This window comes from Lichenostomus cassidix, chromosome 3 (assembly GCF_008360975.1).
Source record: "Lichenostomus cassidix isolate B80296 chromosome 3, HeHo_3.0, whole genome shotgun sequence".
NCBI classification, from domain to species: domain Eukaryota; kingdom Metazoa; phylum Chordata; class Aves; order Passeriformes; family Meliphagidae; genus Lichenostomus; species Lichenostomus cassidix.
This window is the reverse complement of record NC_139483.1, coordinates 14,384,308-14,445,255: the sequence shown is the minus strand read 5'-3', so window position 1 is coordinate 14,445,255 and position 60,948 is coordinate 14,384,308. Positions and strand designations below refer to the sequence as shown.

Sequence of the window (60,948 nt, the reverse complement as noted above, 5' to 3'; positions counted from 1 at the left end):
TGCAGAGAAAACAAGTTGTGTGTGTTTTGGCAGGCAGGGGCTGTCACACCAGCCCTCTCAGGTTTTGTGTCTGGCTGGACACTGCAGCTGCAGGTGCTATCCAGAGCCTGTGCCCAGCACCAGCTCTTACCGGAGCTTTTTTTATTTAGCTGAGGAGATGAGGACAGCAATAGGAGCTTTGTCTGGGTTTATGAACCAGAAAGGTTTGCACTTCAGCACCATGTTTTCTAGCAAGCTTAGCAAGCTTCCTCGCTTGCTGCAGTGACATTTCTCTGTTCACAGTGTGATTGATCTTTTAAGTGCCTTTCTAGTCAATATCAAAATTCCCAAGATTTATCTTAATACCATGGACAGATGGCTTCTATTGATTTGAGTGGAAATTGTGGAGAGGGGATATGGGAGTTCCTTGTAACTGTTTACAGAGCAAACAGTTTCCACCTGCTCCCTGTTTTATTGCAAAGCCAAGGATCACTCAGCTGCAGAATTTAACAGATGACCATTGGGTACACTGGGAGCACATCACACCAATTGTTATCCCACCTGGCTCTGCTCACCATACACAGTTTACTCAGCATCTGGGGAGTTGTGGGGTCTCCCCATATGGCTCTGAGGTCTCCAAGCCATACATTTCCCAGGGGGACTCTCAGCTGGGAGGTGGTTCTGCCTCACCTCCCACTCTCCATGCTCAAAAGAAAAAAGAGCACTCGAATACACATCCCAGGCAACATTTTTTCTTCTGTTTATTTCAAAAGTCTTTGTAATAGCTTAATTGCAACATTCCAAACGTCACCTGGAATTTGACATCCTCCCAGACGTACAGAATTCATACTGGATCATGTTTCACGGCATTAAAAACACACTGGAATGTTCCCTGGACACCATCAGTGGTTCTTCCACAGTCTCATTAAACAACAGCTCTACACATTGTCTGCCAACGTTTCTGCACTGCTCTGCAAAGCAGCTGCACATCAGCTGTCTCTGCCTCCTGGATCCATAACCATGTTTCTGTGAATGAAGGGGTGCCAAGCCCAAAATACCCATTTTTGTTTGCAAACTGTATATGTAACCTACCAGAAGAAATGTGATCTGTGTTTGATTGGCTTTGTATATGGCTTTTAGTCCTCTTCATTCAAAGATCTTACAGTGGAAAAGTCCTGAGCTGGCATCAAAAATGGGACTGATTCTATTAGAGCACTCACAATTATGGTATGAGTTGGAGGCTAAGTTCCTGTCAACCCAGAATTAAAGCAGTTTTAAAACTGCCACTTGTTTAAACAGATTTCTTTATTGAAATTTATTCCAGTTTAATGTTTTGCCAGGAAGCATCATCTGAAAGAGAGTAAAAATCTATGTTTTCCCATCAATGATTTACAGGACTTACATTTCTTCATTTCACCTCTTACCTTGGTAAACACAACCAAAATTGTGTGGAAAAATACATGCATCTCCTTTTGACTTGCAGCAGGCATTTAAGTCATTACATCTATTTAATTAGGCTATTTACTACCTGCAATTCAAGTAAGTTACTCCAGATTCAAGCCACAGGAACACTTGCTTCTTAGACCCTAGTATGTCTTTTGGCTTATTTAGGTAATCTCTGTGTGGTTCAACTCTTTGGGAGTATGTTGAGTGATGTCAAGCACTGAGACCTGCTGCAGCTGTTTCTGGATGGCAAAAAGCCTTTTTTTCTGACCAACACTCAGCTGAAATTACTCTTGGTTGCTAAAAATGTCCCTGGCTAATACTCATATACACCAGTGACAGGAAATTGCTTGTGTAACATTTGCTGCCATCCTCTGATTTCAGTACCAGGGAGGAGAAATGTCCCTAACAGGGTAGAAACAGCTGCAGAAACTTGTTCAGAAAGTGCCATTTTGGTGCTGCAGCTGTTTGCAGGGCAATGTCCAGCATCCCAAACATCCAGCTGATGCTCTCCTGAACCCAAACTTTTCCCACTGCCAAGGAAGCATCTGGCTGCTGTGGACAGAGGCAGCTCTGCTCACAACTTTTGCATGTGAGATCCTTACCACCTCATTTATGATTATTTTGCTTTTCTGATATGCTGATAATAGATGTTTGGGTTTTCTGTTTGGGTTTTTTCCATCCATTTTTTTGTAAAACCATGACCACTTGAAGGTCAGCTGTCAAATACACTGAATGATCAGTGCAGGAAAATTGAAAATCATAACACCTTGGTTGTCGGCTGCGAATAATGGGCAACACCCTTTTGATTGTTAAAATAGAAAATGATCTGTCTGTTTTCCAATGTTTTTAGCCCATTAAGAAGGCAGGGATAGGAGCACATTGCTGCTGATTTGCACCACTCTGCTGGCAGTACAATCCCTGGCTGCAGACCAGGGCCTGGCAGTGGGATGGATCCCACCCCGGGGGGAGCTTGGCTGGAGGAGGCAGCTGTGGTTTGCCATGACATTCAACTGCTCTCCAAAAACCACAGACACCCCAAGGCAGGCCATTTTGTCCACTTTCTGCTGGGGACTGGACCAGTATTCATGGTCTCTGGACCATGGAGATGCTTAAATTTGAGGATGGAGGCAAGTCCATTCCTGAGTGCAATGCAGACCAAGGCATGTCCTCAAATACATTTTGTTTTCATACAGATCAAGAAAATATAAGCCTTGCATGTTCTGGTGCTGGCAGAAACCAAGGCTTTTTCCCAAAAGACACAGGTGCATGGTGCATTGGAAAAGAATGATAATTGTGTGACACATGCCTGAGCTTTGGGGTCCAATTGTATATTTTAGCACCTTACTTTCTGTTCAGAACACTGCTTACTTGTTGTTGATTCACTGTACTGGTATGACAATTTTTCTTGTTTTTACTGATAAAGATCTCTTAGCAAATATAGCTAGACTTGGTATCTTGGTAACCTTTCTACCCATTTTATGAAGAAGGATCACAGTAGGATTACTGCTTTGCCAGGGCAGAGGCACTGCAAAGAGTAAAACGAGTTGACAGCTGTACCTGTGTCCCAAACACTCCAGTTTCAGGAACAACCCAGGGTTCAGAGGTGGCCAGAAACAATCTAGCACAGGTTACAGCACTTTGCTGTGCTTCTCAAGAGAGGCTCAATGCATATGAATTTTCTTTTTCACAATTTTACTCCTGGCAAACATCTCCTGAGGCTCAGCAAGGGAACTGCCCAGTTCCACCCAGCCAAGCTGCTTTACCCACCCCAGTGCCAACTCCCAGCCACCAAACCAACCTACAAAACAACATCTTTGTGCATCAAGAGTCAGCACATCACTCTTGGCACTGGAGCTGTGTGGCCTTTTTGATATGAGTGGTTAGCAGCCAGTCAAGCTCTGTGATTTATATTTCCTTGCTCGAATTGGAATTACATTGGAATTAGCATGCCCTCGGTTTGCAATGGCCAAACAGGTACAAACATTCAGGCTTTGAAGGTTTATACATGCAATTCTGTTTGCAGCAATCAGGCAGGCTTGCTTTTAATTCATCTAGAAGCTCTGTCCATAAGGACAAATGTACAGCACAGGGCGTTTTCCAAATGGGACTTATATCTGACTTTAGGAATTTGAAACTAGACAAAATGGGCAAATGAAAGACAGGTCTTTTTACATAAAACCGAATCATTAGCATCCCCCATAGAATTAATGAAGAGTAATTCTGTTGGTAGGAAAAATACTCAGTCTGCTAATTCCAGCCATGACATAATTGATAATCAGAATTTAGATTTTACACAGTTTTTAAAAGAAAAATATTCAGAAAAGCGACTAATGACTTTGGTGTGTCTGGGAACATTTGCTGGTGTTAATAATTCAGCTATTTGCAATCAATATGAAAAGGAAAGTGATACCAACCAAAATCAGCACAGAACTGGTCATTCCTTCTATATTCACTGCAGAAATGAGCAAATACCAAAACCAGGGGAATTAACTGCAGAAGTAGAATTATTGAGGTTTGTAGTAGGAGATGGCAATGCCAGCTCAGTTAAAAGATATCTACCAAGCTGCACCCTTTCAAAAAGAAACAAAATAAAGAGGAATACTTTTGAACAGGTATCTTGAGACTTGAGTAATTTAAATTGGCTGGAAATTTAGAACTAATATTTTTGCTGAGAGTATCCACCAAAGTAGTAATCTAGTGAGCTAAAAATGGGTTTTTATATGTAGAATTAGAGCATTTTTATTTTTGTAAATAAACAATGTTTACATACACAACACCCCCGCCCCCCAAACAATCCCCAAACCATTTTTTGGATGTTGTGCTTTCAGATACTGAGGTTTTACAATAAAATTGGAACTGAATTCTCACACTGCCTGTGCAGCCTATGGATGTTACTATATGGAAAAATTTCAAGGACACAATTTTACTTGCATGGAATAGGAAATTATACCCATTGAGAAAATCTGGTGTTTGATTTGCACATTGTCAGAAACACCAGTAATTTTTTCATGTTGTTTATTGTATGTTATTATAAAAGCATTAATTTTGCATTGACTCACGGTCTTTAAAAAGTATTCTTACAGTCTGCAAAGTACAAAAAGAATATGGGAACATCTTTGCATTTCTTAGGTTTGAAAAAGCATCACCTGCTGAAGGTCCAATCCTGAAAATACTTGGGATGATGTTACACACTTTCAAACCCACCTATATCCTCATGCCAAATCTGGGTTTGGGAGCTGGCTGGGACACACCTGGGCATGACATGGCCCTGGGAGTAGGAGGACTTGGAGGCATGGGAATCTGCACCTCTGATACACCCAAAATACTGACCATCACTGTAAGGGACCAGCATGGCTGCTCTGCCAGTAAAAACCTGGGCAATTGTCTTCCTAAATCAGCGCTTGGCAGGGTGCTGAATGAAGATGGTGACTGTAAGTGTGTGGTCCCTCGTCCCCGTGTCTCACAAAATACCTCTCTCCACGTTCCAGACGAGGTAGTTGAGCCCACGATGCAGCAGGAGCTCCTTGGGGTGGTGGCAGTGTCACACCCTTGTGTGATGAGGAATAAATGCATGAACGAATGCAAAGGAAGTCTTTGGTTTTCTGCTGGATCTGCTGGAGAACACTCCTAAGCCTCTCCCTTTCCCCACATTTTTCAGTCCTCATTAACAGCACACTTACTGTGGTTTTTTTTCTCATGCTAAATCACCAGACTGCCTCTGCAATAAACTGTATGCGTATTTACCCCCTCTTTTTTTTTCTCCAGGGAAGGACCAAGCATAATACATTGGAAGGCTGCACATCTGCAGTCCCACTTCAAAGCTAAACTACACCACTCTGGATCCTTAGAGTTGGAAGTTTGGATTTGACCTTAGACCTCTTTTTGCCGATGCAAAATTTAGGGCAATCGCATTTTCCTTCTGATGGTTTAAAGAGATACTCTAATTAAAGGGTGGATGTTACCCATTTAGCAAACAAAGAGAGAAAGGAAAAAGGTATGTGTCTTTATTGGTGGCTGCATTCAGACTGTGGCCATGTAAACTAAAGTAGTCCTTTCTCTGTGCCACTGCTACACAACATGTTTATAATGCAAAATGAACCACTTACTGTGTATGTGCTAACATGCATAGCCTTTGTGTCAAATCTCAATGGAATTCTCCATGCTTTCCTTTATTTTCCACAACGCAGTGCTTCTCTTTTCCTAGCATTCATGAAAGCATAATTTGAGCTCACATATGGACATATTCACAAAAAAGAAAATTGCATCTTGGCTGTACAATGGGCAATGCACGCTCCATTAGTTATTTTGTGTGTGTCAAGTACTAATTTGTCCTAATTGAATTTATTATGTAACACAGCATTTATTGTATTATTTAAATGTAACACTGCAAACATGTGCTGGTTTGGAAAGGCACGTTAGTAATCCAATTAGAGCAGAAGCCATACCCACAGATTTGCTAGGCCAGCAATCAGCAAAGTATGATTTTGTTGAGATTAACTCTGAACACTCTTTGCAATGATTTGCCACTGAATATTTTTCAAGTTAAAGGCTAGAAAAATACTAAAATGTGAGAATGGTCTCATTGCTACAGCTGATTTCCATATAGTTATAAATTCATCCCATGCAGCCAATCAGGTTTATCCCGAGCCCACATGCCTGGCTATATGACCTCCACTGCTGCTTAATTCTTTCTTTCAGTAGCAAGACATGACTGAAATACGGTTAAATGGTCGTAATATACCCAAATTTTCACCCACAGAAAGCTGAGGAGGAGAAAAGACTAAAGGCCAGGGCTGAAGCTGTGCTGAGACAGCAGCACTACACCAACAGGGGCATTTCTGGGTGACCTGAGCACGGCACAGGGCAGTCACAGAGAACTCTAGTGGGATTCCTGTCTTCCACCACAAATTCTGGTGGCTGTCAAAGCTGGTAACTGCTTGAAGAACCTTTGTATGCCTTGCTGGCAGTAATGGGAGTTACTTGTGCCATGCTTCTTCTGCAGGGAGACAGGCAAAGCGCAGCCTCATCCCTCAGACACTGCCGACTGTGGCCGAGGTCACTGAGATTGCTCTGAACATCCACCTGCTCTGAAGGACGTCCTTTGCATTGCAAGGAAATAAAGAGCCATCTGAATTTTCTGCACAAAATGAGAATTGTGTTTACAGATGGGAAGAAACCAACGAGAAGCAGATGACATCTTGGTGTCCAAGACACGCACAGGGAACACAGACCCCAAGAAGTCAATGCAGTGACTTGCCAAATGCTACAGGTTTCACAAGAAACTGTTCCTTGTAACTGTTCTGCCCTGAGCTCCAGTGGTAAGAGAAGATGTCACTTAAATTTGGTCACTGCTGCTCACTAATTTTCACCTAAAGTTTGATTTTCATCTGCAAGGTATTAGCACAGGTGCCAGGTGAACATGGTATCTCCTTTGTCCGAGCAGCTCACATCTGTGCCACTGCTGCTCTCACTAGGGGCTAGCTCACAGAGAAATCCCAATTGCTGTAGCTTTCTGCTGCTCCTGAATGTCCCCCCTGGGCTCAGGCAGCAAAAGACCAATCTGTGGGACTGGGTCTGAGCTCAGGTCTGTGCTGCCTGCAGGCTCAGCAGGCAGCTGGGATGTCGGTCTGTGCCAGCCAGGAGAAACTGTTGCTGTTCTGCAGGGTGGTGCAGAGGGGGTTATATCAGGGAAGATGAACTTTTAAAACCTAAGTCAACTGCATTCTTTCAAGGCTACCCATAATAAAATCTGAAAAAAGCCCCCATTTCAAGAGTGTAATACAACTCCTAAGTTACCTGAAAAGAAAGTGCAATCTAGTGCTGTGTGCTTTCACTGTCCCACTCTGCTCCTTCCATTTCCTTCTGATTTCTTGTGCTTCAGCCTGTGTCCAGGTATTGCTGGTTTCTGCTTAGTCTGTGAAAATGAAATACCAGGAGGAATTGCACTTGGTGCAACTGGTGCATGTTTAGGGGCTAATTCATGGATGGAGCAGACTGCCCTGGAGAATCCAAGCTGGACCACACACAATAAAAGAGGAGTTAGGTGCCCAAGCCTGGCAGGTTTGAAGAGGAGTTGTCATTTAAAAAAAAAGCTAAAGGAAGAGCACAAGGGACTAGGAAAGACTGATCTCAAACCTCCTATGTCATATTGGCTAATGCACTCATGCATGGGGGTGAGGGGTACCCTGGTAGGGCTGGCAGGCTGAAGAGTAGAGATTTGGAGCTTGGTTTCCATGCATCCTTGAAAAATACTTCTGCTACTGAATACGGGGGAACTGTAAGGTCACCCTTTGGCAGATGCTCCCCAGTGAGACCCAGCTCGGTAACTGTGCTCTGACCCTCTCATAAACCGAGCTTTGCTAAGCCAGATGGGTTCAGGGATTTTTACAGGGCTTAGATATGTCCTGGGGGTCCCTGTGGTTGACTTATGTCAGCTTCTGAGAATATGTGCCCTGCAAGAAATAGGGGCACTGGTAAATAACTAGGCATGCACTTTCTATGCCTCTGAGACTAAGGAGAAGCAGAATGGAGATTATCAAGGACCTTGGAAGTAAGCAAACATTAGATCTAAGTGAACAGAGCAGCAATCTGATGCCCAAATCCCTTGAGAAGCCCATCTCTAGGAGTTGGTCCAACTTCCCCTGGAGTCAATAGGAACTGCAAAGGGTCCTGCAAAGGCACCCCTGTGACTGATGGTACCAAAAAGACTTGAAAACATTTAAATCATATTACAGCAGACTGTGCCTGCCTTTGCCTGGATTCAGGAAAAGTACAGAGGAGGTATGTACAATTTCGTATCACTTCACTGTATTTCCCAGGCTGGAATAAGTAGATTGAAAACAATTCACAAATTTACAATTTAAACAGGATCCTAATCATAGTTATAATATTTATCCTTTAGAAACAATTCACTGAAAATAAACAAACCCTTAATTTGCAAATTTGTTACCATAAAAATAAGAGTTCTTGAGCTCACAGAATGTTGATGCATTTGAACATGTTTTTATGAGTGAAATAATAAACAGGTAATTCTGCTGTGGCTGGAGGTCGTATCTGTTCAAACTCCTAAGTCCTTTGGGACAGAGCCCATCTGCCTTGATTTATGTAACACTTCACACAGTTCTAATAGTCCCCATGATGGCAAATGCACCAAGATACAACCCTAAGTGAGGTCTGGCTGCAAAGACAGCAGAGTACCATTCACACTTTTAATAAACACATAAAACATCATAGTCAAGAGATTTACCCTGGGGGTAATTCCAAGGGGAAATAACAAAATTTCTTTCTTTTGGTTCCCTGCCTGTGCTGTTTCCCTTGCGTCTCTGGAAGGTACCTTCCTGAACTGGGTCTTCCAGCAGTCAGAGTCTTTTCCAGACCACAACCTGTCCCTGCGTAAATTTATCCTTCACTGGGCTTCAAAAGGAGCACCAAATACCTCTTCCTGCCTCTTTAAAGAGGATGAGTGCACAGACAGGAAGGCACTCTGACACATCTCTCTAGCACCAAGAAAGCTCCTGTGTCTTGAATGTGGCCCCTACCACACCACAGAATCTTAAGTGTGAGTCTGTACCAGCTGGAAACACATTACAATCATCACTGCTTGTTTCTGGCCAAACACGTCATGATAAAAGCTGTGACATTTACAGTGTGATACAGACCCATGTGTGATGGTTTATCTGCTGCTCTGATTCCTTTTTGTTAGGAAAAAGACACATTCACTGCCATAATTCAGCTGGCAGGCTCAAGTGTGCAAAACCTCAAATTAGAAGTTAGTTTTCAAAGTTAAATTCCAAGATGCTTTGCACTGCTACAAATTTGAAAGAGAGAAAAAATGATGGCTACCCCAAAACCAAGCAAAACAAAGTAAAGCAAGTAAATAGAGCAAAATATCTATATGAAACTTCATGGAAATATTTTCAAACATTTCTAATATTCCTAGTTTGTTTTCATCCTCTTTTTCAATTTATTCAATGACCAACCTACTACTCATGGTCTTGCTTACAATTTTCTAATAAGTTTCCAAGAGAAGGCCACTGGTGGCTTCTCAGAATATAAGCTTAAGTTTTGTTTCTTGCTTGGAATCAGCAGAAGCCTTTTTATCGTCTTCACAGTGTAGTAGAGAGAATTTAGAGAAATGATCCAGAGCTATGCATGTATTTTGAAAGAGGTTTGCAGCAAATCCTGTGTCTCCTTTTGTCATGCTAAACTACACACTCTAGACCAGGTTTCCTTCTGGTTCTTTGGTGGTTTGGGCTAGCACAGGTGAAATATGGCTTAAGATAGTAGCAGCAACAACTGAAGGCCAATTTATTACTTGGTATCAACATTTTGGGGAAAGCCAGTTTCTGGGGGAACTCCAAAGCAATGTTCTTCTGTATAATCTGCACAATCAGAGTTGTGGGAAACAAGTACAGGTTGGGGTCCTCAAAGAACTGCAGGGAAATGATTTGCATGAATCTCTGCAAAAATACTGCAGAAGTAAAAGATGCAAATTGAGGACATCAGAGAGCCTACATTCATTTTAGTGACTTATTTCAATGAGAAAGCAATGAAATAAGCATTTTTGTGGTGATGCACACATTTGACACCAGAGGTGCATACTGGCTTCTCTTGCATTAAATGAAGTCAGTTCTGAAGATTACAACTGCCTGTTTTCTGTTATTCAGTAGGTAGGAACAGTTTTGCACACTTTAACATGGTCCTTGATAATCCCCTGACTTCTAAGAGTTAGGTGGCAGGTTGTCTTTCAGACACAACTGGCTAAAGCCCATTATTTGTACAAGGGGAGTTCAGCCCATTCCACCACCTGCCACTGAAGTCAGTGGGATTACTGAAGTGAAGCACAGTCACCCTAAAGCTGGTGTGACAACAGCCACCTACGTGTGTGTCATATACTGGCCTGCTACGAGGAATTGCTGAAGAGCATCAAGTACAAAGCTCAGGGCCAGATCCAGACTTCAACAAACTGTGGGATACTGGTTTAACCAAAACTTACCAACCCCGTGTTTGAATCTGGAGCCCAACTTGCCTGTTTTATGCATTCGAACACAGATTTTGGGTTCAGGCTCTGCACTGAAGAAGAGCATATTGGTTTTGACACCATCCTAACCATGCACACCATCCTTCTATAATTGCACCACATTCTGCATCAAAGACATCCAAGTCTCGCTTAAAACCCCCTTAGGGGAAAACTGTAACATAATGGTAAAGATCTCACTGTGTATTAGAGAAAACTTATAAAACCCCCAGAAAGTAAAATGCTGAACAACCAATGAATACCAAGGCTGTCTCTGAAATTTAAAACTTTCCAGTAGTTTACAGTGGTACTTCCACCCTAACCGCCATTTTATCTTTATTTAAGAAACGAAAGGAATTCCAAAATCTCTACCTAGAATCACTCGTTTCTGCCAAGCGGTTGTTCATGATGGCCAGAGCCCCCACCCCGGCAGAGAAACCGTTCTGTCTCGTGTTGATACAGACATTCCTCGGGTAGCCGTTGGCCGTCTCGGACAACTGCTTCTGCAAAATGGCCAGGGAGACTTTACTGGATGCCGTGAGCTCCCTCATGGAGATCATCTCTCCAGAGAGCCTCCTGCCCTCGGTGTCACTGTCGTACTGTCCTTCAGCGTCCATGGCGACGTTGTGGCGGCGCAGGCGAGCTCCTGGGGTGATGGCGTTGCGACGGCTGAGGCGGCTACTGGATTTATGGCACTTTGGGCAACATCTGCATTCCAATTTTTTCAACACCCAGTTCAAAACTTGTTTGATTATGATCGAGATGACATTAAAAAGGGAGTATATGCAACATACCCCCATTAATATAAATACGAAGTTCCCGAATCTGTATAATCCCTGATGTTGGTAGGCAGCGTTTTGGCTGCTTACCAAATCTCCAAAGCCGATGGTGCTGAAGGTGACAAAGCAATAATACAAGGAGTCAACGTAGTTCCATCCTTCCACTGCCGTGTACATGGCGGAGGCGCAGCAGGAAAGGGTAACGGCGAAAATTCCCAGGATCAGCAACACGTGGTAAACGGATGGCTTCCAGCCCACCAGGCTGCCCACCCCAGACACAGCCGGCCTCGTCTGGAAGTTGGGAGGTAGGAGACCACCTCTCTGCAGCTGTCTCTCGTAGCACGCCTTCATGATGAACGACAAGAGGGAGATGATGCGCTCCAGGAAGAGGTTGAAGAAGAGGATAGTCCCGGCACACCCAAAAAGGCCATAAACAATGAGGAATACTTTTCCAGCCACGGTTGCTGGTGTGGTCATTCCAAAACCTACAGTGTGGAGATAAACGGGCAATGTTAATGACAGGTTTTTGTGCATAAGCTCAGGACAAGTGTACCTCAACAAGGCTCCCATCTCGCTGGACAAAAGGAGTGCTACCTCTAAGTCAGCTTAGGCTAACACAAAACCAAGTTTGGTAAAGAAGGAAGGCACCAGAAAGCTCAACGAGCTGACTAAAACTCAAAAGCGAGCAAAAAATTCTTGCGAGATGAAAGGCAGTTCTGTATTAACAGAACAACACCACTCTGTAAATGCAAATGGAAGACTCACTGAGCCCAAACCTCTTCAAGGTGGGATGAGGTGAAGAGGCCATTTCCCTGCTCCCACATGTGTCAGTCAGCAGGACCCCATGGAAAGTTTAAGTTTTCTGTTCACAAGCTGCAACCCAGTGTAACATTTGTGTTACAGGGGTCTGATTATACCATTCCTGCTGAGAAGATGGAAGTTTTCAGGTTGTATAACAGGAAAAAAAACCATACCCCCCAAATATTGAATATTGTTTTAGAAAAAGCAGCACCTTAAAGCCTTTTCCAAATCCCACCTGTGACTAGCTCACCTGGTATCATCACAGAGGGAAGGAAAAGCCATCATGCTGCAGAGCTGCCTGGCAGACTGGGGGCATTGGGAACATGCAGGTGGATATTTACAGCAGGAAACAATAAGCACGGAAATATTAAATAAAATAATAAGCAGGGAAATAATAATAAAATAATAAGCAGGGAAAAACACTGCTGCACCGTTAAATAGAAAAATCAGGGTATACAAACACTGGGGAGACCCAGCAACAATATTAATTCACCTCTTCTTTGTAAGAATTACTTATTGTAATATTATGTACTGTTATGACATTACTCATACAGTTTTATAAGTAAGCAGTAATGCCTTGTAGCTACAGATGGTTAAATAACAGCAAAAGTGAACTTAAATTTGCATACAAATAAATACAGTAAGTTTACTCCATGTTATTTGCTGGTATCAGCTATTTAATGAAAAAGATTTCACATACTATCTCAGGAAGATTCTTCTGAAACTCTTTTCTGTAGGTATTGCCCTTGTTCTGCTATCCTTCCCCATAAAATCACTTGGTGGCTCAGGCAAAGAGCATATTGACAGGATGGAGGTGACTGCTTATGTCCCATGAATAAATAACCATATCCAATTTAAATTAAAGGTTTGTGAAAAATCCACATGCTGAAATTTCATTGTATTGTTCCACCAAAATACCGAGCAAGTAACATATTCAAGGAGGTAAATCTGAGCATCAGACTATATAAATAGAAGTTTGTGAAGAAAAAGCATAGAGCACAATGAAATCATTAAATCCAGTTTATAACCATGACACACCTCTATAAACAGCAACAGGAAAATATTGGTTATATATAATGAATTGAGAGTGCTGCTTGAAATCTATTGATTTATTTTTGCAAGGGCTGAATTTTTCTGGGTAGTTTTTCTGTGCACCCTTCCTACTTCATTGATAGAGAATTTCCCATTGGTTGATAGAAGAATGTAAATAAATGCTCGTGACAAGTAAACTCAGACATATCCTTTCAGTGGCATGAAGATGCATGAGGAAAGAGGTGGTCCTACTTTCACAACCGATTTGGCAGGCTCAGAAATAGCTGTGTGCCAGCAAGTCAGACTGTATTTCATAATTTGAGTAACCTGACATAGTGAAAGATGTCCCTGCCCATAGCAGAGAGGTTGTCAACACATGATCTTTCAAATCCCTTTGAACCTAGACCATTCTATGACTTTATGATCAAAATCTTCATCCCAAAAAGAGTATTTTGTGTAAAAGTCAGAGAAAATCTTACACAGTATTACCAGAAAATATTACCAAAGAGGTCATTACGTTTTGTTTTCTGGAGCTACCATCTCTCCATTTTGCAGGGTTAACAAGTTGAGCAGAGCTCACAAAGACTGCCTTGGGCTCTGGGAAGTTCTCAGCTCCTTCTCCTCTGTGAGGTGAACCTGTTCTCTGGCTTGGGCTGCCTGCTGGCAGGAGTGCTCTCATTTAATGATGAATATCTGTAAGTGCCTGGTCCTCAGAAGGAGCTGGGGAGCCTGTTGTGGTTGCCAGCTAGGGATACACAGCCAACTTGTTATGGAGAAGGCATCTGTTCGCCTGTGCCTTGTCAGCAAAGCATTTAAACATGTGCTTCACAGCAAGCATGTGAACATCACCATCAAAATAAATGGGTTTATTGTCACACATACGGCTAGACACATTTATTAATTAGGAAAAAAAAGAGGTAGTGGCAGTTTGGATCGAGCTGTAAATGCGCTGAAGCCTTTTAGTATTTTTTGGTGATCATTCACGGGAGGTGGTGAAGTTTTATATTTTTGATGCAGCTTGTTTCATATCAAGATTTTCTGAAGCAAAATGTTACCAAAATTCAGTATGTAGCTATGCAAGGTGAAAGGGCCCATCACAGCAATGAGAGGGCTAAGAAATAAATAAAACAGGTAAAAAATGAGGCCAGGCAAACAGAGAATCATTTAGGTTGGAAAAGACCTTTAAGGCCATTGAGTCCAACTGTTACCCCAGCACTGCTGAGCCACCACTAAAACATGTCCCTGAGGTCCCCAGCTGGCTGAGGGAAGCACTCATGGGCTCTCTGTGCAGGGTCTTCCTCTGCCAGCTGTGTTTGTCCCTTTGTGTCACCCTGACCATGGAGGGGTTGGTCCTGGTGGGTTCTGTACCTCATCTCTGGGCTCAGCCTCTGCCCAAGGCTAAGTACATTGTCATCCCTGGATGAAGCAAACTCATCCAGAACTGCCTGTGCTTCCAACGCAGAGAAAGGAAAAATCACAGCAAGGCTTTGCATTTTTCATGGCCTTGAGACTTACTTTACAGGTACCTTGGGGTTGACTTTGTATGGCTCAGATACAATATCTGAACCTCCCTCATGCTAATCCTGCCCCACCACTTCAGATACAAGCTCTAAGGCAGCATTAATTTCAGCTGTTTGATATTTCTCCTACCCAAACAAAGAGAATTAGTAGAGATGAGCTGATAAAAAGTCTCTTCAGCAGCCTCTCATGGTTTAAATGCTGGCATTTAATGAGACCCTCATCCTGACTTGCATAACAGGTTTGCAGTTACAATTCTGCTCATCTGGAGTTTTAAATTACTTAAGCTAGTGATGGATCCAAGAGGTAGAACAGATGGACAAACTTCTGACATATGCTTCCTGTTGCTCTTGCTTTCTTTTCTTTTTCCCATTTTCTTATGGGTAAAAGAGATGGTTGATGCCAGAAGACAGAAAGGAATAGCAGCTTTAGTACTTGTGAGCTCTCCTCTCAGGCAAATTGCTTTGGCAATTATCTTGCCTTACTATATTTTCAGATTAAAGGGGGTGACAGTTTTGCAGTAGAGATGTATTTACCCAGAGACACAATGAAGTTTTGGTCACTTCAAAAACTGAACACAAGAAAGAGCATAATGTGTCCCTGCCTCTTCCAGCCACCCCAGTTGTTCTTCTGCAGGTGTCCTGTGACAGGATTTCACTCACACAGCAGTTCAGCACACTGGGGCAATCATTTTAAATACCAGAGTGAAACAGCACTTAAATCATCAGAGTAGCATCACCTCTACACCACTATATAACCATCATGTAGTTATAGTTAAAGAAATCAAATAAACTAAATTGAAGCAAATGATTCCTCAGAAATAAACAGCAGAAACAACTATAACCAGAATGCTGCTTCCAGAGGGAAAGAAGTTCTTGCAACAGAAAGGCTAAGAGATGGGGCTTACAGAACACAGAAACAAAGAGCAACCCATTCTGTTTCATGTCTGTTCCACACTTGCTTTACTTCATAGCTTTCCTATAGTCCTGGCTGGTCTTTACTAACACATATACCATACTATACACCTACATAGGAACAAAACATCCTGGTCTGAATCCCATGTTTGGGTGCTGGTGCTTCCTTCCACCCTTCTCCACCTGTTAGCATTTCATTATTGTTTCCCCTGAGAGTCATACCTGTAAATTTCACAACTGCCTCTCATTTATTCTCTAGCTCCTTACCACCTAACATCCAGAAACAGTTGCCTTGGATACAGGGTCACAGCTCAGAGCCGACAAAACTGCTGCATCCAGAGCTTTTACCCATGGAGTGGGATTACTAGTCAGTTCTTCCACCCAGCCTTGCATATTCAGACTACAAAAGAAAGACTTGCTTTCCCTTTAACATCTTTCTCAGCCTGCTTTACTAAAATACTCCCCTTTGGGCTCAAACAGTAAATTTTTTTAGAGCTTTCTTACTGCAAAGCCTTTAATATCAAAGTTGCTGTAAAATCCCATTTGATCTTATTTAGATTACTATCTGCAAACACCTCCTGAACAGCAGCAGTCTGTCCAGCACTGTGTAAACTGAGACCCTTTAAGCTGGACCTGTGCTACATCTGAATACAGGAGATACAACTGCAGTTTTAGGGCTGGTCTAACCTGCATCATACAGAAGGTTGCAGTCCTTGCTGACCCATGTACTGGGGCAGATATTCCATGGAGAAAACACTGGGTGACTATGCAGATAAGGATCGATTTCCATAACCATGTTATCTATCCATTCATCCATACATCCTTGGTTATATTTATATAAATATATATCTGTATATCTATATATATCTACATATATATATATTTCCATCCCCCACTTCAAGATGAATAAGCAGGCAGTTTCTGGCACTTCTTAACTTTATAAAAATAATTTTAAAGACATTCCTTTAACATAGACTACAGTAAACAGATGGCCAGAATTCCTGTAAATTTTCTTTGCGAACCAAGGTGAGCTAAATCAGTTTTTTTTTTCCCCTGAGTATTCAGTATACAAAAATATGCACACATGCACCCAGAGACTTTGAGAAAGGATGCCCAGTCTATTCAGTGACCTGAAAGAGCACCATGATAAGCTTAAGGAATGTAGTTAAAAACCATCCATGTCTCTGCTGGTGATCCTTGTTTTATCTCCACCTGTGAAATATTAGTCAGGTGTTTGAGACAACTGCTACTCAAAAGGAGCCACACTGGCAGAACAGAGCCAGGAGATGATTGATTGAACTTTAAGGAGCTTCAAAGAGCTGCAGCCCATTATTACAGGCTTCCTATAGTACCAATTTTACCCTATTTACACACAAAAGAGCTGCAGCCCATTATTACAGGCTTCCTATAGTACCAGTTTTACTCTATTTACACACAATCGTGATCAGGTTATTGGTTATCCAAAGTGCTGTGATGCATAAGGTCAGCGAACACCAGAATCGATCAGCCTTGGCATTTCTCTGCTGGCTCTGCTTTAAACCACAGGCTGAAAGGTCGTGGCCTCATACTCATTCCTCTTTGAAGTATTAATGTGAAAACCAGCCCCAGACACAGAACACTACATGAAGGGGTGCTGCCATATGTGATACAGCCAGAGCAATGTATTTAGGGTGGAGGATATGCTGGATTGAGAGGAGTAACGGAGAGGTTACACCTTAGAAACCTCAACTGTGACCACCTTGATGGGGTCTAAGGCATTGGGGGTGACTCCAAAGAAACCTCAGAGGAGAGGAATAACCTCCTCAAAACCTGGCTGCTCGTGAATGTTTAACTTCTCCTTGCAGCAGGTTTCCCAAATGTGTTTTCCTAAACTGACACCTTCTAGCTGAGCTTTCCAAGAAAGATCTTCAGTCTCTAGTGGGTACTCAGCAGGCACATTTATCAGCTCAAGTGGCCTAACTTTTGTACATTTGAGTGATACATGGCCCTTAAAAGGATAAATGCTGGGGCTTCAGCTTCACCAGCAGCAGCAGCAGCAGTATTCTTGCTCTTTTCACTCAGCAGAAGTAGGCAAGCTATTTTTCTCAGCTGTACTGCATGTTGCCCTTTCTGTGTATAGCCTGCAAAGAAAGTGCATACCAAAAACTAACTAAACAAGCCCACCCTTGCCCACTACTACATGCCATTATCCTAAAGATAAAACCCAATAAATACAGGAGGAGGTCTGTTGAAGTTGCTTTGGCACAGAACCAAGGCAAGGAAGAAGCAGAAGTGTCTCTAAATCAGTTTTATGGTTCCCTGGCTGGGGCCTGCTGCTCTTTATACACCTTGTACAAGCAAATGGGGACTGACTTGTGCCAAGCCAGCAGTGCTGCCAGCTGACTAGCAGCTCTGGCCCAAGGTCTTGTTAAGCAGCCACCCTTGAAGAGGGAACTCCTAAGGAGAGTCACAGCCTTGAGGCTCAAAATCCTTGGCAAGCTTATGTTTAGTTTTCTGGCTAATCCTACTGCAACACAAACTTGCTGACAAATGAGGGAGAGGGAGCCTCTCCTAAAAGGAGATGGTGGAGAATTGAAGCTCAGAGAAGGATGAAAATCAAGAGCAGGAATTCAAACTACACAGAGAAAAAGAAAGTCAGGACCTACAAAGTGGCACTACTCTTGTTGAATGGGCTGTAAAGGGACAGAAGTGTCCTGTGGTGTGACAATCTCCCTTCTCTATTAACATATTGTTCATAAACTTTCTTTCAATACTTAAGGTTTTATTGTTCTTATCAATAATGTAATCCTCTTCTCTGCCAAACTCCTGGGGCCAGTCTCTGCTTTACAGTAAAAAAAAATGAAGACTGAAATTATTTTCTTCATTTTATGCTGCCTTTCTCAGACAAATCTTCAGCAAGATGCTACTAAATCCCCTCCTATTTTGTCAGTTATTCTGCCCCTTGGCACAGCTAGGGTACTCTAATGGTTTGTTAAAACAGAAAGAATATGGGTTAGTGTTGCCTAAGTTAGTCCTAAACCACCTCACAAAGGAGGACTTCCAGAAAAAGGAGATGAGAGCAGGATGTTCTTTCTCTTGGTTGCAGCCTGTCTCCTTGTGAATTGATCTGAACCAACCCAGAGCTGCTTCCTGCAGCTGCCTCCACACCTGATGATTGCAGGGTCCTGTCTCTGGCTTGTTTTCTTTTCTTATCCTAACAGCTGGGGAAAACCATTTTACTGTAATCTTTTCTGAAATGGTAGTGGTGTTAATAACGGAAAAATACATCCCAAAAGCTCCACAGTTGTTTGACAAAGTTATATGCCTGCGAAAAAAACCCCTTTGCACTACAGGCTTAGGGTCCTCATCTTCCAGGTTGTGTGAAGAAGCATCTGACTTGGCTTACTGCACTGCCAAATATCACCTAAAACACAGAGGTTTCTGAAACACCATCAGACAGAGGAAACACCCCTGCATTTAGAGTCACTATTTAAAAAAATATGCAGAGAACAAAAGCATGATAACCAAGAAATATATGAAGTGTGTCTCAGTAACCATGGATATACATGATGGTAGTGCTCATGGACCCCAAGAATCGCCAATTCCTTCTCTCAAGATGTGTCCAACATCTGAAGCCATACACTGCCACCTCCTCTGACCCTCCTACAGTCTTCATGCAGCTGATGATTCTAGGTGAACGTTGTTTCAAAAGTAGATTTCTGTAGCCATCATAATTTTTCATCCTTTAACGCTGCTTCCATTCTTATTTTCCTATGGTTTTTTTGAGAATGTTTTTAATGTGGATAATCGTGTATCTAAGCAACACCCTAACAGGAAAAAGCTTATGCCCTGTCATTTCAAACATTAGCATTCACACCTGCTTTTGCTGTTTATTGAAACTTGCAGTTGCATTTCAGATGTCTGTGTACACCCAAGGTGGAGCCATTTTTTTTCTGAACAAGTGAAAAAGAATAATGGTATCCAAATTGTGTTATGTTCTTGAGACATTATTGGCTTTGAAAGAATATTTGCACATGTACTGTCACTTCAGTGCCAGCACATCCCACAATACTCCTCCTTTCAGGCTAAGAAACAGCATTATCTGAATTTCACAAGTGATCTTGGGTGTATGTCCTATTTCCCCACATATGAAGTCTGATTAAAGAAGATGTCACTTGTGGGCTTTCTGAGCCTTATAGATGTAAAAAGGCTGTTCAGTGGTTGTATCGTTGGCTTATCTTTTGACTGGATTAAACAACAGACTTGTGGCATATTCTTCTTCTGCCACTGGTGTTTGTGTAGGTAGGTGTTCAGAGAACATCTGTTTCTTGATAGTTGTCTCAGCTATTCTGCTTTACAAAGAGTTAGCCTGTAAAGATGGACCCATAGGATAAAAAGGCCCTAAACATGAAAACATCCTTTCCACTGTTAGGCCTGCCTTTGTTTTTTTGGGGTTTTTTTTCAAACCTCTGTACAAACTTCTACAGTTACAATTTAATGAAAAAACTCTGATAAATCTACCTGGACTTTTTACTGGTTTAAATACACCTTCATGGATCCATTAATTTTAAAAAGTTCTAACTGAAAGCAAAGAAGCAAGTATCTTTTTGCTCAGGCAGCTCTTCCAATTCATTCATGAAGGCACAAAGACCCGATTTTAAGTTACTGTAACAGAAATAGAGGGTGACAGGACTGCTGACTAACCAGTTATTTCCCATTTTCCACTTCCCCATTTAACTCTTCCTTCCTTAGTATGCATTTGCCTTGACTATTTTTAAATTTAATGATACTGAACAACTTCGCCACATTACCAAGACAATTTTGAGCTTTTGATTTTATCTGAGATTTTCCTGGTCCTCACAGCTCTGCCAGTAGCAGTTTTTGCAAATGAACAGATCATCATATCAGACAGCTTCTTTCTGCCTCTCTCATGAAAATCACAACTTGGATTTAAGATCTTGATATTGCCGTCATTTCCTCCTATTTCTACTGGGCTTAAAGCAGACGTGACTGCATACACACTGAGCATGAATGACAATATGTTTTTTCGTTTGACCTCAGCAGAAAAATACATTGCTTGTACAATGCTCAGGCTGAGCAAAGAGATGACAGAACATATAATGATGAATAACCAAAGGCATTTTATCTGGTTTTAACTTCACAGGAAATTTACAGGATTAGTTTCTCACTCAGCTCTCACATGGGCAAATTTCTTCTAGCTGCAGTTTCCGCTGTGATTAAATTTGCCTGGGTAAGACCTGAGAATGACTGGGAAACATTTGGCCAATAATTTCTAAAGGCTGTAAAGGCTTCTAAAGGGGAAGAAGCTGCAGTGGAATAAGCTCAGAAAGGTTAAAATCCAGTGAGGAATCGCTGCAGGGCTACAACTGTTATCAAGGTATTACTGCTTCTTTCGTGCACTTATGGATTTTTAAACACGAGCAACAGCAGTGCTTCACCCATAATAAGTAATCCCATATGTTAACATCAAACCATTCAATTTCGTATCTTATTCCACTCCAAAGCTTTAATTACTTGTAAAGGCTGCTAATGCTTTGCCTCGTCTAATGCAATTAGATTTAATTTTCATTCTACTTCTCATTTGATTCAAGAAAGATTGCACTGAAACCTCCCCATGCCTAGGTGTACCAGGCAGTGCCACCAACAAACCCACCAAGCTCAGGGGGATGTATTTTACACAGTAATAACAAGTCCATTTGTTTTATAAACCTGGTGTGCCAATAAAGTACCTGAGGTAGGATTTCCTAAAGCTCTGCAGACTGGTCTGCTATTGACTTCAGCAGAAGCAGGCTATTGAGGAGAGATACTTGATTTGTCTGGATTGCTATGCAATTGCTACCTTTGGATTATAATTCTGTTTGTTACTAGAGTGTTTCTATTCACAAAAGGTTTTTATTATCACTTCAAACATTTATTGTGCTCAGGAGGACTTTAATATTTAAAATGTTCACCAGCATGAACCCTACTTTTTGTCCTTAAACATAATCTCCCAAAATGCCCTCAGATATGCACTTGGTGCTGACACACTACAAAAACTGTCTCTTTTGATAAAGGTAAGCAAGGCTCATTCAGATAACGGCCACAGGTTATGTTTTCAGTAATATCAAGCTGTTCCAGTCTAAAAATTGCAGATGAAATGTTTCAAGCTGTTTCTCTGTTGCTCTAACCCCAATGCTACTATGGCAAGAAGCAAAATTCTCTTTGACTTAATAGCTTCAAAATAAGGTAATACTGCATTCATTAAAATAAAGAAATGACATTGTATTTTCCAGCACACTACCAGGAGTAGGTAATGTTACATGAAGTTAATTGTCAACAGAACTACCCTATAATTGTTTTCCTCTTCTCTCCACAATGAAGAGCAATTAAAGCTTGCATAAAAACAAGACAGTGTGCTGACAAAGACGACCCCTTGGTATGAGTGAGAAAAAATAATGATGTGTGTATGATTTGTGTCAAACTGAAGACAATCAGAGAAGGAAGCAATAGACTGAAAAAGAAATGAAGGTCGGTAGCAGGATTAACACAAGGGAAGGGGCATGAGTGTAATGAGGAACAGAGAGAAACTGTAAAGCTTTACTTCTGACTTCTTTGGTAGTTATTAACATAAAAGACTGTAAAGACATCAAACAAATATTTGAGAGTTAATCAAGCAAACAAATCACCAGCAGAGAAGGGCACCAGCAGGTGGGAAGGCAGAAGAAGCTGGAGAAGTTCAGAGTGCCTGGGAAAGGCAGGTGAGCAGGCAGCATTAGGTAAGCTGTATGAGAAGGAAAGGTGGAATATCCCAGGAGAGCAAAGTGGGGGGAAGACTCTAGGGACTGGCAGGGCTCCATGGGAACACAGGCCTTAGGGTTTCAAGCAGGATTTGGCTTTATGAGCCTGCAGCAAACAGGGCAGCTGATAAGGCCAGTAATTATGATCCCTCACAGCTATCACAGGCACAATAACTGGTTTACAGGGAGGCTGCTTGGTAATAGAGACGGACTGGCTGGAGCCACGCGTGGATGGAGAGCTGTCAAAGGGGTTTTTGGCACACCAGTGTCTGGTTTGCAATCACATCTCCAAGCTCTTGTAAATGCATAGGGAACTAAAATAGAGGCATTTGCTACCCAGCAGGACCATCACTGAAGACCAAATGGGATGTTCTGCCATGTAGGAGGTACATGCTCACTAAGCAGACAATGCTACTTCAATTACCCGAGCCAGAGGGACCCTGAAGGCTGCAAAAATGGAGAATCCATGGTTACAAAGTCCAGCTGCTCTTTGTTTTGAACCTGAAACAGCACCTAGCAAGTCAGTATAAAATTTCCCTTAACTTCTAAGATGCTGAACCATATAAAAATTGGGTTTTTGGTCGATTGCTCTATGAAGCTGTGGTGCTCGACATTTAATGTGGAGACCCCATGTTTCAGTGCTCTAGCTGAGAACCTCAAACTCTGCAGCCGTGGCAAGAAGAAGTGCAATTTGTTGTCCTTGACTTCTCCATCAGTAAAACAACAACTGGATCTCCATTGTACTGATGTTAATATTTTGAAACATTTAGCTAGGGTTTAATATTAAAGAAACTTCTGAAACGCTTAGATTAAGTAATCTGAGTTGAAGTGCTCTGTAGAGATTGTTCAGTTTAGATGACCAAAGCACAGCAATAGCTTTATTTTCTGTGGCTGGTATAATCCTACAGGTGCAGGAAAACCCTAAGAAGTACTGAGATTAAAATAATACTTTTCTGATTTTGTTTTTTATTTTAAAAAGGGCTTTATTTCAAGGTTCCTCCCTCCTGCCTTCCAGAGTAAAATCCTAACAGATTTAGGATCAAAATTATTTCATTTAGACCCTTTATAGGGACTCCTCAAGCCACCTCTGTAATTACATGGATGTATTCCACATAAAGCTTCGTGTTATTGCTCTCAACTACAAGAAAGCAAGATGTGATTTAGATTACTTTTCTGCTCGGAGCACCCAGCCTATGCCCACACACTTAGGAAATTCCTATCAGTGGCACCCAAAGAAGTTAATACTCCCATGCAGCTATGGCAAGCAGAAAACATTGCTATGGTGACAGTTCTTCATGTGAGGAAAATCAGTGTAGGATCAGAACTCTCCACAGAAATATGCTGACCACTGACCTGCTGCCCTGTGAGCCTCTTGCTCTCTGTTCTTTATCAAGACTACCCGAGTGAGAAAATAACTCAGAAATCCAGCAGCACATTGATCAAAACGTGACACGCACCGAAAGAATCAGATCTGCCTGAAACACACTCTCGTTCTGGCTGCAGGTTGTGTATAGGATGGCAAAGACAAATAACCTGACACTGCAGCTTAATAACACCGCTTGCTCTTCCAGCTGCTTTCTCATTTGGTTTTGTTTGATTATTTCTTAACTTTAAGAAGGTCAGCTCTGGAGGCAACTCCCCCTTAATCTGAAACCTCAGGTACAAGCCTCAGAGAACTGCAGAGCCCTGGGGAGATGATACTGCTGCTGATCAGGTGCACACTCTAGTTTGGCTGTGGCCTTTTGGCTGGGCTGGCCCTACAGACAGTGAGGCTGCATTCACAGAGAGCAGAGAGTCAGAACCTCCCGTGGCTGCAGCTCTAATTCACATCCTGGAATACAGCAATGAAGAAGATGGGACAAATGTATTTTCCCCCTAAAACCTTCAGACCGTCTCTGTTATTTGCGGAATTTCTTGCCAAGTTATCCTGTGTAGTGATTGCTCTTACAGGCTCACCCCTGGCTCCTGGCAGTGCAGTCCAACATCTGGCTTGTGCTTGCTGAGCTGTCCAAATGTCTTTTGCACATCACTTCCATTAAATGATCACCTCCAGAACATCTGGACCGCCAGGTGTTCTCACAAGACTGTGACACAGAGCCAGAGGGTATTTTAGAAGTGAGTGGTCATGGTGCTTAGGTTGTGGAGCACAAGCAGAAATGGTGTGCTGGCTATGCTGGATCCATCCAGAGGACCCAGAGATAAGGTCTAACCGAGCTGACATCCTAAGCAAGGAGAGAACAGCTGCCAGAACCCAGTGAGATGGCAGAAAACAGAATGTTGTGTCTCTTATTTAAGATAAGAGGAGAGCATGCCCCATCCCTTTGGGTGGAGCTGTCAGTCCACAGCAATATTGAGTCATCTAATAGCATAGTTCAGGGATAAGGCAAGTATGAACAGTCCTGCTCACTCCTAAACACTGTGCCCCTAACACCTGCAACCTTTGCACAGCTGTACAGAGGGAAGATCCCTGCATCTTGTCTTTGCAGGGGTGCCTCTCAAGCACACATGACCCAGACATATTCCATCCCAAAATAATCTGCCCACAGTAAGGGCGCTATAAAAAATATTGTATAGAAAAATCACTTTTACCTATCAGAGTACTTCACTTGGCCTCATTTTTTAATGCCTGGTATGGATTTCTATAAATCAATTCTATCACTTGACTTTTGAAATGTGTACTTGCACATTAGAAGCTTAGAATCCAATTTTAATGAGTCTCAAAATGTTTTATTATACAGACACCTAAGGTTTATTCTAACACTTAAGAGAGGAAAAAAATCTGGGTACAAAGTCTAGACTCATAGACTGAGTCAGAAATTCAGATCTTCAGGCATTCCAGAGTTGCCTGATGTGCTAGGCAGGATGAGTCTCCACTACTAGAATATAGGGAAAGCAAGGACTGATCATGCTTGCATCTGTAATATTTTACCAGGAAGAAATATGGACTGAGTTATACTTTTGCTTTCAGTCTTTAACTAAGTGTTGGGAACTATAGGTGGTTTGTCTTTGGGGAGGAAAGGAAAAAACTCAGCTGAAAACCAAAGTCTACTGTCAGTTAGATCAGCGAATGAAGAATAAATTTCACCTAGCTGCTCCTTAAAGAAATCAGAATAACAATAATTGCCTAGAAACCCTGTACATTTCAGAGTACAAAATAATGATTGAATAGATGGTGTAGTCTGACAGCAAGCAATCAGAAATTAGACCAAAGAGTTTTCTTACATAGCTCTGAAAATCAAGATGTGTCTAATGAAAACAGACTCAACATTTCATTATCCAAGCACAAACAGTACAGTAATAAAAAATGAATGCCCAGAGTGCTATCAAGAGGGCGTTTTATGGACTGTAAGCCACACACTTTGTGGGCGATTCAGGAAAATGCTTTAAAATTAGAATTTCAACTCTCACGCCTTAAAGACCCCATTAACACGTTTCTCACCCAGACTGCTTGATTGTGTCCCTGTGGAATTAGGGAAGTGCAGAACTGCAGCCAAGGAAGCACATAGCAGAGGGGAGCTGCTTGGCTCTGCAAAGGCCCTGCTCAAGGAGCATGAATGGAACAGTTCTCTCCTAGCCCACCTATGCCTAACCCTTGTGTTCATGGAAGGATGAAGAACTGGAGTCTCCCTCCCTCTGCTCAGCTTACACAAACTCCAGGAAAGCTTGCAGCCCTCTCCCTGGGTGACTGTATTTCAATGCCTGCATTTGATAGATTTAGTAGTTTTATTTAAACTGTTGAGAACAGAGTGAGGGCTTGAAAAGACATAAGATTCCTGCAAGTTGGAATCCTCCACAGATAAGAAGCTGAGTAACCTGTGGGTGATTTACCCTTGAGAGACATCGAGCATACTTGCTGTTCGTTAAGCAGTGAGTAAGAAAGCTTTCCAACATGTCACTAGGATAGTAGTGTGTTTAGCTGGAGTAATAAAGCTGCTTTGACACACATAACTGATGAAGCTGTTGAGGAAGGCAAGCTGTTTTGACTCTGGATGTCTGGTAGTTCTTGGCAAGGTTGGGTAAAAACAGCATTCTCATCAATTAGGCACGACACAAAAGCAAATCAGATTGCTCTGAGCCAGGATGATGTGGTGTGTGCACTGACAGTGGGATCAAAGGTACTCCAGGTGGGTAGGCACGTCAATGAGCTGGCTGGGAGGGAAAAAATGGACCTTCAAAGAACAGTTTTGGAACTGCTCACCCAGGTGACATCTTGATGCCCTGCTGTTTGGTTTCTCCCATGCTGGGAACGTGAGTCAGGCAGCTTTGCACACGTTTGACTAAGAGCAACAGCATCATATTTTAGTGGAACAACTAGTTAATTCATTGGGGCTTTTTGCTTTTGCTGGGTGGAACTGCCAATAATAACCGAATACAACTGTGTGGTGGAAGAAACCCTGCTGCAGCTGAGCTCACCGTGGGCTCTGCATCTCTACAAGCTGCAGCAGCTTGAAGAGGCACGTGGAGAGAAGCAGTAAGGTGGGGGCAGCAGTTCCTCTTCATCTGCAGGAGCTGTACACTGGTAAAAGCCATGCCAGGATGGAGTGCAGCAGCCTCGGGATGCTGGTACTCCGGGAGACACTGCCAGGCTGTGCAGCTTGGCAGCCCCAGCACAACGCTCTGCCACAGACTCTGCTGTGTCCACAGGTACAACTCAGCCTCACTTCCAGCCACCTTCTGCTGCACCTCCTCCCTCAGAGCAAAGCCTTGTTCTACAGGCAGGCTCTCTGAACTCACACCAAGTACTCCAAGTAATCCAGGAGTAAGTACTGGCAGGTAGCATTCCAAGAGAAGGTACTACTTGGGGAACACTTGTCAAAATCCAGCCTTTGTTGAAGATCGAGAAAAACAGTCTTCAGCCTCCACCTCACATGTGAGATGAGACATTACTGACCCTAAGAAGAGAGCAGTGCCCTCAGTTGCTGCTACAGGAATATGAGAAACACAACTCTTGGTTCAGCCATTTACACCTGTCGAGAGTGGCAAAACCCCCTGCTGAGTTCCTCATTCCCCCTGCATAGGTACAAATGACTGCAGACGGGGCAATGAAGTGGAGATGGAAACAAATGCAAATGAAGAGGAAACATTTTACATTTCAATAACCTCAGAAAGGAGAAGCCAGGGTTGGCAGGGAAGTGATGTGTTTACACATCACCTGAAGATTTCTCTGTTTCCCACAGCAGGTGTAAGGAAAGAGTGGGTTTGTTAAAACACTGGCTTTTTTTGTTCATTCACTCACATCAGTCAAAACTATCTCTTTTAAATATATGTTCCTGTGATGAAGAAAGCTTAATGCTTAATTAAAACGGTGTTTTAATGACTGGGCTGCTGAATGCAATTGCAAAGCAAAAGTTAACTGGATTTTTCAATGCAAAAAGTAACAATACCTGACAACACTGCTGTACTCACCATCACGACTCCATTATATGGATTAGTCATTATTGATAAAACATTTTCCGAACCTAATGAATGTAAATGCAATAATGAGCTGTGAGTTTCTTCCTCTGCAATAAAGGGTCAACATGACATTTATGCTCAGAAGACACCTGGCTTCTTACAAAACTTAAAAACTGGCAGAGTTAAGACTGGTAAGATCTTGTGTTCAGGCACAGCGTTTCTCAAGCAATGGTCCGAGAGCAGCAGATAGCCACAGAATAAAAAAATCCTCTCATCCTTTGCTTTACAAAGTGCTGCTCTTCCTAAACACCTATGGTACGAAAAACTGCAGCCGGCTGCAGTGATACACTGAGGACAGGCATTATGCTACATCTGGAAGACACCCGACTTCGTGTGCCTCGGATCTTTAAACACACACACATGCTAACTTTGCCAGCAGTTAGGGACGGTACCAAGTTGAGCGGCCAAGCACGGCGAAAGCCTGGTTCTCGCCCAGCATCTCCACCAGCCCGCCGCCGCCGGCCCCGCGCCGCCTCTCCCGGTACCGAGCCACTCGCCCGGCGGGCGCATCCCGGCGCCGCTCGGGGAGCCGCCAGCCCCGTTCGCTCCTTCGGGCCGGCAGAAGGAAGCCCAGCCGCCGGCAGAAGTTTGCTGGGGAGGCACGGGGCTCCCGCAGCCGCGACGGCCGGCGCTGCTGCGAGCCCGCGGGAGCCGGAGCGCTGCGGGGCGGGCGCAGAGCCGGTACCCGGCTCCGTGCAGCGGGAGCGGGGCGGTGGGACCGCCACCTTCGGGGCGTGAGGTCGGGGGACACGGAGGGACCGGGACCCCCCTCGGCTGCATGGCCGCAGTTGCCACAGCAACGCGGCGGCGCCTCTCCCCAAACTTTGGTCGCTATAACGACGGGGCCGCGGCCGCGGCATCCCCCGGGCGGGCGGGTCTGCGCCGCGGGGCCGTCGGGGCGGCGCTCACCTATGGTGGAGACGACGGTGCCCACGAAGTAGAAGGCGCCGGGGAAGTCCCAGCGGGGCCGCAGGGCGTCGACGCGGATGCCCGCGGCCATGGCCGCCTCGTAGCTCCGCAGGAAGGCGCGCAGCTCCGGCAGGCTGATGTTGAAGATGCGGCTGAAGTTGTGCAGGGTCCGGTTCCAGCGGAGCTGCGCCTCCGCCTCCGACGGGCTCTCGAGGGCCGAGAAGACGGTGGCGCCCGCGCTCAGGTACGCCGCGATGAGGGCGGCCAGCAGCAGGAACCGCCCGTTGTCCTCGTTGAGGGGCGCCAGGCGCCGCCGGCGGCAGGAGCCCGCCGCCCCCCGCGGGGGCATCATCCGGTGCGCGGCGCGGCGGGCGCGGCGGGCGGCGGGCGGCCCCCGGCGGGGGGCGCGGGCATGGGGCGGCGCTGCGCGGAGCCCGGCGCGGCGGCTTCGCTGCAGGGGCCGCGGCTCTGAGTCATCCCCCGGCGGGGCTGCCCGCCCGGCTGGCGGCGGCGGCGCCCCGGGGCCGTTGGCCTCGCCCGCCCGCCCTCGGCCCGACGCCCCGCGCCCCCGGGGCCGCGGGCTGCTGCGGCGCGGGCTCGGCGGCGCGCACCGGCCGGCTCGCTCTGGCCATGCGGGGCGGCGGCGGCGGCCCCGCCGCGGGGGAGACGCCGCGGGGAGGCGGAGGCGGAGGCTCCGCGCGGCGCCCGGTCGACGGCGGGCGGAGGGCGGGAGCGTGCGGCGCGTCCCCCGGGGAGCCGCATCCCCGGCGGGAAGGCTCCCGCAGCCCCGCCGCCGCCGCCGCCGCTAGACCGGGCCGGGCCGCCGGAGCCGCCGCTGCCGCGCCCCCGGGGGACGCGCCGCACGGGGAGGGATGGGGCGGGACGGGGCCGCCCTGCCCTGCCCTGCCCTGCCCTGCCCTGCCCTGCCCTGTCCTGCCCGCCACTCGGCACTTCTCCGGCCGGGCAGGGGGACGCGGCAAACGCGCTGGTCCCTCGCCATGTGTGAGATGCGCCTTGGCCGCTGCGGGGGTGGCTTGGCTTCAAAAGCTTTCCTCTATTCCCGGTGCCAAGAAGGTGTTTTTGAGGGAGTTGGTGGTGGTCGGTGGAGCGCTAATTAATTAATTTCAGCCAATTCTAGGCACACGGATTGTTGTTTCTGGTGAGACTCCACAGAGTTAGACCCAAGAAAATGATACATTTTGCTTTCGGTGCCAAATGCCCATTCAATCTTAGCTGGTGTCGGAAAGGTGATTTTTTTTTCCCTCCCCTAAGCTGTTGAATTCTGTCTTCGCTGTTTGCCTTGGAACAAACACTGTAGCCTTTCTTATCTGTTATGCTGCAGTAAGAACTGCAGTTCTTTCCTGGGAGACTTGAAGTAAATAATTGCATTCATATATTTTAAATCAAATGAGAATTCACACTGATAAAGTATTGCAAAGAGAATGGGAGTGATGCCAGTCCTGCAAACATATGTGTAGGGGTTGATAACACATGTAGGAAAGATCTGGGCTTGGAGGAGGAAATGCTCCCCACGATTTACAGTTGCCAGTGTCAGTCTCACTGAGATGGGAACTTGTGCCCTGGTTGATGGTTTTTTTAGCCTAGGTTCTATTTTTTTTTTTTTATTATGCAGGAAAATACCTGCTACCTCTTGGTAGCTATATGTTGTCTTCTAGCAAAGGGCTATTTGCCCTTGCTAGAACTTCTCCATAGCTTTACACATTTATTTCTTATTTTGGATCTGAGAGATTTTGCTTTGCCATGAGGTTTCACGTTATTGGCAGTTATGTCTTGGCCACATTCATAGCAGGAGAACTTCCTTTTCAACAGGCTGTTCATACTCATCAGGTGAAGAAAATGGCTTGGGTTTACACCTATGCTTCCTAGGAACAGGCCACAGATAAAATGCAATTACTTAGTTTACAAAGTACTCTTGATACCATGGTTTGATAGCCACTAACATGTCTAAACTCTGGGATTTTGGCATTATTGCTTTTGTGCTAAAGCATTTTGTTCACTAAGGTGAAAGGGAACTGTCTGGAAGTAAGAGAGAAGATTTGCAATCTCCTCTTATGCTCAAGGCAACCAATACCACATGCAACCCTTAGGAAAAAAAGTGGCTCCTATTTCAAAGTCTCAGTTGTGTCCCATTATAAATACTAAAACTGAATAAAAATAAAATAATTAAACCAATAAATCACAAACCCAATAGCCGTGGGAAGCAATAGCAGATCTCAAGGACAAAAGAAGCAGAAAAAAATTGGGGAAATATATCAGACCTGATCAAAAGCCCATTGAAATGAGTGGAACGTCTACCATGGATGGTCAAGGGCTTAATATAACAGGTCAGATATGAGCCATTCAGTGTTGCAGTTAGAAATAATTTCCACTCTGGTAATCCAGGAATGATTACATGCAATCCACTGTGTCAGATGATGTAAAACTAAGCTAATTTACCTGAATGTGCAGGAATTTCATTGCTGCAAATGGATATCATGGTTTGGACTCCTGGTATTTTTGTGTTTGCAGGGCAAGTAAGACTGGGGGTTTTTGTTTGGTTGGTTGCTTTTGTTGCTGTTTTTTACTTTCCTGTTGGGAACGTTAAAAAATGAGGGTTCAGTTCTCTGGAGTCCTCAGCAGTTTCACCTTCTGGGAAAAGCCCATGATGAGAAGCCAGTTAAGAGAGTTTGTGTAACTCATATTCTCACCATGCCATGCATTGTCCCCTCTTGGGGGGTGGTTGGCTCCTAGATGGGGACTGAAAAATTGGCCATTTCCTTGGGTGACACAACTGAATCTTTTCTAGGCAGTAGAAGCTGACTGGCTCTGGAGTCTGCAGTGGCCTCTCTGGAGATGTCCTGCCTGGGAAAAGATGATGCTGGTGGATGCTGATTAGCTTGAGGAATCACATCATAGATATGAAAGCCTACCAGTAACTTTCCATGAAGAAAAAAGCTAAGCTGAAGCAGCAAGGGACGTGGTTTAGCTGCTTCAGCATGGACAAGATTGTATTTCCAGCATCACCAAATCATGGTTTCTAAGAATTCGAGCTGTTGACAGATTTTCAAAATGTTTTGACAACTCATTTCACTAAGAGTTTTTTACTTGGAGTCTTGAAAATTTGTCACCGTTTTGCAGAAATACTTCAGGTTTTTTTGGCTATAAAGCTAGGGGGAAAAAGTTATTTTTTTCATTAAAGTCCCACTGAAAATGCATGGTCCTTCCCAAAGTAACTAGCTCCTGGAAAAACTCCATTAGCTGGATAAAAATCCTCCACAGCTTAAAGGAAGGTCGTGGTTTTGGTTGCTCTGATCCAGACACCAGAGTTTGAGGAAACATCCTGAAGCTGTTGCTGCTGCACCCTTGCTTTGTAACACCCTTAAAGGCTGCTACATGGTTAAATGAATGACTTTTTCTCTAAATTTTCCTGATTAATTGAATCAGGTCTTGAGGCATTTGGTGAAAACATTACTGTCTTTAAAACCATTTGCCTAGGATTTTTTAAAAAGCTGATGGTCAGCAGTAAATTGGGCTTTATGCTAAAATTGGGTGCCTGAGCTGTGGGAGTACTGTATGCATGGCACCAGCCATTTGGTTTGTCAGGAGGTCAGTGTTTGTGAAAGCAATTATTTTAATAACCAAAATGTGATGTTTACATTATTAGCTTGGCTGTTTAAAGTGAAGCTTGTGCAAAGAAATGAGATGGGCTCATTAAATGTTTAATTAAACCATTGTCTGAAAATAGGTCGTACTGCTAAACATCACATCTCTTTATTAAAGAATAAAGTTTAAAATGGTATTTTAAACCTGAAACAGACCAGTTACTGTTATTCCTTTCAAGGGAGTAGTTCTTTCTTTCTTTTTGTATTTTTCTTTGTGAGTAAAATCCTCTACGTTCTCAGCCATGGTTTGACTGTGTGACTCACAAGCAAATTAGCAAGACCTTTTTTTTTTTTTTTTTTATTTCAGGGCTATCAAGACCTCCACAGTTGTGTTCTTGCTTCAAATACAAACTTCACTTATACATGTCCCCATTGACTCTGTAGCAAATATTTGCCAAGAAAAAATATCAAGTACATCATTCAGGAGCTTTTTACCACTATATTGGCATGGAAATGTCTCAAGTATTTATTTGGAAGTGTCTCATACAGTTTGAAGGTAAACATGCCATACAGTCCCTGACCTGAAAAGTAGGGCTTGTTTGCAGTAGCTGGACATATTTTCTACCTTGAGAGTGACCAAAGACAAATGGATTTGTAACTGGTACTGCAGCTGGAATTAGTGTGCAGATGTTTTTGTGTTGCCCTTTACACAGCCCAGTATGGGCTGTATAAATTAGTTTTTGTCTGTAACATGTACCAAGGAAACTGTTTTTCAGTGAGTGGCCTTATGGTGAACCTGGGTGCTTGACAAGCTGCGCAGGCAGTGAGATGATCCTCTTCTTCACTTGTACCTCCTACTGGATTTTTGGGGACAGTCTCTTTGGTATAACTTTGTAATTAAAATAAATGGATGAGGTAATTGGTATCTGTGCAATTAGAGCCTTGGTAGCATTGTGAGCAAGGGTTTCAGTCACAATCCATAACAGAAATGAGTATCCCCTTTTTAAAGTTAGAAATCTGGATACTTTATGATAGAGGGCTCTTCCTCTTAGTGTGATGACAGATTGAGACAGTGAAAAGTATACTAACTTTAAAGTATTTAGGGATGAGTGTTTGTTTCCATGGAGCCTTAGATGTTACTAGTGTCTCCTCACCCTCCCCAGGCACTTCTGAAGATTTTGAAGCAAAAGAACAGTCCTATGACCCAAAAGTCCTTTTGTGTTCTCATGTCTCCTCTCTGTATCAGGGTGAGCTTTTGGGGAGGGGAGAGAGAAAACAGGCAGGCTTCTCACTGATCTTGAAGCCATGAGCTGCCTGTTGCACACAATTGGGTTGAAAATGAAGACATTTTATGTGTTGACTAGCAGGTGGTCCACGTGGAATCTCGGCATGAAATCATTTCCAGGTAGCTGGGCTGTGTAAGCCCCTGTTGCTCTGTCAGTAGCACTCTGGCTTTCATGGGAGCAGAGCCAAAGAAGCTGATGAGATAAACTTGAGAACTCTTTGGGAAACATTTCTTGTACTCCCACACTCAAAGTCAAGCCAGGGTGAGAGGTAGGATTCAGCCAGGGCAGGTTTTGGGTTGCCATGTTGAACTGCTAGGGGATGCTAAGCTGTAGTGAAACAGGAGTATTGTTAACAAAAGACGTGGTTTTACCTGGAGAATATTTCCACAGGTTTAAGAGAAACAGGAAACAATCACTATTTAAATCAGAGATTCCTTCATTCTTCCTGATAATTTATGAATATGCAATGGCCTTTTGTTTTTATTTTTCCTGAGGCCCAGTGATGTAACTACTACTTGCTCACTTTCACTGCTCTCACTTAGAGAGAGAATGATCTAATTAGTGCTGCCAATTGCATTCAATTTAAATCTGATGAATAGCCAATTTCAGAAGGACTGATCCTCTCTAGTGCTCTGAGCATCCTGAGCACATTAATGTGTTCTCACTTGCCTGTGCTGCCAATGGATGCTGGAGGCACCCTGCATCTTGTGCGGGTAGTTCTGTATTCACATGACTTGTTTTTCTCTCAGTTTTTGGTGGTTTGAAATCTTGCTTTTTGTGGGAAAACCTTCCACTGTGGTGGCTTATTTTCTTGCTAATTTGTTTTCTATTGCTGCTTTACACAGGGAAATCTCAGTCAGTGCCTTGGCATGCAAGGGATTTTTAATACATTTTAATAACGGAAAGCTACTATTCTACAACTCAGGAAGATGCAGGTCTCTAATATTTCTGAGAATTTGCAAAGGATAATTTCTGACTGCACATCCCACTGTTGAGTTCATGTAGACTATTAGGCAACAAACCAGTTGCCAGATTTTCTTTTGATCTCACCTTGTTCAGCCTAACCAGAGTCTGGCCTTTCAGGAGAGGTCTGCATCCTTCAGCTTTCCAAGTGAGCAGCTCAGTTTTTGAAAGGACTGAAAAGCCAGTTAGGCAGTTCTGTAGCTTACCATTTCTCTTGACAAAAATTTGGAGGAAACAAGAAAAGCTCTTTGTAGATCTCTCTGTTAAGGTTAGAGATGTGGCCCCTGTATTCTGTGGTTGAGGTTCAGAGTGCAGAGGGGAGGGATGGACAGACAGATGCATGGATGGGTGCAGAAACCTGCAGAATGGGATTGGTGCAGCTCCTGAGAAATCTCCATCCTCCAAGTCCATGCTTGCCTGTGTACCGATGAGCTGCAGGGAGCTTGCCAGGAAGGGAGGTAATTTTAGAGTGTGATTTGGAAAATGATTCAGTTTAAAAATTGCTATTTTTGAAGGGCTACTTTCAGCTGGGATCCAGTCCCCAGCCTGTTCCCAGAAGCACTTGCCTTGCTGCAGCAGAGCGTGGTGAAAAGTGGAGGAGGAGTGTCTGTCTGGGAGCTGGGAGCCCTGAATCTCGTGATGCCACTGAGGAAACAATTCATGGGAATGGGGCCTCCTTACATTTCATATCCTTTCTGCATTTGACAGGTGAGTGTTTAACCCAGCTAGGTTGGTGAGCATGGCAAAGGTCACTCTGCCCACCCTCCCTCCACACTCAAGGGGAGGCACAGCAATGTGGGTCTGGAAATGGGGCTGCTGGGCAGACAAAAATTCAAGACAGGAAAGCCTACTTTATCCTGTTGACATAAAAGCCAAGGACAGCATGAGGAATTTATGAATCAAAGCTGTGAAATGGCAAACACCTTTTTCATGCCATTTGAAGATGTATTGTATGCATTTGACAGAGCCTGTGGCTGCAGCTCCTGCAAATCTCTCCAGCCAGTGGCACCAAAATGAAACCTGCTAAGCTGACATTCACTCCATCAGGCTGAGGCTTTACAGAACTTCAGGACAGGCAGCATTTGATCACAGCACTGAAGAAAATATTGGCAACCCATTTGGCCTGTTAGATTTCCTTTCCAGGGTGAGAAGTTTCAGAGAGCAATCCTGTGCTGATTACACCTGTCAGTTACCAACAAGCAGGTTAAAATGTCCCTTTTACCCTGGATTTGTCCCTCTTGTTTCTTTCAGGTAGGTGCTGGCTGATGGTCCTCTGAGGTCATCTACCCTGGCAGGCTTTTCATAATCAGGTTCCACTTGTGACTAAGCAATTTTGCACAAATTGCTTTGTTCTCAAGGATGTGTGGAGGCGAAGTGTATGGCTGAAGACTTTTCTCTGGTTCCCATGCAGGTATCAGGCAACAAGGAAAGCAACATATCATCTTTAGAACAAATTCTAAGCTTGTGTTAGGAAGGAGAAGGTGAAGAGAACGTCGTGGTGAGGAGGGCTCTCTTTTATAGCTGTCCATTCTTGCTTCAAATGCAGTGAGCAAATGGGGAAATGTATCAACATTTTAAAAAAATTAGAATTTCAGTTTGCTATGTAGAGGGCTTTAAAGAACCTTTCCAGATGAAGATTTTCTGTTATTTATGGCCATATAAATGGTGTTTCATGTGTAATACCAAAACATTCTTTGTGCATGTTTTGAAAGGAAGACAACTGCTGTGCCACTGAGCATGCAAAAATGTGCCAGGGAAAACACTCAGGACCAGAGTAATTTTCATCTCTGGTCTTCTTAGCCTGGAAATGAACTTCATCCTTCCATTTTCCTATTTTTAGAAATGGCCACTGCCCATATTCACCTGGGCACTAGGAGAAAATGAAATGAGGGCTGTTTGGCACCATTTTGCAGTCATTTCACAAAGGGGCAATCAAAGCAGTGCAAAGTGATTAAACTTGTTACTGTGGCTTTAATCCGTTGTAGGTGCTCTGTGGCCAGTGCTGCCACTTTGGTTTTAGAGCACTGGGGTATTGATTTAGCCTTTAACAAGCACTTACCTAGTGAAAATGAAAATGCATCAGTGGAAACATAAGAAATAAAAATGCACAGTGAAGAACATCCGATATTGAAATTAATCTACACAGTGTGCATCAGGGAAGGGAAGGCTTATGTAAGGAATGAGGTGAACACAAAGGAACAGTGGGATGACACTGCCTAAGAGTGGACACTTCAGAAGTGGAGTAAATAATGGCAACTCTGAGGGCACTCTGTGCCTGAGAGATCACCTCTGTAGCTCTGCATCTGTGAGAATTGCGGGAGGCAGGGATGGAGACTAAAAAGGAGCACAGATTTTAAAAGCTTTTTGGAAGCTCAGGCCTGGAGTCCTCTTGAAAGCTTTCCTTCCAGCTGCACAGCTCCCTCACTGGCCCTTCAGGTATGCTGACTTCTTGTTAAGCATAGTCTAGAGCAAAGGTTGGAAGGTTTTCAAGCAGCAGTTGCCAAACTGTATTTTAATTTTCTAAGTCAGAAGTTCAGTGGGCTAATAGAGGTTTGGGAGATATGGGATTTGTCCCACATGAAAACGAGCTCATCTGAGTCAGGCTTAGAAAGCATGGCTTTCTCACCAGTTGTAAGCTAATACATTACATCACCTTGATCCAAGAATTTCTTTTCCAGTTGCCTTACTTACCCTTCTGACCTTGGTCCTGTTTCTCTCCCTAGGCTGAGAAATATTCCAGGATGGAACAGCTTTTATTTTGATGCATTATCATAGGAGATGCAAAGAAATCATGGCAATCTTCCCACCATCCATGAAGGAAATAAAAGAGAATCCTACTGGTCTGAGAACCATGGTACTGGGGAGACCTTATCATGCTGATAATGATGTAAGGGGAAAATACTCTGCTGTGAAAAAGATGTTTTCTACTAAGCAGGCTTCATTTCTGTCCAAATGCCGCTGTGGCTTATTATTTTCTAATGAAATGAACTATATTCATGCTCTCTGAAGTTGACTGTGTTGATTTAATTTGTGTTTTATGATCAAGATTCTAGATTTCATATCTTTTACGTTTTATAAGTAGGGAACAGGGATTTAGCTGCATAAGACACATTAATATCAATACAATATAACTCCCTAGGCACTTCTTTAAAGACTATTTTATACATAACAACATGGAATTTCAGCTCTATATTTCTCTCATTCTCTGCAGGAAAAAACAGTGATAGCTAATCTGAAGGCAAGAACACATTTTATTATTGCTCTCAAAGCAGTAAGCATTTTTAGTACTCTGAATTTTTCCTGCTGACAAACAACAGGCAGTGTATAACAGAAGTGAAATAACTGCTTTTTTGTGGGCTGGGCTGGGGAAAGCAGCAGAACAATCTAAGGCAAGAAATCACAGATTATTATTTATTTTACATTATTTCAGTTTGCTGCTTTCAGAGGTTTTTTTTGCTTTAGAGAGCTGCTATGCACTAAGTTAGGGAGATCCTTCTGCAGTATGAGATATTATTAGAAAAAGAATGTTCACTTTTCTAGAGGAACTTTCCTGGGTCTGCTTCCTTCCTCATGAGTAAAAAGAATCCAAATACTGTTGAGAATGGAAATAGGGAGGAAAAACGACATGTTTTTAAAGCAAAATATGTTAATTTTGTTTTTTCTTTGTCCTTACAAGTCATGTTTCTGACTTTCATCCCAACCACTAAATTTGTCTCTCTGTACTGAAAGACATTTGTCACATCTTAGGCATTTGTTCATCCAGGAGAATGGAACCATCTGGGGATGATCCTAGAGATGATTTTGAGTATTTTTCAGCAGAAAGAAAGACCTCTGAGCATCACCTGAGGACTGTTGGTGGGTCCTGGATGTATCAAGATGTTCTGTTTGAGCTCAGCTGGTGAGAACTCTTGCCAGAACAGGGTCTGTGGTGTGGGATGAACTGGCTGGCTGGACCTGTGGGATCACACCTGTATTGTGCTTACCCTCAAGTAGGAAACATTACATTCGTCAAGTTTAGTCTTCCTCAAAGTTGGCTTTCCTGATTTACCTCATGATTCAGATAAACAAAATTCTGGTTATTCTGATGACACTTCACAAGGGTTGGCCTCATGGTGGCCCAGGCACAATTTTCCCTGGTTTGGGATTGCAAAACATTCCTTTTTCCCTGGACTGAGTGAGTACATCCCATTTGGCAAGCACAGAGTGTCTCTGGAGCTGTGCAATTCTGGTCCTGAAGAGGATTGTGCACTACACCAGTCAATGGTGCTGCTGTGTATTAATCCCATGAAGCAAATTCTCCCATCTCTGATCAAGTGCTGAGGTTTAAAGGGACTGTTGCAATACAAAAGGGTATAAATCATCACCTTAACTGCAGCCTGTGGAAGCTTGTGCCATGGGATTCAGCCTAACAACAAAATAAATCTATAAATCAGCTGGAAATGACTGAGGAGATGAGTGCCTGCATTTTATCTATTGAGTACTGAATAATTATGAGCTCCCAGTGTGTATGCCCAGGTCTCTCTCTCACACATACACACTGGAAATGTATAGCTGATAGAGATGTAGCTCAGAAGTTCATTATTTGACACTTGTAGGAGTTATGAATCCCAGGGACTGCCTGACCTTAGGATTCTTTTTCTAGGTTACGTCATATTTAAGTAAGACTGGATTTCTTGGGACTGGTGTGTCTATACATGAACCAGAGGGATGAAGGTCAGGGAAAGAAAAGGTATGTTTAAGCTAAAGAAAAACATTGGCCCAAAAGCAAATGAGTATGTATTGCCTATGAATGCACTGAGAGTGAGAATATTTGAGACTGTTCCTGGCTGTTAAAATAATCAGCTTTCTGAACAGCCTTCCAGTAGGAAGAAGGAGAACAAAAAGCTGGACTGCCTGTAAGGTGGAGTCTGAAGTGTGTTATATAAAGTGATGTCTGCAATACCAACCAGTAAACTGAATTTAATGGCTAGAGTGCTCCAAAACATCATCAGATATTTTAAGCTGGATGACATACAGACCTCAGTCATACACTGTATTTCTTCCGAATCACTGCTAAAAGGGGTGTTGCATTTCTGTGCTCTTTTTATAGCAATATTGACTTTTGGAAGTCAAGTAACTTTTGTAAGCTGGCTGAGGAATGCATTGAGGAAGAAAGGCTAGGGATGATTTTGCTAGAACATCCTTATCAGTGGGGAAAAAAGAGAAAAAAGTTACATCTGTTATAATTTACCAACATGAAAGCTCCTCAAGGTCTCTGCTGTTCAGAACCCAGCAGGAATTTTCCAACTGAGGAGGAGAAGGAGAAATGTTTACTAAAAGACAGATTGCAAACATCAAGCTGCCTGTTCTGTAATTGATCTTTTACACTGAGAATATCCAGAAGATCTATACTTATGGTTAGGCTGTTACTTGGAAAGGCAGTAAAATACCTTCTGCTGAGAACTGCTTCATATTAAACCTGCAACTTGGGGAACTTTAAAATACAGCAATTGCCTTGGATGTTCATTTCAAGGCAGACCCTGCTTTGTACATTGAAAGCAATGATTTTTTTCTTTCAGATCCACTGGAAGTCTGTTGCTTTTTGGTTTTTTTCTTGCTTGATTAAGAAGCATAAAAATATCACAAGGGAGGAAAAAAAAAGCTAATAGATAGGTTTTTGTTAAATGCCACACTCTAACCCCTTCCTGAACAAAAAGAGGCAAAAAAAAAAAAAGGAAACAAAATAGACAAGTGCTTAGAAGTCTGGAGGGTAGGTGTAAATGTTCTTGAGTAGGGAAGCTGTCAAATTCAGTCCATGGGGCTGCACTAGCTCAGTAAACACAATGGGAAAGCTCAGAAATGGGGGAATGATGTTGACTGAACAACGACATTATCATTTTTACTTCTACACTTTGTCATATTGACCTTTGGTTTCTTATCACTGCTGATTGATGTCTTTTGTGCTCTTTTCCCAGCCTCTTTAATCAGCATTTTCTTGATGAGAAGACAACTCAGAAGAATTAGAAGATTAATTTCTACTAAGAAGAAACTCGAGTCTTTATTAGCTGTCCCTTCAATTGCTGCTGCTAGGAGATTGAGACATGGAAGAGATTTAATGTTCACTGCCATGCTTCCTGCCTGGTAACATGAAACTACATCCACATCCTCATGGCTCCTTATGCACAAACTTGTCTTCTATGCAGCAGCAAAGCTTTGCTAGAAAAGTAAAGAGGATGAACAATGCTGTGGTGCATTCGCCTCTTCCATCGCTTCTGTAAGTCTCAAATCCTCTGCAATAAAGCACTTTTCACTATCATTTCCCAGAAGAGGTGTGATAGCTATAAGCTATCTCCTTGACTGTGATATTAAATTCCCTGCTATTAATCTATTATGGCCTTCAGCATTGTCAATATTATTGAGAACAATATTGTGACCCTGGAAACTCAATCAAACCTCACCTTTCGCATTAACTGTTACATGGTTTTTACCTTGGCACTCCAAAAGGAAGCAATTATCCTGGATCCATGAAAACATCTCAAATGTAAAAGACAGCAAATAATGATTGTTGTCTCTTCACCCTCAAAGAAGGCAGATAATTGGAAAAAATAAATAAAGACATTGGTGAAAGAAAAAGGGATATAGATGGGACCACAGGTCATGAGAAATTCTGCCTGCTTGCATCTGCACAGTGCCCTAACAGTTCAGCAATTTCTCAAAGGCAAGTGGGTTGCTTTCACAGCAGTTTTTGATGCATCTTTTGGGAGGCTGGGGGCTAAGGATTGCCCAGGTGTGATTTGTAATTCGACTTCCTGCCTGTTTCTACACATGCAGTGAAATCTCCTGTACCCTCTTCTTTTTGAGCATAGCTGGCTAAAGGCAAGGATCCCCAGGGAAATCTACAGCAAAATTGTGTTCCTGCTTTATGATGACAGTTAATGTTGGAATTAAAAATGAATAAAAAAAATTTTAACTGAGCCCAAAATGGGACAGGCTTTTTGGACTAAAATTTCGGGGTTGAATAATAGGAATTTCAATATCATCCCATATGTTTTTTTGAAGCAGTATTGTCCCAAATGACTGGTGATGCAGTGCTTTCTCAGTCCTGCTGAATAAATCTATTTAAAATCAATTCCCAGCAGAAGAGTTTGAAATCCTACTCTTGCTATTGGCTTTGTTTATTTGCAACAGTAAAAGTGCCAAATTGCAGGCTTCATCCTGAATACTTCAGGAACTTGCTGGTTTCTTATCCAGCAGTGTCTTTCATCACAAGCTTAGGTCCAAAACACATGAATTGTTCCCAGTGACATCTGCAGAGTAAGTCATCTTCAGCAGCTTGGGTTAAGTACACCCCTGCTCTGGACCAGAGGGATTTTGTTTGTATGTTCAGAGCACAGCAGTGCAAAAAAGTGTTCACCAGTGGAAGGCACCTGAGGAGTTGGTGACTGGTGCTCCACAGAGGTGAGTGGAGCAGGGGAGTGGGGATCAACTATAGTGAGCAAAAGCATTTGGGAAGGACAGGAGGCTTGTCTTCATGCCTTAAAAATTATATCCCACTTCATCCCAAAAATGTGGTTAGCTGGAAGTTTATCTTGGTCTGGGAGTGTGTTCAGGCCAAACACAATGTAAGGCTTCCACAAGCTTTGGGGATTTCTGCTTGGTTTCAGGGGAGATTTCAGGGGTTTCAGTTCCCCTACAGAACTCTGCCCAGTGAGGGAAACTCTGCAGAGGTAGAGGATAGAATGGCACAGCATTGCTCAGTCCTCAGAGATGTGAATGGATGCTGGTGAAGGAGGATCTTCTGCTACAGACTAAAACCTGGCACAGACATCACTTCACTGCACTGAGTCACTTTAATCTGATGGAGCCTTCTTCATTCAGATGACATTGCTCTCAACTGACATCAGGAGTAAAAATTTTGAGGTGTTTCTCTCTGTAATTATAACTGGATTTCACAAACTTCCCCTCTCTATTACATTGACCATTTCTTTCAGTTCTGTGCTTGTTTGGGAAGAAAGCCTGGTGTATCATCAGCATGAATTGCTCTGTAGAGAGTTTACCAGGGCAGATGCACAGCAGAGAAATGGATAGTATGGCCTTGTGTTGACAGGAACTGTTACTGGCATGGAAAAAGTTTCATCTCATTCTCACTATAAACCATGAAGCCAATAACTTTGTGGGTGGTGAAACTCACACCAAGCACACTCATCCCAGCCTTACAAACTTGAAGAGGGCTCTGACTCAGATGGGTTGAAGGCAGGTCAAGGTGAAACCACCTTGCTCACAGGAAATGAAGCTGTGGCTGACAGTGCTTGTGGAGGTGGATGGCTTTATTTAATTTATTTATTTTTGCAGTGAATGTAGGGCTGTGCACAAGATGTCCTCTGGTTGTAGGATTGCAATAAGGGGCTGTGGAGTGGAAATCAGCTTGTGCAGCAGAAGCCTTAATGTTCAGGAGCTCAGAATGTGGCTCACCAGGAATATTCTGTAATAACCTAAAATACAGTGGGGCTTTTTGTTCTGTTTTGTTGTATTTTGTTTTATGACAGCTTACTGCTGCTTTTAGTGGCCTTGCTGAGATGAGCTCTCAGCTAATGTGGAGTGCATTTACAGTGCTCTCTGATGGAACAGTCTCGCTGCATTTCCGGCTTCTGCATTTGCCTGGCTTTGAACAAATGGGAAGGAAATAGTTAATGATTAAACTTAGCAGATAATACTGTTAACACCTACTGAACACATTAAAAATGGTTTTCTGTCCTTGGCAGCTTTGTGCCTTTGTGGATTCTGCTTGTGTACAGAAAAAAGTCCATTTTGCTCTACTACAGGCAGTGATGCAGAAGTCCCGTGTTTGTCCAAATTCTTGCTCTGAAATCTTACTTCAGTTCTTTCTCAGCATTGCTTCTTCCAGCCCAGGGTAATCCAGACTGAAAAGATATCCTTAACCAGATGCCTGGAAAGCACAAAAGCCACAGGTCAAGGTCTGTCAGGTAAATAAACTGGTATAATAAACTGAATAATGCCAGGGGAGAAATAGGCACAGAACCTTACCTGGAATTTTATGCTGCTTTTGCCATTCAGGCAGCTGGCCACCTCAGCCCTTGATATGTGAAATACCAGCTTTGGCTCTAGTATTTTTGGTGCAAGGTTTTTGCTCCTGCAGGCTGTGGGCTACTTGTGAACTGTCAGAACAGGCAAAACCACGTGAAATGCTCCTTCAGGCTAAGTCAAAGTGAGTATTTTGAAAGACACATTGCAAAAGGGTTGTTCTTCCAAGACATCAGGCTCCCTCTCCTAAAGTGTTGAGCATCCCTGTGCTCATTGTCTTTAGTAGGACAGGGAGAGCTTGATGGGATGTAGGACCAGGCATGGGGTTGGTTGTGGAGTTTGCAATTTCCTTCCCCTGCAGAGTTTTGGCATGAACCAGAAAAGTGAGCCTTTGTTTTAAAAATGACTGTGGTGACCATCTGAATCATCATCATGGACACTGAGGTGGATTATTTGGTCTCTTGAACCTTGCCTTGACAACCTCTTTGCAAATATGTGAAAAGCAGTGTTACTGCCTTTTTTTTTTTTTTAGGGGAACGTTTGATCGCAACATTGGAGAATAGGAAAATAATTTCATTGAGTTTTATCCTTCTTTGCCTGTACATGGCAATCTCAGTTCCTGAACCTTTACTTTGTAATGAAATGCAAGCTAGAGTGTCATGGCCAAGGAATTTTGCCCCTTAATACATCTTTAAATTGAGGTTTTAGTGCATATAAATTACAACAGTTTTAATCAGTGGACTATGTATTTTTATTACTATGAATGAGCTCTAGAGACATTATTTATGAGGAATCAAGTGAGATTTTATGGTGGGGACCTTAAAAGAACTCCTTTCACATAATTAATTAAATTATGTGAAAATTATAACCAAAATCAGAGAAATGATGGGACACTAGGAGGGATCAGAGCTTTCTGAGCACATCTGAATTCCTCCCCAGTCTGGCAATTAACAGAAGACTAATGACTGCTGACTCTCTGCCTCTTACACCAAGCCTTAAAACATGGTCAGGTTTTTATGCTCAATGGGAAATCCAAGGTATCTCAGGACCTGAGAACACAACATCGAGTCTGACATTGCTGTTATTTTTTTCAGAAATAGTAAAAGAACTCCTTATCCACTGGGAGATATCTGGTCATCTAAGAATCCTCCCTTGTTTGGGGAATATTTTAAAGACAAAAGACATGTGTTGACCTCTCAGAGACAGAATAAACGTGTTCCTAATGAATAATGAGTGCTTTAGGGAACAGATTTTCTTGCTAAACATTGAAAGTGGAACTAAGCAACTAGATTTTCTTCAACTGAGTTGTAAGCTGTCCTGCTTGTAGAGAACATGGGAAATAAAACTGCAATTTTATTTGGTGTAGTTGTAGAAGGGACCAAGAAAATGGCTATTACTGACTGAAAACTGCCTCTTGTGCACTGTAAAGAGTAGTAAGTCTCAGTGTAACAGGACCAATAAAATGTCATTAAATATAAAGAAAAAGTCTATGTCAGTGATTCTGCAAAATTGTTTTGAGCAGCTACAGAATTTTGCTGGAGATTGCTTGCAGAATCAACTGGAAACACTTTTCCTGATGACCAATGTGCAATATAAAAGTCACATGGTTTTCCTTCATCTCATAAGGTTAGAAGTTCATCATCTTAATCAAAACTTTTTTCCTCTGACTTAGCACAGCACTCATAGCCCTAAGGACAGCTACACAATCTGGACAGCTTTGTGAAAGAAGATATACTGCCTGCCATAGGAAGCTAGATCCTGAAAAAGTCAACATGCAGCTGGCAGAAAAGGCAAGCAAATGCCCCAATGGTTTAATAGAAGAGTGAAATGTTAAAGATGTCTCGATGAAAGCTCTGTTCTATCTGAATCAGTTAATGCAGGCATTGTCACTAAGGACCAGAGGGGGTAGTCTGATCATCAGGTGAAAGTAGAATTTAATCCAGTTATTTTTCTGGGGAGCCCAGGACACAGAATCTAGCTCAAGTGTGTCTTTTGGAAAGACTTCAGGAAGTTGCAGTGATTAATCACACTTGAAGTTTAAAAATGTTTCTAATTCAGATTTGCCTGGCTCTAGTTTCCAGACATTAGTTCCTGTTTCATACTTACTGTTTGTAACTCTTGTTTAGTACTTACTATTTGATCTTTGTGAAAGCATTTGTAATGCTGGCACTTGTTGGTTTTATTTTTGAATATGACAGCATTTTTAGAGCTTCCTTGATCTAAATCTCACACTGGGCTCCTCCGTATTGTGCCTGTAGATTTGTAGAGTGCAGCTCTTCCCAGTTTCAGTCTAGACCCATGTCTAAGAAATAGAGAAAACTAGGCAAAATAAAGAGAGGGAACAGGATGCACAGGGAGAGATGTCAGAAGCACGAAATCCTTGGTTCTGGCTGATGTCATGTCCAAACTGCCAGGCTGTGCATGGTAGGGCTGGGTCACAGATATGGCTTCACACCACAAACTAGAACAGTGTTTTGGGAATGAAGCAGAGGGGCCACCAGGGATTACAAGTGAGGCATGAAAAATCTTTAGAAAATCCTCTGGGCAGTCTTGTTTTCCAGGTGCAAAATTATTCTTGTGTTTTTCCCCATGCCTCCAGCTCAAGCAAGTAGTGAAGGGTGAGTTACCCATGGGAACAGCATGAACCTGTGTCACGGAAGGTTTAGGTTGGATTTCAGGAAAATGTTTTTCACCCAGAGGGTGGTTGGGCCCTGGAACAGGCTCCCCAGGGCAATGGTCACAGCACCAAGCCTGACAGAGTTCAGGAAGCATTTGGACAACACTCTCAGGCATGTGGTGTGACTCTTGGGGTGTTCTGTGCAAGGCCAGGAGCTGGACTCAATGATCCCTGTGTGTCTCTTCCAACTCAGAATATTCTATGATTCTATGAATTTCAGTATTACAGCATCTCTTTTGCCAGTAATTTGCATCCTGTTGAAAAAAAAACAGTGTCAGGTACAATAATGCATTCACTCTCTGTCAAATATTGGAGGTTAAAAAAAAGAGATATTAAATCACATTGTAACCATGGAAAAGGCCATTGTATAAATAAGGAAACGGTGGAGAAAAAGGGAAACTGTTAGATGCCTTGCTGTCCAATTTATAAATTGCTACATAAAAGACACTTAAACTGCAAGAAGGAATAAGACATTGAAAAATGAGGGAAAAAGCCAAGAGAGAACTTGAGGACACAGACTGGCAAGCTGGTCTCAGCTTTTGTGGGTGACTGCAGCCATTCAGAAGTGGAACAGAAAATTGTTGTTACAGAATCAGCATCCCTCAGGAAGTGCAGCACAAGGGTGGCTGTGGAGCTCCCCTTGCAGCAGATTTCCAGAGGGGGCTGTGGGTGACCCTCTTCCTATGGCACCTGTGACTGTGGTCACAAGCCTGCAGAAGCTTTGTGCACTTGGAAACTCTCCCTGTCAAGTTCTGCTGTGGCTCTGTGTGAGCAGAGTGCCTGATTGCAGCTCCTAGGGGGTTGCATGGACCTTGAAGGGACATCCCGATGAAATACCTGTTGGCCGTAGCATTTTGGGTGCTAATAATCTATCTAAACCTGTCTGGTTTCCACAAAGATCACAGCAGGAGCCTTTTTTTACCAGTGCCAAGTCATGGCTTTGGGGACAGCTCTCCAGTGCAGCCCATGGTGGGGACATGTCCCTTGTCACAGCCCTGAACAGATGTTAGGAACTACTTCTGCCTCCATGTCTGATATAATGTGTTCACAGAGCTTTTAATGGTTCTGGGAAATATCTCAAGCAGGGGAACAGAAGAGAAATTCACTGATAGCACCTTCTCAATCCTTTTTTGTGAAGGTTAATTTTTTTGGGGGGGGAATTAAACCTGGAATCTATTTCAGATCTTCCTCCTTTCTCCTCTCCTCCCCTTCTTCCTTCTGTATCATCTTCCCTGCAGAGAAATAATCACCACGCAGCTCAAGGGGGACAGTCTTCCAGAAGCAGCTGGGAATTAATCTTGTTGCTGAAATGAAGAATAGAAAAGTTCTCCAAAACTTTGTCATTTATTTATAAAATACGAGACTTATGATTTATTTGTTCTCCCTTTCTCATTAATCTTTGCCATCCTCAGGCATTCAAGAAATGTATGTCAGGCCCCACCCCCAATTCATTAAAAGGAATAAAAAGGTTTCCTTTATCTGCTTTCTTTTGCATAGCATTCTAAGACTGGACTTTACAGATGTTTTCCTGAAACATTAAAAAAAAATTGAAATATACTTAGAAAATTAAATAGAACCTTAAGAGAAACATCAGCTCTTACTGCACTTGTGATAAAACTGTATGATTTAGATTCTAGGTATAGTGTAAGAAAAGAGAAGAACAGATATCTTTATTGAATAGATGTGCCCTTCAGGAGTAAGGAGCCTTTGGTAGCACTTGCTTTGAAGCTGCTCCCAGAAGAATTATTGGAATTCTTCTCGGAATGCCTGCCAACATACACATGTGTCTAATGGACACAGCAGCCACCAGCTCCCAGAGCTTTGCAATGGCACTGTGTGGCAGTGATTTGCTGAAGTACTCTTGACACCTCAGGTTACTGATTACAAGCCTCTCCCACCATCACCCAGTGAATGACAGAGAGAGGGAAGATGACACAGTGGGGAAAAGTGGCTTCCCTGCCATTAATCAATGGTGAAAACCTGGTGATGTGGTTTCATCCTGCACAAATAAAGGTGAAAAGTCTTGTTTCTGCTCAACAGGCCTATGGCTAAGATATGCAGAGCTTTGATTCAAATGTGTTGGGAGAGTTAGGTGTGTGCTTTGGAGCCCAAAACATGGAATTGGATGTCAGCAGTTGTACTAAAAGGAAAAGCTTCCCAGATTCCCAGTGGCATGCCAGGATTGTATGATTTTTTCCCTCTCTTTAAGCATCCACTCTGAAACACAATTTCTACAGCTTTATTAAATGGACCTGACTGTGAAAGTGGGTGCTATATCTGTGTATATTACAAGTGATATTAATGTAGGTGTGTTACAGTAAATTTCTAATACACTTTCCTTTCATTTTCCTCCTTCAGATCCATTCTAAGATATTTTTGAGGTGGAGCTGCTGAATCACATTTGGAGGGGATGAAGCACTGTTTGGTCTCCCAGGTGTGTTTTCCTTCAAGGCAGCACTGTCTCTTGCAGCTGTGGTGGTTAAGGTGGGCCTCAGGTCAAGGACCTGTGGAGAGCTGAACTTGTGCTTGTCTTGGAAGCCTCCTGCTCCTGAGAAAAGATTTGGTGCTGTCAGGGGTCTGTGTGAAAGTTACTGCTTGAATTTTTTGTAGTGAGAGACTGTCTCTCCAGCTGGAGAGGAAATGAACATTCAAAAAGTCAAGTTAAGACAGTAAAAATGTACCATTTAGTGCAACTAAAGGTGTGCATACACAGAGAGTAGGGGTCAGCTGTGACCCTCCCTCCAGAGTCCCAGAGATGTGACCCTCTGCAGCTCTGCTCCCAGTGGATACATTGCTCCACCTCCAAATGTCTGGGATGCTGAAGAATATATTAAGAAATAATATCAAGAAATCTCAATGGTCAAATATTTCCTTCCTAAATTGGATCCATTTGTCTTTGGTTTTTACCTCCTTTCCTCTCTCACGCAAAGCTACCCTGAATAATAGTGCATTTTTAAAATTGACATCCTAGACTATTTAGAATTATTTGCAAGCAGTTACGATGTACCCTCTTACACTGCTATTGACTTGCCCATCTGATGAGTGTGTGGTCTTGTGAGGAAAATTGGTGGGCAGGATTACTTCTCCCCTATACTCAAAGCTTTCTGTAATCCATCTCTCTCTGTTTCAATGAATTTAGGACAACCCTGCCTCATCAGTATATTTCAGTCTTATTTTTGGAATTTTCCTGCTGAACTTTAGGCCATTAGTGGAGATGATGGGAAGTGGGACATACAACCCTTTTAATCCCACTGTTACAAATCTGCCTGCTGTAGCTAACCAAGACTACCTCTGCGTCAGCCTCGAGGTGAAGGTAATAAATCTTGCTCATCCTTGGGACGCTTTGCCAAGTGATTGATTAAAAGCAATCTTCACAGAAATCATTGTCTCTGCAACTGGCCCATAAAACCCCAAACCAATCCCTCTTTTCTTACTCCAGTACCTGTAGTAGGAAAAAGCTATTGGTTCTATGAGAAGACTTGGATATCCTGCTTTTAAACTTCTAGCATACTCTACTCTTCACTGCTGGTCACGTACAGTGATTATTTAGTTATGCTAAACACCTGGGCTGCACTAGATTGAGAATTAATGTGTTTTTTTCTCAATGCCATTAGGCTGCAGGTGTCAGTCTGCAGACAGATTTTCTGGAGAAGGCATGTTTGGCCCCAGGAGCAAAAGCAGGAGCAAGCAGCAAGGCTGCCAGCAAAAGTGATTTTTGGAGGCAGACAAGTGGCTGATTGGCAGTGTTGGGGAGGCAAGGGAGGGTTTGGGTGGGGAAAGGAGGTAAGGCAACAGAGAAGAGGTTTTAACTGCAAATCCATGGTGGGCATAAGGGAGATAAAACACTGCTTAAGAAATTGTGTGATTTTAAAAATACATTATTTTGCTGTCAAGTGAATTATAGAGGAGAAAGGGAGATTATTCATTAGATGCATCATAGCGACAGGACATAAAGGATTAGACATGCTGTGTGAGCCATAAAGCTTTCACCAAGCAGGGAAAGAGTAATGATCTTGGTTTTATTGTGCTGTTTTCAGGCTGACAAAGTTCTAATTTTGTTCCAAAAATAAAGTTATGAACCAAACAAAAAGGGCTTTTAAATTGTGTGTGTTTGCTTCTTGTGATGGTGTTGACTGTGCACAAGACAGTTTGATAACTATCTGCCAGAGGTGTAGAGAAACCTCGTGCTTCATGGGAGCCCAAATGATTCTCAAGATAAATGCAGATAAAATTTCTTCCTATCGATTAGCTTTCTCCCTGTTTTTATTTGCTTCTGTGAGTGCAGGATGGATACTCAGAGACTTGCAAGAGCTGGCAGCCTGACCACAGCTTCTCGTGGGAGGAGGGCTGTGCTTGATGTGCCTGTGCTGGCTTTGGCTTCTCCAGCCCAGAGTCAGGGAATGCTGCTCTGAAAAATGTCCCTCCTGCCTCTCAGCCCCACTCCTCTGAGTCACAAGGGTATAGGATCATCAATCAGCCGTGGGGAAAGGGCTGCTGCCACCCCTTGTGGCTGTGCTGCTCCAGCACTGCTGGCCCCAGCCAGCCAGGAGCACCCAGCTTGCCTTTCATAAAATGCCAACCCAGTAAAAACAGGGGAAGGACCAGTGTCAGGCTGGAGCATTGACCTAGCAAAGGAATTCTGGCTTCAGCTGGGATAGAGTTAATTATTTTTAGCAGCTGGTACACTGCTGTTTCACATTCAGGATGAGAATAGTGTTGATAACACAGTGATGTTTTAATTGTTGCTCAATTGCTGCTCAGGGACCAGCAGGTGGTGAGCAATTGTGCAGTGCATCACTTGGTTTACTTGGGGTTTATTCCTTTCTTTCTTCTTGTTATCTCCCTTTTCATCATCATTCTTAATGTTGCTGTTATTACATTTTACTTTATTTTAGTTACTCAACTCTTTGGATCTCAACCCACAGGTTTTACTTTTTCCTGATTCTCCTCCCCTCCACACCAGACCAAGGGGGATGGAGTGAGCAGGCAGCTGCCTGGTACTTCACTGCCATCTGGGGTTAAACCATGACAGCCTGGCACTTCAATTCTATTGCTTCATGTTTATTGTGACTTGGACAGCCCCTTGACTGGCTGTGGGGGAAACTCTAAATTCTAGAGCATTTTGTTTACTAGAACTGCAAGTACTGCTCTTTTACAACACTCAGAACGAGGTAGATGGTGAGGGGTGTAACAAATACACTTTAATCTCTTCTGTAAGCAAAATTCAAAACTCAGAGGAGCAATTTAACCTCCAGAGCTCACAAGAAGGGAATAAAACAGTGTGGTCACCTGCACTTTTTTGAGTCATTCACTCTCTTGAATCACTCTTATGTGATTCACACAGGCTGAGTGAAAATGCAGGCCTGACCTGCTAGCTGCTATCTTTTCTCCTATTTTTGTTCTTCATGCTTTTCCCATTTTTCTTAATTCTCTCACTTCAGTTGCTTAACAGTACATTCATCTCAATTTCCAAATTGAAGTTAACAAAGGGAAGGATATATTAACTACACAATCAACATATAAAGGCTGTGACACATGAATGAAGCACCAGAAAGATAATGAGATATTTAAAAGAAGTTATTCTGATTTATAAGCACTGGAGAGTCTCATTTTCATACACTCTAAGCAATTTGAAGGCTAGAAATGTACTTAAAAGAAACTTCACAAAGGTAGCTTTTGCTTGCTCATTGGTACTTTCATAATGTTCATGTCTTTCCCTTTCTCATAAATTCCCAATGATGATAACCTTAATTAAATCAGAAAATTTTGTTAGCCATTTCTAAGTGTATTATCTTCCTCTTTGGGTTGCTCTGTCCAATTAAAGTAATTTCTTGTACTGTATTTCTCAAAATTATCTGTTTCTTCCTGTAGCATATTCTGATTCTTTTCAGCAAGTCCTGTCAGCAACTGAAGCAAGTTCTTTCTCACTAGCTTTTTTTCCTTTTCTCCTTCTTTTTGGAGAGACAGTATTGCAGGGAAAAAAAAAAAGGAAAGAAATATTTCTAAGCCTGAGCCGTAGGAACCTTCAGCAGATCCTTTCTTCATTCCAAAAGTTTCTCTTTAGCTGAGTGTGTTAACATTTACTCTTTTAGTGGATCTCCTCTCTCATGCTGAGCCTCTTCTTCTCTGCCTTAACTAATACTTCTTCATGAAGCTCTTCATCAAACACTCAAAATGAGGTGTTGTGCATCATGTGTTGGAAAAAAAACCCTATCAGTTTCTTCTCTAGGAAGATCACGTTTATCTTTAGTAATTTTATTCTATACTTCATCCCTTATTTTTTTTGTGCCTGGATTTGCACTTATTCTTGCATTCCAGCTTTGTTCTCAATCCTCCATAAAGTCCTATTAATTAAATGCCTTTCTCAGTCACTTCTTTCCACTGTCTTAAATATGGATAAGCCAGGGAAAGGTCATCAGCTTCAACTGCTCTTTTAATACAGAATGGAGCCAGCTGTAAAACAAAGCCCAGATAAAATCAAGTCAAACCTGGAAGGACTGAGCTGAAAAGCAATAATTGCTTGGCTGTACCCAGCAGAACTACAAAAGTGCTTAATTTAACCCTGAAAACAAAACTGAGAGGATTATTGGCAAGGACTTGAGGAAAGAAAACACTGTTGATAATATTGATCTTAATTGGCACTTTTTCCTCCAGAAAATGCTTTGCAAACACTAAATAACCAGGGTGTTGCACAACCTGTGGATGTCTTCTAGTGGAGTTTTTAAGCTTTGGTGCTTCTGTGATATCTGACCAAAGACTAAGCAAAGTATAGGAAAGCTTGTTCTGGTGGAGAAATGGACCTGTTTAAATCTAGTGGCCAGTCCTGGTGTGTGCTAATGTACTCTGTTTTATCAAACAGCAGTCAGCACTTCTTAATGGAGGTGTATTTGTTCTTGCCTAACTGGGCATTAAATAGGGGTAAAACATCATATTTACTCCTAGTCCTTGGGTGGTAGGGTAGGGAAGGAGCCAGGGCAGTTCATATTGCTGGGTTTGCTTGGGTTTGGCTTTGGTTTTTTTTAAATAAAAGCTCCTTGGGGCTCTATCCATCACTGCATATCCATAGAGGTGTCTGGAGGAGCCATCTAAGATCTGACCACTGCTGAAAACCCCAGGACTGTTCCTGTCTCTGCAGTTTTCACTCTTCCACATGTGAGTCCCTATGGTGATGATCATGACATTGGTCGATACAAGAGTTAAATACAGTCCTAGTTACTAATAGTGAAGAATAATAATAATTAAATAACTATTACCTTTGCCTACAGTCAAACATGTCACACATGACTGATATGGAGCCCCTCAAGATTTGAGCCCCTAAATACCTGAACCGAACTTCTCAATTTTTTTAGAAGTTATTAATCAGCAGCAATAGCTGGACAGTTATGATTAAGCAATTGCATAGTGAACCTTGTGCACTTGGCTAATCATTTGTTTTAAGGGAAAGGGAAGACAATCCCAAGATGAATGGGCTGTCTGGATGAGAGCCACCAGGAGTGAAGTCAGCAGAACTCAGCAATAACTGGGACAAAGGTAATTCTGGCAGTGGGAGATCACAACCACCAACCCACTGACCACCTACTCAAAACAGACCCCAGACTACAGTGGAGGGAAGAAGTTTACATACAGACTAATTGGCATGAGAAATGAGAGATAGGGACTAGCAAATAGGGGTTGAGTACTGGTTAATGAAAGAGTTATGTAATCTGTAACCAATGGATGCTGATGCCTTTCTTAAAATGTTTATTTAGTGCAAGTTTGGATGGTCAGGGAATCAGCCTTTTGTGGGTTACCACCCAGCTCCCTGCTTTGCACAAAGTAGAAAAAAAATTAGAGATACCTTGCCTTGGTGTGTGGACTGATGTTTAGCACCAGGCAACTAAACCACACTGGGGACAGCACAGCTCAAAACAGGAGAAGCCTCAGTTTTATTTTCTGTCACCATCTCTCATACTGACTGTGCAGCACAGCAGCTGTTTAACCCAAAAACCCAGTGGCCAGCCCTTCTTTGTGGTGGATAAATCACCAAGCCTCACAGGTTTCAAAACACTCGGTGGAACACAGACTGTCCTTATCATGCTCTCATGCATCAGGTACAACTCTTTGCTCTCACTTTGACCACCAATGTCTGTCTTCCATCTCCAGCTTTTCTCTCTTTGTCATTCCCAGAGATCTGAAATGAAAAGAGGGATGTATTTTTAAGTGACAACATCAATTTTCTTTGCATTGATTAGTAGAATTGACCTTTCATTTTAGGTAGGAAAACCCTGCTCCGCAGCCCCACTGTCGCTGTTGAGCAGCTAGCAGAGTAATGAATGCATCAGTTCTCAGTGGCAAGAAGGAATGACCTTTATTGTTTTGATTTCATCACATATATAGAGTTCTCAAAAGTCACCCAGATTGGTCAGTCAGAAGCCTTCCCCCAGGCCTGATTGGCCAGGCCTGCACTGCCCAAGTTCTGGGACACTGTTCCAAAAACATCCAAACTTTATCTTTATTTACAAAACACAAGAAAACTTCTCATGGGAAAAACCTGTGCTAGCCATAGCCCCACCACAGCATGGTCTTGCCCTGCCAGCAGCAGCCTCAGCAGTGGCACTGCCCTGGTGTCACAGCAGGAACCCCAAACTCATTGTTCTTCAAGCACTGAGCACCTCAAAAGCCTCTAAAGTCTTGGGTTTTAATGAAGACTTTGAGAAGAAGAGAGAAATCAAGAGTTTTACCTGGTACTAGTCTTTCCTGCAGGTCTTGCAACTGATTCCTGTTTACTGCATCACAGGCCCTGCATCATTGCTGCAAAGAAAAAACATCAGGAGTGAGGTGTGGGACCTCAAACCAACTTGGTTGTGCCTCAGTCTGTGCTGGATGGACCAGATTCAATGGTGGAAGGGGGAAGAAACCAATCCCCTTTTGGGTGGAAGTCTTTCCAAATGCTAGCTGCACTTGCAGTTTGTTTGTTTTCCAGACTCTAATAAAACCCATCTGTAGGCAATCACTGCTGGACTAAATTGAGAGAGATTTGGTGAACACATGGCTAACCAGGATTTTGAGTGGAGAGAGAGCCTGCAGGAGCTGTGGCTCATAGCTCCTGCCTGTGCCAGTGTGAAGGCAATGTGGGAAGCCAAGCACAAAACATCAAACACAGCTGACACTGATGCTGTGCCTCGAGTGCCACAACCCATTCATTTTCTAGCGTTTTTTTATTTAGCAGAGTTTATTAGGAGCAGAAGGTGCTTAACTCTAGCTGGTGTTACTCGGTTTTAAATGTCCTTTCAAAGGGAAGGACTGCATCTCAATGCTTGGTTTTCCAAGTTCCACTACAATTAAAGTAAACCTGGAAAGGTTTGGAGAAGGATAGCCTAATGAATGGCATCCCAGCCAGGAGTAATTAAGCAGGAGGCTATGGCTTCTCAGCATCAGTAAGGTCAGTGAGATGCAGAAGGTTTATTTGCTGATCCTCATAGCACAGTGTCATGAGGCACCCCATGAAACTGCTGGGTGGCAGGTTTAAAATTAAAATAATGAAGTATTACTTCATGTGGTTCGTAATTCAGTCGCAGAACTCATTGCCACCAGCCACTGGAGACCTATTATTCAAATGGCTTCCAGGAGAAATTAGCTCATTCAGGGAAGAGAGGTCTGCCAGGGCCTGTTGGAGCCACAGAGCTGATGCTTTCATGGAAGTATTGCTGTACATCCTCCTGCTTCTTCTTCCACCCCCTAAAACACTCCACCAGCTACTGCCAGGGGAACTTTGGTCTGATCCAGTGCAGCTATTACTGTGCAAGGATTCCTCAGCCCCAGTCAGGAAAGTGATATTAACCACTACATGTCCCTGTGGAAATAACCAATCTACATTACATGTGCAGAGCAGAGCTGGGTGTTGCAAGAATATGGGGACATAGTGAGATAATTATAGAAATATAGTAGTGAGATAAAGCACTTAATGAGCCTGCCCAAAACTATGTATCAGCATAAAAGGGGACTAAGGGATTCCCTGGTCTCAGTCTTGTGGTGGTGCTGTCCCTCAGAGGGCTGGTGCAGAGTAGCTGAATGGTGCTAGAACAGGAAAATGAATTTTATTGTGATTATGAATGACAGAGGAAAAAAACCAAGCATCTTTTAATGCAGGATAATAGAAATAAATTCAGTATTTATAATGATCCCTCTAATCTGAACAGGATCTGAGTTTTATATTTTGGAAGAGAGGGAGTGATCAGACATAATTCCAGTGCAGCTGCAGACAATGCTCTTTTGTGGCTGATTATCCATCCATAATTCAGGGCACTGAGTTCAGCCTTTTCAGTTTTGCACAGCCCATTTGTTTCCAGACTACCTAGGTTTTCCACATTATTTGAAGTGGTAGAAATCACGCCAGAAGGTAACAACTCTGCAGTCTTACCCAGGTGTGTGCTTGGTACCATCAGTGTGCCCCCAGGTACCAGAGTAGTGGTGAGAACTCCTGCCTGGGAGCTGGGAAATTGGGATACTGCTGGCTCCTCAGCTTGCTGCCAAGGTGCACTTCATTTCTGTTGTTGAAACCTCTCTTGTGTGCAATCCCCATTTATTAGGGGGGAATATTATTTAGGAAAAGCAATCCCCAATTACTATGCTGTAGGGAAAATACCAGCTGAAGGATCTGTGTAGCCTTGTGGTTTTGAGGTTTGTGTTTAGGTTGCCCTGAGAATATTGCAGTCTTTAGGTTAAAAAAAAAACCAAAACCAAACTGGTGGCCCCACTGCATTTTTTGAGGTGGTAAACCCCTGGGCTATGTGATTTATATACAATTTGCAAATCCTGGGATACCAAACCAGTGTGTTTCTTTTCCATGCCTGGGTGTCTTTGGCAACTAGATCAGCACTAGACACAGCCAGCATGACCTGCAGCTGCTCTTACTTTACCTCTGCAGAAAAAGTTTTCTAATGAGGCTCAAGTCCTGCTGACTCAGCATCTGATTTTTCACGCCTTTTTTCCCAGAAAAATAGCAGCATTTTTCAACCAGTTGGCCTCATCCTCCCTCCTGGCCTTGAAAATCTATGAATCTGAAATACAGAAGATGAAGGAGGATTTCTGCTTGTGTCAAGAAAAGCCTTTTACTTCTCAGTGTTAATATTTCTAATTTACATTTACTGCTTGGGGGTTTAAGAGATGATGCAGAACAGCAACTATGAACCCTCATTCCACATATGTTGGGACAAGCAGCTATTTATAGCTTTTCGATTTGCACTTGGAGGAAGAACCATAAATATTCCCCACTTCAGCAGGAAAACAGTTCCAGTGATATAAAAAAAGAGCCTCAGTGCATAGGAATGGCACAGGATTTGGGCTGCATTGATTATGCTGCTTCAGCTAAGATTTATCTATTTGAAGTCTCTGAGGCTGCTACAGTCTTGTGCTCATTTAAAGACAGCACAGCCCTATGGAGCCAGTTGTTAAGCTTTGCATCATTAACAGAATGGTGTGCAAAAAATGGTCTGTGAAAACAACCCAACTCCTTGCCTTTATGCTCCTGAATATTCTAGGAGGAGCCCTAAAAATCACTGATGTGAAAATTTGCAATGTGTTATTATGTCTTATGTATTTGTCATAATAATAATTTACGATACACTGCACCTTTTAACTAGTCATCTGTTGAGGAGAGGGAAAAGGGCTGTAATTGTTCTGCATGTTTATTAAAGGATTATTTCACTATGTATTTGATAAAATACAATCCCTCATGGTCACGTATAGTTTTACAGTGTTAAAAATAATGATCAGAATAGCTTTTTACAGTTTTATAGTTTAACATAGCTGGGTAGGTGTTTCATATGCAATTTATTGATGCTGTGTTTTTGATGGATCCAAGGAGAGGTGGAATTGCTCTTCCCTGGTCAGAATTTCTCAATAAATTTACTCACATAGTTCACCTATTCTCAATATTTCTGTTGCATGCAATTCCAGTGGAAATAAATGTTCTTAATCCCAGCCAACCGAAATGCAAGCAGTATTTTAAATTAAATATGGTTACTCATTTTAAAAGGTCACTCCTGTCTTTTTATTAGTGCTATTTATTTCCTCACACCCGTTTTGCATTCAGATCACTAAAATGAAGTGCAGTGTGACCCAAACAGTCAGAGCTGTGGCTGGCAGTGGAAAGGAGAAGTTTGGCACATGTAGCTCCTTGGTTTTAACTGGAGCCACTTATCCCTTGGGCTGTGCACAGTCTCCAGCCAGAGAGGCATCTGTGTCTGCAGAGACATGCCCAGGCCTCTGTGGATCTTCTCACCCTCTCAGAATCTTTCCTGCACTCCTGAATCACTTGTTTTCTGCAGTGATGTACAGAGGCTCTATTGTTCCTTATGGATTTCTGCTCTGAGCTACACAGACTGCAAAACGCTTTGAGATTCCAAACCAAATGGAGATGCACATCCTGTCTGATTCTCCTGAGCCCTGTTCCCCAGGGCATAGTTAACTCCTGGGAAATGCCAGCAGCTCCAAGTAAGGATGGGAAGCCTCTGGAGGTTGAAATAATACTCAAGGCAGCTGCAGGACTTTTTTTTTTTAATTTTTATTTTTTTTATTTTGCAAATAGTCATAGCAATTAAGATGTTAAAATCAATGTCATAAGCTGTCACTTATGGACTGCATTAGCTCTGCTCTGCCATGAACTTGCTCCCCTTCACCACACAAACCTTCTGAAACTGCAAGGGAACGAACACTTCTCACCAAGCCTAAGCACCCTCTGCTCTTAAGTTGAATATATTTGGATTTCTCGCTGAATCTGCCAACATCCATTAGAGTCACCATTAATGGGCCATGGTGGGATTTGAACTAATCAGTACAATTTACAAAATCGTTTGGAGCACAAAAACTTTTAGGAGCAGCTGAGTGGTGAAACCATACTCAGGGGACAGGAGTTTTTCCAGCAAATGGCAGAGCAGGAAGGAGGATTGGAAGAGGAGCAATCAGTCTAGGTCCCACCCTGATTAATGAAAACCAGCATTTGAGCCTGTGATAAACAAAGGAGCAGCCCGAGGTGTTTTAAACCTTCTCAACAAGTAAGAGAGGCAGAGAAAGGCATGAGAGAAGACAGCCAGTCATCAGTCCATCACTCAGAATTGTTTTAATTACCAAGGGGACAGAAGAATGGGGAAAAGAGCTCTCTGGTGCAAAGTCAGAGCATGTCAGATTTACCACTCCTTCCACTTCCCTCTCCAAGTGCTGCCTCACACTGAGTGATGCTTTTGAACTCCCACATGCCCACTGATGATTTAGAATCCATATTTCCATGAAGGGATTATAATTAAACTCCTCTGTGGCTTCACACACAAATTTACTGCTCCCTTACAGAGAGTACCCATCATCATTGTGTCTTTTGGCCGCTGTGGGATCATTATAACCAGATCAGCTGTAGTGTGCAATGTTAATTTGATACTTTAGCAACAGCCAGGAGCCCTGTTTTAGCTGTCCCCATGCCTCACATTATTCTGCTCGTGCTCATTAAGCTGGGACAGCCAACCCTTGGGACAGGAGGCTACAGCAGAGCTGCTCAGCCAGCCAGCCCAGGGCTGTCAGAGGAGCTCCCAGAGCTGGTGCATCTGCAGGTAGATCTCCTACCAAATCCTAAACCCAGGTGTCAAGAACAAGTTACCCACAGCTCTCAGTTTTCCATTAATTTGGTTTTGAATCCCAAACCAGTATCTAACTGCTGCCAAGTCTGACTTTTGCTTATCTGAATCCTGTTTGTAGATATGTGCAGAACTGGGTTTTGAGTTTAGCCAGTCTGATCTCAAACTGGGAACAAACTCTAGTGCCACTTGGTATTTGCTGCAGAGGTGCCATTAGCATTGGGCTATCCTGGGAGCTGGGCTGGGCTGTGAGCATCACTCTGACTGTGGAAGAAGGAAATTCTTTATCTACATTCCGTTCAGCTGAAGCAATTTCATATTTGAAGCTGCCCAGCCACGATGTGAGCTCAGGAAACATGTCTGCCTGAAGTGGAGGAGCCACAAAGGGAGTGAGGAGAGAAGGTAACAAGGCAGATGGTCGTTGGTTTCACACCCTGATAAAAGGAGAGAGAACAGGGTTTGTGTCCGAGGTGAGACAGCTCATGATGGCTGAGAGGGCTCACAGGAGTGGTGGTGTGGCATGGAGCAGCTTTTGAGTGCCATGGAGCTGTGCATAAAGAGATGGAGAAGCCTCTGCTTGTAATTCACAGTCCCTGTGATGCTGGGTCAGACCCTGAGCAGGCAGGAGAGCACACCTATCAGGGTGATAAATATCCTGTGCTCAGCACACTGACTTCAGCACGCTGTCCTTCAAATGAATTGCCAATCTCCTCAGTTACTTTGGTGCAGGACAACCAGACCTACAGGCTTCGTCTGCATCAATAACCCTCTCTCAGGAAGAGCTGGGCTTGCAGAATGGCTCCAGCTGCAGCCAGAACCCCTCAGGCAAGGATGGAAAAGCAGGGACACAGCAGGGACACAGCTCTTGGGGACACAGTCCTTCCAAGAGTTCCCTTTGCTTCTCTGCTTCAAATCATACAAGGATAAACATATTGGTTTCCTGACCCTCAGCAGTATTCTCTATTTAAAGAGTAAGGGTGGAAGTGAGCTATTTTTTCTTGTATTTTGAGGCTCTTCCTGTGAGGTGTCAAAAAATAAGAGAAACAGTCAGGGAATGGTAAACACTAGGTGGTTGTTTTTTTTTTTAAAGAAAGGAGTTAAATGTAAGGCATGGAAGTATTATTTATTAAAAGAAATTAATTAATTCCTTGATCACCTAGCATGATCTTGT

General features: G+C 43.0%; 1 protein-coding gene and 1 long non-coding RNA gene across 2 annotated transcripts; one reads left to right on the top strand and one right to left on the bottom strand.

Annotated features, from left to right (window-relative positions):
• Positions 1-713: 713 nt before the first annotated feature.
• KCNK12 (potassium two pore domain channel subfamily K member 12) lies at positions 714-29,167 on the bottom strand. Its single transcript, XM_085054602.1, has 2 exons — positions 28,625-29,167; positions 714-11,705 (listed from the first exon to the last, which is right to left on the bottom strand). The coding sequence occupies exons 1-2, from the start codon at positions 28,974-28,976 to the stop codon at positions 10,810-10,812; spliced, it is 1,248 nt and encodes a 415-aa protein (XP_084910728.1). The 5' UTR covers positions 28,977-29,167; the 3' UTR covers positions 714-10,809.
• Positions 29,168-35,748: 6,581 nt separating this feature from the next.
• Positions 35,749-54,454, top strand: LOC146439117 (uncharacterized). Its single transcript, XR_014850681.1, has 8 exons — positions 35,749-35,973; positions 37,199-37,362; positions 38,292-38,464; positions 40,430-40,728; positions 48,532-48,607; positions 53,204-53,325; positions 53,612-53,703; positions 54,427-54,454. It is a non-coding gene; the product is annotated as an uncharacterized LOC146439117 (long non-coding RNA).
• Positions 54,455-60,948: the final 6,494 nt, after the last annotated feature.

Coding starts and splice junctions, on each gene's coding strand:
- KCNK12 (XM_085054602.1), bottom strand. CDS start 28,976: ATGATGCCCCCGCGGGGGGCGGCGGGCTCCTGCCGCCGGCGGCGCCTG. Junction 11,706..28,624: donor CACCGTCGTCTCCACCATAG/GTGAGCGCCGCC, acceptor TCCACACTGTAG/GTTTTGGAATGACCACACCA.